Source organism: Loxodonta africana, chromosome 11 (genome assembly GCF_030014295.1).
Source record: "Loxodonta africana isolate mLoxAfr1 chromosome 11, mLoxAfr1.hap2, whole genome shotgun sequence".
In the NCBI taxonomy this organism is placed as follows: domain Eukaryota; kingdom Metazoa; phylum Chordata; class Mammalia; order Proboscidea; family Elephantidae; genus Loxodonta; species Loxodonta africana.
In genome coordinates this window covers 98,481,898-98,552,796 of record NC_087352.1, presented here as the reverse complement: position 1 = coordinate 98,552,796, position 70,899 = coordinate 98,481,898, and the positions used below count along the sequence as shown (strand labels likewise).

Below are 70,899 nucleotides of genomic sequence, written 5' to 3'. Positions count from 1 at the left end.
TTTTTTTTTCTTTTTTTATGTTAGTTATATATTATGAAGTACTGTTAGTTTACTTAACGTAAATCGCAATTTAATAGCTAATAAAATTGAATTAAAATGAAAAATTCTTTTTTAAAAATCAAATGTACATATGCACTGTATTCTATGGTACATTATGAGCCCTTTGTATATTAAATAAACACTAAATCACCTATGTGTCTGTGTTTTATCACTTCTACTACAAATATGCCACCTTCAAAATAACAAAGGATTCTTCCTTCGATTTGCTTTTGAATTCATAATATATAATAATAATATATAATAGACTTTAAAAAAAATGTAGTTCATTCCTGTGTTTAATAAAGACCTATAGTTTCTGCATACTTTCTTCTTTAAATTAACATAACGGTGCTGTCTTTTAACAGGGCCATATATATTTTATGGAAAACAACATGTTTTTGGCTGACTCTTGTGTAACCTCATAACTTAAACCATGGTGCCCAAGAGTGATGGGAAAGCTATTTGCCAGCGTACATCACTGAGGATTGTGTCAGGAATATAGTTATAGTCAATCTTTCAAACTATAAAGAGAAGTGTAATTAAAGAGAGGACCCTAAACCTTTTAAGTTTTCACCCAGTCTTGTCAGAAAGAGCTAGAATTCAGAGGCAACCAATTGCATATAAAAAAAATAATCAACTCAAAATGAAGATAAAGCCTCTCCTAAATTATAACCAAAGGCGATAAAAAATAGGATGCTATTGATAGAATCCCGGATTCCTTAGTATACAGTAAATCTCAAATAAATAATACCATACATTTGTCAGAGAAGGTGCCAAAAATTAAGTTATAAAGAAAGCCTGACTACCTATCCAATGAGCTATGAAAAATGTGGCGAGTGGAGAGAAGAAAGGGAAAATGAGGCTCAGCGCAGCTGGGCTTTGCATCCAGGCTGACCTGAGTTTGAATTCCAGCTGCTAGTTACTGGCTATGTGACTTTAGGCAAGAAACTTGTCTTCTCCTAACTTTGGTCTCTTCATCTATAAAGTGGGAAAAGTAATAGTTTTTGTTTTATAGAGTGATTGTGAGAACCACATGAAATAGTCCATAATGTGAGGTGCATCATAGTTGTTGTTAGGTACCATCGAGTCGGCTTCGACTCATAGCGACCCTATGTACAACAGAACAAAACACTGCCCAGTCCTGCGCCACCCTCAGATTCATTGCTATGCTTGGCCCATCATTGGAGCCGCTGTGTCAGTCCATCTCGCTGAGGGTCTTCCTCTTTTTTGATGGCCCTCTACTTTACCAAGCATGATGTTCTTCTCCAGGGACTGATCCCTCCTGACAACATATCCAAAGTATGTGAGACAAAGTCTTGCTGTCCTTGCTTCTGAGGAGCATTCTGGCAGTACTTCTTCCAAGGCAGATTTGTTCATCATTCTTGCAGCAGTCCATGGTATATTCAATATTCTTCACCAACACCACAATTCAGAGGCATCAATTCTTCTTCAGCCCTGCTTATTCATTGCCCAACTTTCGCATGCATAAGAGGCGATTGAAAACAACGTGGCTTGGGTCAGACGCACGCTCGTCTTCAAGGTGACATCTTTGCTTTTTAACGCTTTGAAGAAGTCTTTTGCAGCAGATTTGCCCAATGCAATGCGTCTTTTGATTTCTTGACTGCTGCTTCAGTGGGTATTGATTGTGGACACAAGTAAAATGAAATCCTTGACAATTTCAATCTTTTCTTCATTAATCACGATGTTGCTCATTGGTCCAGTTGTGAGGATTTTTGTTTTCTTTATGCTGAGGTGTAATCCATATTGAAGGCTGTGGTCTTTGATCTTCATCAGTAAGTGCTCCAAGTCCTCTTCACTTCAGCAAGCAAGGCTGTGTCACCTGTTTAATGCAGATTGTTAACGAGTCTTCCTCCAATTCTTCTTCATATAGTCCAGTTTCTCGAATTATTTAATGAGCATATATATTGAAAAAGTATGGTGAAGGGATACAACCCTGACACTCCCCTTTCATGACTTTAAACCACACAGTATGCCCTTGCTCTGTTCAAACAACTGCCTCTTGATCTATGTACAGGTTCCTCATAAGCACAATGAAGTGTCTGGAATTCCCATTTTTCACAATGTTCTCTATCATTTGTTAGGATCCACAGTTGATGCCTTTGCATAGCCATGCGTAGTGCATGCTAAGCACTGGGTAAAGTGTCATTAAGTATCTGACTCACAGCTGGCTCTCACAAATGTTGGTTTCCTGCTTTCTTTTATCTAATTCTACCATTACTTTTTAGTTTGTTGGGTCAAGAAAAGGGAAAAGGTTTTTCTAGACCACTAATCTTCAGATATTTTTGCTGTCATACTCCCTAAAAGGAAACTGAAAAAGTTACATATGTTCTTGCTTATAATTTTTCATCCTAAATTTAAAGAATGGCAAAAAAAATGTTATTTTCCCATCCCTTGTAAATATAAGATTTAAAAAATAAAGCTATTCCATCACTCTTTAAAATGTACCCAATGGAATCCAAGTACCGCAGCAATTTCATACCCACCATCATTCATTTAAACAAATACACGAACAAGTTTTTGTTTAACAGCGAGAAATTTAATCTCATTCCATTTTCTCTTTACACTCGTATCATCACGTGTCTTCCCTAAGAATTTTATTCCAATGTAATATATTTTTATGCTTAAACGTCTTTTGTTGGCAATGAAATTTAAAAACTAAACATTTCCTGTGACCACAAGTTTCTAAGTATTAAATGCTTATTCTGGATTGCATTATCACTATAATTATTTGTACAAAGTTAATCAAAATAACAAATATATTAGCAAATTCTATGATTATTAAACATAACCACCGTAATGGAAATATGTATCTTAAGGAGATGGGTGAGCTTCTGGCCCCCCCATGTACCCATTAATAGTTATTATTTCTGCCTAAAATGAAATGGGACTCAGTATCAACACCATCCCTATTTTTCATATTTATAGATGCAGACTCTTGTAACCTGCTGGCATAAAGGCACTTGCTGATTGGAAAGTCCTTCCCCCAAATCATCCTCTGCTGGTTTCTTCTCATTATTCAGGACTCAGCTCAAATGTCAACTCCTCAGGGAGGTCTTTCCTGATTAGTCAATGTGAAGTACTCCCCACCTCATCACTCTTTAGCCCTTTGTTGTGGTTAGCCCCCCTTGAGTTGCCCAGGACTCATGGTGACCCCAGGCAGGACGGAACTAAACACTGCCCAGACCTTTACCAGCCCCATGGGCAGTTTCAGATTGAACTGTTGTGATCCACCGGGTTCTCAATGGCTAATTTTTGGACGTAGATCCCCAGGTCTTTCTCCCTAATCCATCCTAGTCTGGAAGCTTGCTGAAACCTGTTCAGCCGCTTAGCAACATGCCGGCCTCTACTGACAAATGGGTCATGGCTGCGTTACCCACTTATATTTCCATCATAGCACTTGTCACTCTCTGCAAATAGCTTGCTGGTGTACTTTTATAATCTCTGTCTCTGCCAGAATGGCAATTCTATGAAGGCAGGGACCTTGTCTGTCTTGCTGTTTGTTGACACGCTGTAGGCACTGATGTAAATGCTTGTTGGATGAACGAATGAATGAGCAGATGGACACATGGATGACTATGGTCCTCTGAAAAGGATCACTCACTCGAACCAACATTTATGGAGCAGCCACTTTCAATGGAAAAATTGTTTCCCTTATTATCATCAAACGGAGATCCTCCCACTCTGACAATGGAAAAGGAATCTCCACGTAGGGAGGGGAGTCTGCTTTTGTGTTCAAAAATCACCCTGTGGCACAGCTGATATCCAGCTAGAACAATTAAACTATAACAGAAGAAAACAAACAAACCCATTGCCGTCCAGTTGATTTTAACTCATAGCGACCCTATAGGACAGAGTAGAACTGCCCCCAAAGGGTTTCCAGGGCTGTGATCTTTACAGAAGCAGACTGCCACAAGCTTCTCCTGTGGAGCCGTTGATGGGTTTGCAGTAAACAGGGCTCCATAGAGGGAATAACAGTAACTGGATAATCTGGGAATAAACACAGTCTTCCTATTTTCAGCCTGGGATCCTCCCCGTGGTTGGAAATGTGTGCAGACATTTTTTTGGTTAGTACACGGCATGGGGGGCAGTTGGGGAATACTGGTCTTTTTAGCTGTGTTTCCACAGACAACCTAAAAGCCCTGCAGTATGCAGGACAGTCCCGTCCAGAGTAGAATTGTCCCACCCAAGAAACACTGTACCTCCCTGGCCAACCCAGCACTGTGCCCCCATGTGGCCAGACTCTATTTTAGCTCCTTTCCTCCGGAGGTAGTATAGACAGCTATAAGGCCTGCTTTGTGAGTTCAGGTTTTCCAACTGGGCACCTGTCTGTTTCCAAATGACTATCAAAAAGAATGCCCACCCCTTTCTGGAGACAGCCCGTCCCATCCACCTTACTCAAACAATACCACACAACCCAGGAGACCCATCATTCTTAAAAGAGATACAAACATCTTTTGGGTGCTGGGTGAGGAAAAGAATCAAGGTTGACCTAGGAAAAGTCAGCCTAGTACTGTGGACTAAACAGACTTAAAATACCTGCTGCCTTGTAACCGAATGCTTTGGCCTTTGCGAACACTTATTAAAACACACACCCACACAACAAAATCAAACCTGTTGCCCTTGAGTGAATTCTGATTCATAGTCACCCCATATTTTACAGAGTAGAACTGAGCTCCATAGGGTTTTCTTCACTGTCATCCTTACAAAACAGGTTGCCAGGCCTTTCTTCTGTGGTGCCACTGGATGGGTTTGAACTGCCAACCCGGGAGCAAACTGTTTGTGCCACCCAGGGACCCGAGGAGTTATAAAGGCCCTGTGAAATGTTCCCTGGAACTCTTTCTAGTTTGTTCTTAAATTAGTTCTTCTTTCCTCCAGCTAACCAAACTGGACAGCTATTTTGTAAATTGTCTTTGGGATTCGATTTGTTTTGTAAAGGCCTTGTATCACATAAAGGCATGGGACACTGTTTTTTGTTTTGTTTTGTTTTATTTTGATTTTATAAGCCGTCTTTTATTTATTTATTTATTGTACTTTAGAAGGTTTACAGAACTAGCTTCTTATTAAACAATTAGTACATATATTATTTTGTGACATTGGTTGCCAACCCCATGACATGACAACACTCTCCCCTTCTCGACCTTGAGTTCCCCTTCCCAGCTTTCCTGTCCCCTTCTGCCTTCTTGGCCTTGCTCTGGGCTGGTGTGTCCCTTTAGTCTTGTTTTATTTTATGGGCCTGTCTAATCTTTGGCTGAAGGGTGAACCTTGGAAGTGACTTCATTACTGAACTAAAAGGGTGTCTCAGGGACATACTCTTGGGGTTTCTCCAGTCTCTGTCAGACTAGTAAGTCTGATCTTTGTGTGTGTGTGTGTGTGAGTTAGAATTTTGTTCCACATTTTTCTCCAGCTCTGTCCGGGACCCCCCTACGGTGATGCCTGTCAGAGCAGTTGGTGGTGGTAGCTGGACACCATCTAGTTGTGCTGGACTCAGTCTCTTGGTATTTGTGGCCCATTCATCCTTTGGACTAATCTTTCCCTTGTGTCTTTGGTTTTCTTCATTCTTCCTTGCTCCTGCTGGGGTGAGACCAGTGGGTGGCCACTCACAAGCTTTTAAGACCCCAGACACTACTCACCAAAGTAGAATGTAGAACATTTTCTTTATAAACAATGTTATGCCAGTTGAGCTAGATGTCCCCCAAGACCATGGTCCCCTCAGCCCTCAGTCCAGTAATTTGGTCCCTCAGGGAGTTTGGATGTTTACGGAGCTTCCATAACCTCGCGTTGGTCAAGTTGTGCTGCTTCCCGCGGTATTGTGCACTGCATGTGACATCGTTTTTGCAGGCCAGATTAAGTGGATATAAAAATGGCATGGGGGCAAGTGTCTGACCTCCTCTAACTTCACAAAGGAAAAGAGTATCAAGTTCAACAGCCCAAGGCTGATTCCTATGAGGCAAAGATCAGATATGCTACTTCTGACACCAACCGTCCCTCCCACAGTGCTCTCTACTTCTCTGCTAGGTTCAATAATTCATTGCAATGGCCACACAGAACTCACAGACAATACTCAACAATTATGGAGTTTATTAGGGAAGTCACAGGTTCAGGAATGCTCAGGATACAGTTTTCCATCAGGACAGCCTCTTCCCAGCTGGGTTCACAGGCAACCAGCAAGCCTCCTGCCCACAGGCAATCAGCTTTCTCACTACACGGGTCAGGAAGCCCACCACGCTGTCTCCTGCCGTCTATTCTCTGCCACCACTTCTTGAGCTCTGCCTGTCTCCTGGTTCTAGGAGCTTCTTGGCCCAGGGATCCCCAGTCCAAAGGACATGCTCTCTGATCCTGGCTGTTCTTCCTTGGTAGTAGTGGGATCCTCTCCTTCCTACCTCTGGGATGGCTCATTTTAAGCCCAGAGGGATGGCAAAAACTGACAGTCCCTTTGGTGGGACATAATTACCCTATTTGCACAGTCCCACCCAATCACTGAGTCGGAATCGACTTGACAGCACTGGGTTTGGTTTTTGGTTTTGACCCAATCACTTGGATGAGAGTTACAAGACCATGACGAGAAAGGCCACATAAAGCTATTCATCGCACCACAGCAGGGCTACAGATGAAAGATATTTACCTCTGTGGTAGGTGAGGCACCAGACTTACACTCTGTTAAAAGTGAAAGCAAAGAGTTCTTTGAGGAATAGAGAGATTCCAGAATGAAGAGACACCGTAGCACTCTAGCAGAGTTCAACACTGCTCCAGTGGGCAGGAGATTTTTACACAGTGGAGTAAACAAGGTCTACCTGCTCACAGGCACCAGAGGATGTACGGCAAAAGTCACAAAGGGGGTCTTTAAACCACAATCCTTTTTTTTTTTTTTAATAATTTTTATTGTTTTTTAAGTGAAAGTTTACAAATCAAGTCAGTCTCTCACATATAAACTTGTATACACCTTACTGCGTACTCCCACTTACTTTCCCCCTAATGAGTCAGCCCGCTCCCTCCTTCCAGACTCCCCCTTCCAAACCATTTTGCCAGTTTCTAGCCCCCTCTACCCTCTCATCTCCCCTCCACACAGGAGATGCCAACATAGTCTCAAGTATCCACCTGATGCAAGTAGCTCACTCCTTATCACCATCTCTCTCCAGCCCATTGTCCAGTCCAATCCATGTCTGATGAGTTGCCTTTAGGAGTAGTTCCTGTCCTGGGCCAACAGAAGGTTTGGGAACCATGACGCCTGGGATTCTTCTAGTCTTAGTCAGTCCATTAAGTCTGGTCTTTTTATGAGAATTTGGGGTCTGCATCCCACTGTTCTCCTGCTCCCTCAGGGGTTCTCTGTTGTGCTCCCTGTCGGGGCAGTCATCGGTTGTGGCCGGGCACCATCTAGTTCTTCTGGCCTCAGGATGATGTAGTCTCTACTTCCTGTAGCCCTTTCTGACCCTTGGGCTCATAATTACCTTGTGAGCTTGGCATTCTTCATTCTCCTTTGATCCAAGTGGGTTGAGACTCATTGATGCATCTTAGACGGCCACTTGCTAGTGTTTAAGACCCCAGATGCCACTCTTCAAAGTGGGATGCGGAATGTTTTCTTCATAGAATTTATTTTACCAATTGACTTAGATGTCCCCTAAAGCCATAGTCCCCAAACGCCCTCCCCTGCTCCGCTGACCTTCGAAGCATTCAGTTTAGTCAGAAAACTTCTTTGCTTTTGATCCAGTCCAGTTGTGCTGACCTCCCCTGTGTTAAGTGTTGTCCTTCCCTTCACCTAAAGTAGTTCTTATCTACTAATTGGTAAATAACCCTCTCCCATCTTCCCTCCCTCACCCCTCTCGTAACCACAAAAGAATGTGTTCTTCTCAGTTTAAACTATTTCTCAAGTTCTTATAATAGTGGTCTTATACAATATTTGTCCTTTTGCAACTGACTAATTTCACTTAGCATAATGCCTTCCAGGTTCCCCCATGTTATGAAATGTTTCAAGGATTCATCACTGTTCTTTATTGATGCGTAGTATTCCATTGTGTGTTTATACCATAACTTATTTATCCATTCGTCCACTGATGAACACCTTGGTTGCTTCCAGTTTTTGCTATTGTAAACAGTGCTGCAATAAACATGGGTGTGCATATATCTGTTCGTGTAAAGGCTCTTATTTCTCTAGGATATATTCCAAGGAGTGGGATTTCTGGGACGTATGGTAGTTCTATTTCTAACTTTTTGAGAAAACGCTAGATTGATTTCCAAAGTGGTTGTACCATTTTACATTCCCACCAGCAATGCCTAAGTGTTCCAATCTCTCTACAGCCTCTCCAACATTTATGCTTTTGTGTTTTTTGGATTAATGCCAGCCTTGCTGGAGATGGAATCTCATCGTAGTTTTAATTTGCATTTCTCTAATGGCTTTTTTTTTTTTAATGGCTAATGATCGAGACCATTTCCTCATGTATCTGTTAGCCACCTGAGTATCTTCTTTAGTGAAGTGCATGTTCATATCCTTTGCCCAATTTTTGATTGGGTTGTTTGTCTTTTTGTGGTTGAGTTTTAACAGAATCATATAGATTTTAGAGATCAGGCGCTGGTCAGAGATATCATAGCTGAAATTTTTTTCCCAGTCTGTAGGTGGTCTTTTTACTCTTTTGGTGAAGTCTTTACATGAGTGCAGGTGTTTGATTTTTAGGAGCTCCCAGTTATCTGGTTTCTCTTCATCATTTTTTGTAGTGTTTTGTATTCTGTTTATGTCTTGTATTAGGGCTCCTAATGTAGTCCCTATTTTACTTCCATGATCTTTATCGCTTTAGACTTTATGTTTAGGTCTTTGATCCATTTGGAATTACTTTTTGTGCATGGTGTGAGGTATGGGTCCTGTTTCATTTTTTTGCAGATGGATATCCAGTTATGCCAGCACCATGTGTTAAAAAGACTATCTTTTCCCCAATTAACTGACTCTGAGCCTTTGTCAAATATCAGCTCCTAACATGTGGATGGATTTATATCTGGGTTCTCAATTCTGTTCCATTGGTCTATGTGTCTGTTGTTGTACAAGTACCAGCCTGTTTTGACTACTGTTGCTGTATAATATCTTCTAAAATTAGGTAGACTGAGACCTCCCACTTTGTTCTTCTTTTTCAGTAATGCTTTACTTATCCAGGACTTGTTTTCCTTCCATATGAAGTTGGTGATTTGTTTCTCCATCTCATTAAAAAAAGTCGTTGGAATTTGGATCGGAAGTGCATTGTATATATAGATGGCTTTTTTTACTATGTTAAGTCTTCCTATCCATGAGCAAGGTATGTTTTTCCACTTATCTAGGTCCCTTTTAGTTTCTTGCAGTAGTACTTTGTATAGGTCTTTTACATCTTTAGTAAGATTTATTCCTAAGTATTTTATCTTCTTGGGGGCTACTGTGAGCGGCATTGATTTGGTGATTTCCTCTTCGACGATCTTTTTGTTGATGTAGAGGAATCCAACTGATTTTTGTATGTTTATCTTATAACCTGAAACTCTGCCGAACTCTTCTATTAGTTTCAGTAGTTTTCTGGAGGATTCCTTAGGGTTTTCTGTGTATAAGATCATATCGTCTGCAAATAGAGATAATTTTACTTCTTCCTTGCCAATCTGGATGCCCTTTATTTCTTTGTCCAGCCTAATTGCTCTGGCTAGGACCTCCAACACAATGTTGAATAAGAGTGATGATAAAGGGCATCCTCGTCTGGTTCCCATTCTCAAGGGAAATGCTTTCAGGCTCTCTCCATTTAGGATGGTGTTGGCTGTTGGCTTTGTATAAATGTTCTTTACTAAGCTGAGGAATTTTCCTTCTATTCCTATTTTGCTGAGAGTTTTTTTATCATGAATGGGTGTTGGACTTTGCCAAATCCCTTTTCTGAATCATTTGATAAGATCATGTGGTTTTTGTCTTTTGTTTTATTTATATGGTGGATTACATTAATTGTTTTCCTAATATTGAACCATCCTCGCATAGCTGGTATAAATCTCACTTGGTCATGGTGGATTATTTTTTTGATTTGTTGTTGAATTTTATTCGCTAGAATTTTGTTGAGGATTTTTGCATCTGTGTTCATAGGGGATATAGGTCTGTAATTTTCTTTTTTTGTGGTGTCTTTACCTGATTTTGGCATCAGGGATATGCTGGCTTCATAGAATGAGTTAGGTAGTATTCCATCATTTTCTATGCTTTGAAATACCTTTAGTAGTAGTGGTGTTAACTCTTCTCTGAAAGTTTGGTAGAACTCTGCAGTGAAGCCATCTGGGCCAGAGCTTTTTTTGTTGTTGTTGGGAGTTTTTTGATTATCATTTCAATCTCTTTTTTTGTTATGGGTCTATTTAGTTGTTCTACTTCTGATTGTGTGAGTTTAGGTAGGTAGTGTGTTTCTAGGAATTCATCCATTTCTTCTAGGTTTTCAAATTTGTTAGAGTACAATTTTTCATAGTAATCTGATATGATTCTTTCAATTTCAGTTGGGTCTGTTGTGATATGGCCTGTCTCATTTCTCTTTGGGTTATTTGTTTCATTTCCTGTATTTCTTGAATAAGTCTGGCCAATGGTTTCTCAATTTTGTTAATTTTTTCAAAGAACCAGCTTTTGGCTTTGTTAATTCTTTCAATTGTTTTTCTGTTCTCTAATTCATTTAATTCTGCTCCTTTTTGATTGTTGTTTGCTTGATATATTTTTTGCTATCCTTTAAGTTTTAGTTTGTTTGTGTCTCTAAGTCTAAGGTGTGTCTCTTGTAGGCAGCGTATAGACGGATAGTGTTTTTTTTATCCAGTCTGAGACTCTCTGTCTCTTTATTGGTGCATTTGGTCCATTTACGTTCAGCATAATTATAGATGAGTTTAGTGCTGTCATTTTGATGCCTTTTTTTGTGTGTTGTTGACAATTTCATTTTTCCACTTACTTTTTTGTGCTGAGAAGCTTTTCTTTGTAAATTGTGTGTTCCTCATTTTCATAGTAGTTGAATTTATTTTTGCTGAGTTGTTATGTTTATCTTGGTTTTTATTTTAAAGTATGGAATTGTTAGACCGCTTTCTGGTTACCTTAATATTTACCCCTATTTTTCTAAGTAGAGACCTAATTTGTATTGTCCTGTATAGGCTTGTTTTCCTCTCCATATGGAAGATCTATGCCTCCTGTATTTAGTCCCTCTTTTTTGATATTGTAATCTTTTACATAATGACTTCAATGATTCCCTGTTTTGAACATTTTTTTTTAATTAGTCTTATTTTGTTTTTGTGATTTCCCTGTTGAGTTGATATCAAGATGTTCTGTTCTGTGACCTTGTGTTGTGTTGGTATCTGATATTATCGGTTTTCTGACCAAAGAATTTCCTTCAGTAATTCTTGTAGCTTTGGTTTGGTTTTTGCAAATTCTCTAAGCTTGTGTTAATCTGTAAATGTTTTAATTTCACCTTCACATTTCAGAGAGACTTTTGCTGGATATATGATTCTTGGCTGGCAGTTTTTCTCCTTCAGTGCTCTGAATATGTCATCCCATTGCCTTCTTGACTGCATGGTTTCTGCCAGGTAGTCTGAACTTATTCTTATTGATTCTCCTTTGTAGGTGACTTTTCTTTTATGTATGGCTGCTTTTAAAATTTTCTCTTTATCTTTGGTTTTGGCAAGTTTGATGATGATGCCTTGGTGATTTTCTTTTTGGATCAGTCTTGTATGGGGTTCAATGAGCATCTTGGACAGATATCCTTTCATCTTTCATGAAGCCAGGGAAGTTTTCTGCCAACAGATCTTCAGCTATTCTTTCTGTATTTTCTGTTATCCCTCCCTGTTCTGGAACTCCAATCACATGCAAGTTATCCTTCTTGATAGAGTCCCACATGATTCTTAGGATTTCTTCATTTTTTAAAATTCTTTTATCTGATTTTTCTTCAACTATATTGGCATCAATTACCTTATCCTCCAACTCCTCCACTCTGCATTTCAATTCCTCAGTTCTGCTCCTCTCACTTCCTGTTGAGTTGTCTAATTCTGTAATTTTACTGTTAATCTTTTGGATTTCTGAATGCTGTTTCTCTATGGATTCTTGTAGCTTATTAATTTTTGCACTATGTTCTTGAATAATCTTTTTTATTTCTTCAGCTGCTTTATCAGTGTGTTCCTTGCTTTTTCTGTAGATTGCCTTATTTCATTTATGAGGTCATCCCTGATGTCTTGAAGCATTCTGTAAATTAGTTTTTTATATTCCGCATCTGGCAATTCCAGGATTGTACCTTCATTTAGGAAAGATTTTGATTCTTTAATTTGGGGATTTGTGGAAGCAATCATGGTCTGCTTCTTTATGTGATTTGATATCGACTGCTGTCTCCGAGCCATCTATAAGATATTGTAATGATTTATTTTATATTTGGTCACTGAGTCTTATCTTTGTTTTGTTTCGTTTCAGTATACCCAGATGGGCTACTAGATTGCGCTGTCTTGACTGTTGTAGCCTTTGAATCACTTATGTCCTATTACCAGCTGGTTTGAGCTATTACCAGATATATAAGCCTAAGAGTCCATTCACTATTCTTGTGTAGAACCAGCTTAGGTGTCCTGATTTTGGGTCAGCAAGCCTGTGGTGTAGGCTGTCATCACTTCACTTAAAGGAGTAGTGGTCATAGTTGTATGCACCAGATTCTAATGGGGCAGGGGGTCACACTCTGAGGAGGGCAGGATGCTGACAGCCTTCCCCCACATGCCAGTGAGGTAGGTGTGTCTGTATTCCTAGAGTTCTTTGGTGGGTGGGCTCTGCAGCTGTACCTTAGGCACCCAATGGATGTACCTCTAAAGATTGGTAGGTGTCAGTATCCTCAGACCCCTTTGGCAGGTGGCTAGGTGGTTTGGGTGGAGCTTCAGCCCTCAGTTCCCTGCTGTGGATCAGTGAGGGCTCTGTTTAATAGGTAGAGATATCAGACCTCGAAAACTTGTCTTTCCACCGCTCTGCTAAAACAATCACAGCCAGATCTCTATCAGAATTGCCTTTGCATTATAATAGCCACCTTGTTCCCTGTAGAGATGAAAGTCAAAGACTGGGAATCTCTTATGCTTGGCTGGAGCTGGTTCTGTATTTTTATTCCAGTTTAGGGAAGTCAGGGAAGGATTTGCCCCTCTGGGTTGTTAATTGCTGCTTCTTTCACACCAGGAGAATGGGTTAGGGGACCCCCCCACACACACAGCACTTCACTCCCTGGCCCAGGAAATTCCGATGTTAATGAAGACGCCTGGGGCAGGGAGGGGAGGGATCAGATAGATAGGAGAGAGTAGCTCCCTGTGGCGATATAGACAAAGTTACTCATCTTGCTTGGTGATGGCTGTTTTATATGAGATTCCAGAGGTGTGTGTAGGCTGTGTGCGCTGGGTCAAGATTGCCCCCGAGGGTCAGACCTGCAACTCCTGCTTGCACTGTCTCAGGAAGCAGTGATCAGCTCCTCTGCTTCTAGTCTAAAGCCCAGCGCCAAGGTTTTCTGGCTGGGACTCTGCGCTCCAGGCTCCAAAACTAGTTGCTGCTTCCCCATGATTTCTCCTCCTGTCAGCCACGCCATTGTGCAGCCTGTGTGCACTGGCTGGGTTTCCGCCGAGGTTACTTCAGGGGGCTAGGGCTGCGTCCCATGCTTGCGCCATCTCAGGAAGCTGTGCTCAGTTTCTCTGTGCTTAGTCCAAAGCCCGGCGCCAAGGCCTTCTGACTGGGAGGCTGGGTCCAGGCTCCAAAAACAGTCGCTGCTTCCCCATGGTTGCTCGTTCTTGTCAGCCACGTCAGTGTGCAGCCTGCTTGTGCTGGCTGAGTCTCTACCAAGGTTACTCTAGGGGGTTAGGGGTTAGGGCTGCATCCCATGCTTGCCCCACCTCAGTAAGCCGTGATCAGCCCCACCATTCTGGCACCAGAGAACCATCAAGGCTCAAGGCTATGGCGAGGGACGCCGGTTCCAGAAGCAGTTGCTGTTTCAGGGCGTGGCTTTTCACTCCCGTCACTCAGGTCAACTCCTTAGCTCTGTGTTTGATGGTCAGGGTTCGTAGATTGTCATGTATGTGTTCGATTCACTTGTTTTTCAAGAGGGATCTGTGGTAGCTTCTACCTAGTCAGCCACCTTGGCCCCCGCTCCAACCACAATCTTTTTTAACGGTCTTTCTTCACATCGGCAATTCTATCTGTTAGCAACCTGGAACATTCTGAACAAGGTATTCTTCCCAATACATTTGTATCAGACTTTTTGTAACAAACGTTTATCTGGACCCTTACTCTTACCTTAAAATGAGCTATGCTTCAACCCTAAACTGCAGATTTATGAAGAGACATGTGAAAAGCAGAAGTGGGGTTAAGGTCTTAGTGAGTGAATCAAAATGGTGTCTGATTTAGGTCTGGGTCAGCCATTCTAATTTAGTCAAGCGTCAAGGTTTAGGGTCTGCTGACACACCTCCTTCCAGACTCTGTTCTCCTGTCACAAAAATGTTAACATTACACTTGTGAATTGCACTTTAGCAGAAAGATGGTAGAATGTTGCAAATAACAAGATAACCAGAAAAAAAAAAAAAAACTACCGACTTTATTGAACAGAAAGGAATAGTGTTTAATAAGTTTCAGAGCTCAGATCTTAGTCTTCATATCCTGGAGATAGTAACAAATATTTATTGAGCATCAACTATGTGTTCAATAAATTGTTGATGGCAAAAGATCACTTGTTGCATGTACCACACATGAATTAGTATATTTTAACTCATTACCAAATAATTCCCATACACCAGTGTTTACATTATAAACATTTCACTAAAATAGAGAAATTTGGTATTAAAAACTGGAAAAAACGTCTTGCTGCCATTAATCAAGTCCGAAAGCTTAATTATTTCACTTGCTTCAGCTGCCAGGCTTCAATGAGGATAGGGAGAATACGGAAATGAAAATCACTTGTTAGCATATTCCACTTCCAAAAAAACCAAACCTTGGCGTCGATTCCCACTCACAGCGACCCTATAGGACAGAGTACAAGTGCCCCTCTGGGTTTCCAAGGAGCAGCTGGTGGATTCAAACTGCCGACCTTTTAGTTAGCAGCGAGCCCTTGAATCACTGCGCCACTAGGGTTCCATATTCCCCTTCGTTGTAGGGAACATATTTCAAATAGCAGGGTTTTGTTTGTTATTGAGGTTTCACAAACATGTCGGACTACATTGGCCCTTCCTGCCAGCGCACGGGAAGGCAGGCTTTAGGATTTGTTTCTGGGCCAGAGATCCTTAGAGGGATAAACTGTAGGCGAGTCTGAAGGCCTGCGCATGTTCCCGGGTCGAGGTTGCAGTGGCCCTGGGGCCACCGAGCAGGAAGAGGCGGAGTAGTTTAAACTGCGGCGGGAAAAGGCGCCCGGAAGGTCCCGGCGTCCTCTCTCCCGCGCTCGCGCAGCACCGCCCTCCGGCCCGCGCTAGCCCACCGGCGTCCTTTCTCCCGCGCTCGCCCCCCGGCGCCCTCCAGCCCGCGCTCGCCCACCGCAACCCTCCCGCCCGCGCTCGCCCCCCGGCGTCCTTTCTCCCGCGCTCGCCCCCCGGCGCCCTCCCGCGTCCCCGGCGCCATGCCCGCCGCAGGCTCCGAGCCCCCGCTGCAGCCGCCACCCGCCGAGCAGGAGCCCGCGCCGCGGCCCCACGGCGAGCTGCAGTACCTGGGCCAGATCCAGCACATCCTCCGCTGCGGCGTCCGGAAGGAGGACCGCACGGGCACCGGCACCCTGTCGGTGTTTGGCATGCAGGCGCGCTACAGCCTGAGAGGTGACTGCCCGCGCCCGCGCCACGGCTGGGTGGGCCCGCGAGGGGCGCGTCCGGGTTAGGCTAACGCGCAGGAGACGCGGGCGCCGTGGTGAACGAGTGCCTGCGTTTAGTCCTAGCCGCAGACCTAGGATGTAGGGAAGCATCCTTAACCTTATTTTACAGGTGTGAAACTGAGGCTCGGATTTGATGCACGATTTGCGTAGGGCCACTCAAATGGGAGTGACAGAGCTGGGAGGTAAAACCAGGTCCTTCTGGCTCTAAGGCCTGTGCTATTATTCACCCCATTATGCTGTCTCCTCCAAAGATTCATGACCTGGTTAGTGTTCCCCCGGTATCGGAGAGCAGGACAGATCTGCCTGAGCTTGTCCAAGTGACTATTGAAAGCCTGGCCCCGTTTTTGCCCCTCCTCCTCCCTGCCTTCCCTCAGCTACTCCGACCTGCAAAGCCTTTAAAAACTGAAGCGACGGTTACGGGGGCGGGGGAGGGACGGTCACGGGGGCGGGGGAGGGACGGTCACGGGGGCGGGGGAGGGTGCTGCCGGAGAAAGGAGAGGACCGACAGCGGGGGTGGGCACTGGTGTGCTCAGAGTGTTCTAGCTCCTGATAGTTTCCCATCCAGTTTCTCCAAACCAGCTTTCGTGAAATGAGCGACCTAAGAGTCCGAGGAGGGGTTTTTGTTCGTCCTTTTCCCCTCTTCCTTTAAAACAGGGTGGCCCTGGGAACAGGTGTCTAGGGGTGGGTCATGTCCTGAGCAAAGCTCTGAACACTTAGGATCATGTTTTTAGCAGACAAAAGCGGCGGGCGGGGGAGGAGCATAGGACATTAGGCAAGAGATCGCCAGCCCTTCCCCACCATCCTACAGACCAGACACCCCTTTGTCCAGGATTGTGCACCTGCTTCATAGGGGAGTGGCCTCCTCGGAGGTTTTTAAGAAAGGGGTAGCATTAGGTTTCTATATAGTAACACTAGATCCCCATACGGTTTTCACAGTCTTTTGGAAGTGGATCCCCATGCCTTCCTTCCGAGGTGCCTCTGAGTGGGTCTGAACTGCCAACCTAGGTAGTAGTGCTTAACCGTTTGCGCTACCCAGGGACTCCCTATACCCATTCTAGAGACTGAAAAGTACAGGGCAGTTGTGGCTGATGGGCCGGGGACAGCCCGGGAGTTCTGCCTGAGAGAGTGAGCCACAGACCTGCTTTTTAATCCAGCCCCTCTGCTTAGACTGCCAGGGCCAGTGGCAGGTTACTTACCTCGCTGGTCTTCAGCTCCCCCCTATGTGCAAAACGGAGGCAACAGTGCTCAATAGGCAATACTGATAAAAGTAGGTGCTTTAAAAATATATCCTTGTTAGGTGAATGTCAACTGTCCATCTGATAATGTGGGTTGAGTATGTACTGCATTTAGAGATAAACTCTTATATTTTATTTCTCTATCAACTGATCCCTCCCACCCTTCTAGCTGTGGCAAACTTCCTGACTGCCTGTGGCACCTGTAAAATGCAAATCATAACTGTATTTCACAGTCGTTTTGTAGGATTAAATAGGATCATGCATGTAAAGTGTTTATTTTTGGTACATTAAAACTACAGAGACTTATTTGCACTGGAGTCCCTGGGTGGTGCAAATGATTAAGCATTTAGCTACTAACCGAAAAGTTGGGAGGTCGAGTCTACTTAGAGGTGCCTTGAAAGAAAGACCTGGCAATCTACTTACAAAAGATCACAGCTTTTGAAAACCCTGTGGAGCAGCATTCTATTCTGACACACACTGAGTCACCATGAGTTAGAATTGAGTTGATGACAACTGGTTTAACTTGCTTTACAAATATTCTAAACTTATTCTTTATTTTTGGCCAGTGTGATATTATCTACTATCCCCTGGTCCTGTGCAAGTTTTCTCTGGCAGGATAAACATGGAATCAGTGGTGAGAGCCTTCTGATTTGTCCTGGGGCACATTTTGTGCTGTCTTCACCCTTCCACAGGGTCCATGCTAACTAGGCAGTCGATAGGAGCTATTTCCCTTTTCCACATGGCCATCCTTGCCCTGGCCTCCCTCCCTTTAATGCTGTGGGATTCCCGAGTCCAGCATTGCAGGGGTCCAGAGGGCTGTGTAGGTCTGAGTTGTGCCCCGACTTGCCACTATAGCCTGGGAGCCTGACCCTGACCTGTGACACCCACGCATGGGATTGCAGCCTTTCCGATGCTCCTGTGGTCACTCCAGGCCTTACTTCGGGGCAGTTTGCATCAACAGAGAAAGTTGAATGGCATGTCCTGTTTCCTGTCTTCACGTTATGTGGGGATTGTTTTTCAGATGAGTTTCCTCTGCTGACAACAAAGCGCGTGTTCTGGAAAGGTGTTTTGGAGGAGTTGCTGTGGTTTATCAAGGTAAGAACTTGCTCCCTGTTGGAAGTCGACAGTCGATTCTCAGCATAGCCGCCAATGAGATCCTTTTACAAGTCAAATCATGTCACTTTCTGACCTAAAATTGGTAATGGCACGCATTTCCTTGGTAAGAACTGAGGTCCTTAACGGGGGCTTGTGAGGCCCCTGTTACAGCTCTGGGCTCATCCGCTGTTCGTTTGCTCACTCTGCTCAACCCACACTGGCTGTCTGTTGATCTTTGAGCACACTGGGACATTTCCACCTAGGACTCCAGCAGTTACCATTCCCTCTGCCTAGCACTTCTGCGTGTGACTCACTCCCTCACTGCCTTCAAGTCTCTGCTCAGTGACCATTCTCTGACCTCCCTAAGACTGTGATTCTGCCCCAACACCCTCTTCTACCCCCCTTTCTTTTTCTCCATAGCCTTTATCATTATCTGATGTATAATGTCTGCCTTCTTCTTTTTAGTGGAGGAAGGCAAACAGTAAAGAAGTAAACTGTATTGTAAGCTCCCTGAGAGCAGGAATATTTTTCTCTTGTTCACCGTTGTATTCTCAAGGCCTAGAACACAGCCTGCCATATAGGAGGCACTCAGCATATATTGTACACTGATTATAGATGCCAGCCACATTCTTATGGTCATATAAACTAGAAGCGCTTCAGTAACAAGATATACCTCTTCCGAAGAGCTGAAGAGGTACCTTTGGCAAGGGCCGGAGCTCTGTAATGGTGGGCTCCTCTAGCTTCTCTCTCTACCTGCATCCTGATTCTGAACCCAGGATGCTCTGGCCAGTGCTGGTGGGAGGGGTACCAGAGGAGACAGCTTAGCTCTGGCCATGCTAGAAGCTGGTACCCCTCCTTGCAGTGCAATGGGGTTCTCTTTATATAGGGCCGTTCTGGCCCTGGGCATGTAGTTCTGTCACAATGATTTATTAGGCTACAATCTTGCAAAGGCATTGGACTGTTTACTATGCAAATAAGGTACGTAAACACTTGTGGGGATTGGTAGATTGCTATGCAAATTAGGTGACTGGCCTACCGAGGAGATTGGTCAGTTTGTGGTCTTGGTAGAGTAAGCTTATAAAAGGCTAATCCCACAGAGGTTGAGGGGGACCCCACCAGCATCAAGAAGAGCTGGGAGCGGAGCACGTTCTTTGGACCTGGAGTCCTTGTACTGAAAACCTCCTAGACCCAGGAGACAGAGCTGTTAGCATTGGCGATGGTGCAGAAAGGTGAGAGATGGTGTGGCAGCAGCAGAAATGGCAGCAGAAACCAGGAAACCAGTACAAGATGGCTGTGGTGGGCTTGCTGTCCCATGCAGCAAGGCGGCAGTGGTGGGCTTTCCAGCCCATGAAGTGAGAGAGCTGAACTCCTTCCTGCAGAAGACTTGCTGGTGGAATGGGTGCCTCCAGGCACTTGTTGGTGGAGCTAAAGAGCTGTAAAACTGGCCTGAGCAGGGCAGAGCCAGAGGCCCAGTGGAGGAGGCCAGGTTGAGAACGTGGCCAGCCCAGCCAAGGGCCTTTTTCTGCATGCACAACAGAGAAGGAGCTGAGACCTGTTTTGGTTGGAAGCTGCCCTGATTGATGAGCTGATCCTGTCCTACATTGTTCCTGTTACCTCCAAGTTGATTCTGATCCTGAGTTATAGCCTGTTAGTTCCCTAATAAACCATGTAATTGTGAATATGGTCTGTGAGTTCTGTGTAACCATTGCAACAAATTACCGAACGCAGCAGAGAAGTAGAGTGCTGCAGGGAGGATGAAGGGTGTCAGAACTGGTAAATAGGTTGGAGAGTGGAGGTATGTCTGACCTCCATCAGCCTCGGGCTGATGGTGATTCTCCTTCCTCCCGGCTCATGAAGCTAAAGGACTGCTGACTCCTGACATTTCACAGATCCTGCGGAGCTCTTGGTGTAGCTCGCATGGCCTTGGACCAGACCAGGACCAACACCGCTTACCCTGTTTTAGGAAGGGTGTGGACTTGGATCTGGTCCAGTCTTCCTTAGTTCTGTGTTCTTGGGGTAGTTTATCCTGTGTTGGCCAGTCTCAAGCAAGTGTGAGCCTCTCCTTTCAAATGCATTATCAGAAGTCTAAGAAAAGGACATGCTCAAACTAGCAAGAGCCTGGTCTGAACAGATGGGTAGGGGAGGCATTGGAAGCAACACGTGAAAGACTGAGCAGTGATTTGATGGAAGTGAAAAAATCAGGAGAAAGGGAGGAAGCGAGCTGCTCAGAAATAGAAGGCATTCGGCCATTTTAGCTTAAAGCTTGAATTCAGGATTATAAAAAGTATTTTCCAGGAGCATCTCAGACTCACCTCTGATAGGACTATTCCACTGGTGACTGGATACAATACAGGAGTTAAAATGTACCTGTACATCAGTGAGGGGTCTGTGGACAAGATGGAGAAATAGGGGCTGTGTAGAAGGACACTCCGGTTAACTGGCTAAAGGACTGTTTCTAAGAATAACTAAAATTCACTGAGCACCAAGCATTTTGCTTGTATTACCTAATCCTCAAAATCATCGTATGTGGTAAATATTGCTAGCAATATCTAACTCCTTTATAGATGAGGATAGTGAGGCTGGGGTGTAGGGCTGTGTCAGAGGAGAAGGTAGGTGGGAGGGCCTGGCACTGACCCAGGGGTGCGTGGCACCAAAGCCCTGCTTGTGACCTTTGTAGCACATTGTGCCCAGGCCTGCCCTTGAGCTGGCTGATGGTGAGAGGATGCATGTTCAGGAACAGTTTGGGGTGTAATGGGCCAAGTCTAATGGGATGGAATATAAGGGAGATAAACATAAGGGTTTGTACTTGGCAAAAAAAAAAAACCTTAACTATGTAAGTATAGATTAGAGGTAAATATAACTTTATGAAGTGGAATATATATAAATATGAATTAGGTCCAAATTTCATTCCATGTGACTATATATTTGCCACAAGAACTAGTATTGACTAAACTGATGAGTAGAAATTTCCTTTATATCAGGTATAAGATACACTGAACAAATTATACTTGAGACATTAAATTTATTTTGGGGTATCATACTTAGAGCACATTCAGAACACATTTGGTTAAGAAACAGAACTGTCAGCTGAGGTGGGAGTAATTAAAGGACTTGGAGGTATTTAGTCTAGAAAATTTAGTTGAGGGAATAGAAAGAAAGATTTGAGGGGTGGTCCCAAAGCAAGGATCACACTGTCCTGTAGGCTCCCGAGGAGCCTGGGCTGAAACCAGCCTGCTTAAAGAGGGGAGGTGCCCCGTGCCAAGCTCAGCATTGCAAGCACAAGCCGGTGCCCGCTTCGGGGAGGCTCTTGCCGGGATCAACAGAGGTGACTCAACTCAAATGCCTGCTGTCCTCTCCCCATCTCTTGCAGGGATCCACCAATGCTAAAGAACTGTCTTCTAAGGGAGTGAAGATCTGGGATGCCAATGGGTCTCGAGACTTTTTGGACAGCCTGGGATTCTCTGCCCGGGAAGAAGGAGATTTAGGCCCGGTTTATGGCTTTCAGTGGAGGCATTTTGGGGCAAAATATAAAGATATGAATTCAGGTGAGGCGGTCAAGATGCCTCAGATTTCTCTGAGGGCACTTCATAGCATGAGTTTGCTCTGTTATAACTCGAACATTGTGAAGAGCTGTGCAGGAGCCACAACTGAGCCCCATGAAGGTCAGACCACACTCTTGGTGACTACCATTTATCAAGCGCTTACTGGGCGCATGGCACTTCAGATACCTTATTTCATTGGCTGAGCTATGGTTGGTAGTCGGGTTTGGGATAAGGGGAGAAGGAACCTCAGGATTGCCTTTTAGCTGCTTTGACGTCCCTTGTCAAACTGACCCACCCAGCACACTCTGGGTGGCATTGATGGGATGGCAGTGTTCCCTGGCCACCACGCCACCTCCCTGCCCTGCTAGGGTAGAGGAAGATAGAATCATCTCCTGACATCCTCCTTCTGCTGTCACTGTTGGTGGCACCACTTGCTAAGTGTCACAGAGCCCTCTCTCCTTGGGACGGGGTTGCAAAAGCAAATGCCTGCCACGGTGTAGGGTGAGGGAGACAAGAGGTAAGAGCTGACTGGCTGGGTAGGGACCAGCAAACCGGTGAGCGTAAGGCCCAGCTAAGGGACAGTAACATCTCGCTTCCAGCCAGCTCGAGGAATTCGAGCACAACATTGTTAGAATTCTTTAACAAAAGCTTAAAATCTGCATTTTACATGCAAGCAAGATTTTTTTTTAAAATGTTGGCAACTTCAGTAAGTTTAAAAATGGTGTGGGTCAAACCATTTCTGCAGGTAAATGGCTCGTAGGTGGTTAGTAAGCAGCCCTCTGCCCTAGGGCCTCCTGAGGACGCAAGGCCACACCCCTGGCTTGTTGGTGCTCAGTGGACATTGTGATAAATTTATGTTCCTAGTTTACAGTCGTATGAACACAGAGCTGTTGGATCTCAGTAAGAAAGTTTTGTTTTGTTTTTAAATTTTTATTTTGAAATAATTATACATTCATGGGAAGTTGCCAAAAAAAAAGTGCAGAGAGGGCCCCTGTACCCTTCACTCAGTTTGCATCCTGCATAACACCCCTTGCATGACTTGACATTGGTGCAACCCAGAGAGCTTACCACATGTCACCAGTTTTACATGTAGTCATTCGTCACGTGTGTAAATTCATGTAACCACCACCACAGTCAAGATACAGAACTATTCCATCACAGTTGATCTTTTTTTTTTTTTAATCTTTGACATTACATTTTTTGGAATGGTGACCGTGAGAGGACTTTCCTCCAGAAAGGTGAGAACTACTGGACTAGAACGTGGTCTGACACCAGGGAGTGGAAGTTTAACCAGGGGAAAATGCGAAACTCTGCACTTCCATTAGCAAAATCACTTCTCTGCTTCAGGCTCCATTTCAGAAGGCAGGCAAGAGTGCAGAAATGGGAAAAAAGTATAAGACGGTGTAATCATTACAGGGGTTTCCTGATATTTATAAGGCAAGAGTATTTAGCTGCTAAGTTGTAATCTTAGGCGAAAGTGTTAGAAGGGTAGCATCTAGGTTGCAGGAAGGAATCCACAGTATTCTCTTGGTTGGAATGTGTAGAAGAGTACATTCTGTATTAGATCCAATAATTTCTGTGGCACGTGGATAAAAAGTAGATTTTCTTGGTGACGTGTTACAAGAATGGTTGATGGGTATAGAGACTAAGTTTTGTGGGGACCACTGGAAGAATCTAGGATTCTTTAGATTGGAGAAGGTCAGCAATACGGGGAGGGAGAACGTGGAGGAGGTGACACTCTACAGACCAGGTATTTAAAGGGCCTGTGGAGAAAAGCAAGTAGACTTTGTTACGGGTTCAGAGGACAGAACCAAGTTGCCCAGACAGGGACTTGAACTCAACATCACCCAACAAGGTCTGAGAAATGTGTAGAGAGCACATGGGATAACTGGTGACTATGGGTTATGGGGGCTGTAATAGATGACTTCTAAAGCCTGTGTCATGAGATGCTGTGATTAATGTTTGTGTGCATGTTCTCTCTGAAAATTCTACAGATTATTCAGGTCAAGGAGTAGACCAGCTGCAAAAGGTTATTGACACAATCAAAACCAACCCTGACGACAGACGAATCATCATGTGTGCTTGGAATCCGAAAGGTGGGAAGCAGCTCAATTATCCTCTTTGTACCAACCACACTAGTAGGGGGAAGGAAGCAAAACAGCATTGTGCGAAGGCACCGGGCAGAGGCAGAACTGCCGGGCTCTGCCTCCAGCCCCTTTATTGGCTATGTGACCTTGGGCAAATCACACTTGGCCCATTGTCACCCTCAGATGATGGGGCAGGACCCAGGTGATCTAAATCTGTCTATTTATTCTCGTTCTTACTCCAAAAAGGGTTTTAACTGCCTGTAAAAATAAGATTTTTAACATTATAAATCATGGCAGATGATGTTCCAGATCACCTCTACCTCACACTTTTTTTTTTTACTGTACTTTAGATAGAGGTTTACAGAACAAACTTCTCAGTAAACAATTAGTACATGTACTGTCTTGTGACATTGGTTACCAACCCCAGGACATGCCAACACTCTCCCTGTCTCAACCTTGGGTTCCTTGGGTTCCCTATTGTCAGCTTTCCTGTCCCCTCCTGCCTTCTAGTCCTTGTCCCTGAGCTGGTGGGCCTGTCTAACCTTTGGCTTAGGAAACCCTCGTGGTGGTTTGAATGCACCAGGCGCGCCTTGGAAACTCTATGGGGCAATCCTATTCTGTCCCATAGGGTCTCTGGGAGTCGGGATCAACTTGACGGCAGTGGGTTTCGTTTGGTTTGGGTAAGCGTTGGCTGAAGGGTGAACCTAAGGAGTGACTTCATTAATAAGCTAAAAGGGTCTCCGGGAGCCATACTCTCGGGGTTTCTCCAGTCTCTGCTAGACCAGCAAGTCTGGTCTTTTGTCTGTGTGAGTTAGACTTTTGTTCTACATTTTCCTCCAGCTCTGTCCGGGACCCTCTATTGTGATCCCTGTCAGAGCAGTCGGTGGTAGCCAGGCACCATCTATTTGTGCTGCACTCAGTCTGATGGAGGCTCTGGTAGCTGTGGACCATTAGTCCTTTGGACTAATCTTCCCCTTGTGTCTTCGGTTTTCTTCATTCTCCCTTGCTCCAGATGGGATGAGACCAGTGGAGTATCTTAGATGACCACTCAAAAGCTTTTAAGACCCCCACACTACTCACCAAAGTAGATTGTAGACCATTTTCTTTATAAACTGTGTTATACCAATTGAGCTAGATGTTTCCTGAGACCATGGTCCCCACAGCCCTCAGCGCAGTAATTCCGTCCCTCAGGGAGTTTGGATGTGTGTATGGAGCTTCCATGACCTTGCCTTGGCCAAGTTGAGCCGGCTTCCCCAGTATTGTGTATTGTCTTATCCTTCACCAGAGTTACCACTTATCTATTGTCAATTTAGTGTTTTTCCATCCCCACCCCTCCCCTCCCTTGTAACCATCAAAGATTGTTTCTTTTTGTGTATAAAGCATTTCATGAGTTATTACAGTAGTGGTTTCATACAATATTTGTCCTTTTGTGATGGACTTATTTCACTCAGCATAATGCCCTCCATATTCATCCATGTTATGAGATGCTTTGCATATTCATCATTGTTCTTCATCACTGGGTAGCACTCCATTTTGTATATGTACCATAGTTTATTTATCTGTTCATCTGTTAATGGGCATCTAGGTCGATTCCATCTTTTTGCTATCGTGAACAATACTGCAGTGAACATGGGTGTGCATATGTCTATTCATGTGATGACTCATTTCTCTAGGATATATTCCTAGGAGTGGAATTGCTGGATCATATGGTATTTCCATTTCTAGCTTTCTAAGGAAGCGCTGTATCACTTCCATTTTGCATTCCCACCAGCAGTGCATAAGAGCTCCAGCCTCCCTGCCGCCTCTCCAACATTTGTTATTTTCTGGTTTTTTGATTCATGCCAGTAATGTCAGGGTGAGTTGGTATCTCATTGTGATTTTGATTTGCATTTTCTCTAATGGCTACTGATCACGAACATTTCTTCATGTGTCTGTTGGCTGCTTGAATGTCTTTGGTGAAGTGTCCGTTTATTTCCTGTGCTCACTTTTTAATTGGATTATTTGTCTTTTTGTTATAGAGGTGTTGGATTTTCCTATAGATTTTAGAGATTAGACCCTTGTCAGATTTGTCATAGCCAAACATTCTTTCGCACTCTGTAGATTCTCTTTTTACTCTTTTGGTGAAGTCTTTTGATGAGCGTTAAGTATTTAATTTTTAGAAGATCCCAGTTATCTAGCTTGTCTCCTGGAATTTTTGTGTTGTTAGTTATGGTTTGTATCCTGTTAATGCTGTGATAAGGCCTAACAGGGCCTGTAGCATTGATCTTATTTTTTCTTCTATGAACTTTGTATTTTTTGGTTTTATATTTAGGTCTTTGATCCATTTTGAATTAGTTTTTGTGTATGGTGTGAGGTACGGGTCCTGTTTCATTTTTTTGCAGATGCACATCCAGTTTTGCAAGTACCATTTGTTAAAATGACTGTCTTTTCCCCATTTGATGGACTTTGGGTGCTTGTTGAAGATCAGGTGACTGTAGGGGAATGGATTTACACCTGGGTTCTCAATTCTGTTCCATGGGTCAATGTACCTGTCATTGTACCAGCACCAGCCTCTTTCGACTACCGTAACTGTATAGTAGGTTCTGAGGTCAGATAGTGCAAGTCCTCCTACTTTATTCTTCTTCAATAGTGCTTTATTTATCCGAGGCCTCTTCCCTTTCCATATAAAGTTAATGATTAGTTTTTCTATCTCTTTGAAGAATGCCGTTGGTATTTGGATCAGGATCGCATTGTATTTGTAGATTGCTTTGGGTAGAATTGACATTTTCACAATATGAGTCTACCTATCCATGAGCTCTGTCTTATAGGGTCACTATGAGTCAGAATCGACTTGACAGCACTGGGTTTGGGTTTTTTTGGTATCCATGAGCATGGTATGTTTTTCCATTTATGTAGATCTCATTTGGTTTCTTGCAGTAATATTTTGTAGTTTCCTTTGTATAAGTCTTTTACATCCCTGGTTAGATTTATTCCTAAGTATTTTATTTTTTTAGGTGCTATTATAAATGGTATTGCTTTCCTGATTTCCTTTTCGTCGTTCTCTTTATTGGTGTATAGGAATCCTGCTGATTTTTGTAAATTTATCTTCTATCGTGCAACTCTGCTGAATGTTTCTATTAGTTCCAGTAGTTTTCTCATGGAATCTTTTGGGTTTTCTATGTATAGTATCGTATCATCCATAAATTGGGACTGTTTTACTTCTTCATTAGCAGTTTGGATGTCCTTTATTTCTTTTTTTGCCTTGTTGCTGTAGCTAGGACTTCCAGCACGATGTTAAATAGCAGTGGTGATAAAGGGCATCCTTGTTTTGTTCCCGTTCTCAAGGGGAATATTTTCAGCCTTTCTCCATTACGATTGATGTTGGCTGTTGGTTTTATATAGATGCCCTTTATTATGCTGAGGAATTTCCCTTCTATACCTATTTTATTGAGAGTTTTTATCAGGAACGGGTGCTGGACTTTATCAAATGTCTTTTCTGTGTCGATTGAGATGACTATGTGATTCTTTTGTTTTACTTATGTGGTGGATTACGTTGATTTTTCTAATGTTGGACCATCCTTGCGTAGCTGGTATGAATCCTAGTGCTCGTGGTATATTATTTTTTTGATATGATGCTGAATTCTGTCAGCTAGAATTTTGTTGAGAATTTTTACGTCTATATTCATGAAAGATACTGGTTTGTAATTTTCTTTTTTTGTGGTGTCTTTGTCTGGTTTTGGTATCAGGGTTATGCTGGATTCATACAATGAATTTGAAAGTATCCCTTCCTCTTCTATGTTCTGAAATAGTTTGAGTAGTACTGGGGTCACTATGGAAACCCTGCTGGCGTAGTGGTTAAGTGCTACGGCTGCTACCCAAAGGGTTGGCAGTTCAAATCTGCCGGGCACTCCTTGGAAACTCTATGGGGCAGTTCTACTCTGTCCTATAGGGTCACTATGAGTCAGAATTGACTCGATGGCATTGGGTTGGGTCTGGGTTTGGGGGTCACTGTGAGTCAGAATCAACTCGCAGCAATGGGTTTAGTTTTGGTTGGTGTAAGTTCTTCTCTGAATGTTTGGTAGAATTCTCCAGTGAAGCCATCTGGATAAGGGCTTTTTTGCTGTTGTTGGGAGTTTTTTTAATCACCTTTTCAGTCTCTTGTTATGGGTCTGTTCAGATTTTCAACTTCAGGTTTTGTTATCTTGGGTAGGTAATGTGTTTCTAGCAATTTGTCCGTTTTCTCTAGGTTTTCAAATTTTTTGGAGTATAGTTTTTCACAGTACTCCGATATGATCTCTTTTATTTCAGTTGGATCTGTTGTAACGTCCCCCGTTTCATTTATTTGTGTTATCTGCATCCTCTCCTGTTTTCCTGTTGTCAGTTTTACCAGTGGTTTGTCGATTTTGTTGATCCTTTCAGAGAACTTTCGAGTTTGTTGATTCTTTCTATTGTTTTTCTATTCTCTATTTCATTTGTTTCTGCTCTGATCTTTAATATTTCCTTTCTTCCAGTTGTGGGCGTGTTTTGCTGTTCTCTTTCTCTTTGAGTTGTGTAACTAATGTTTTGCTTTTGTCCCTTTCTCCTTTTTCTGTATGTGCATCTGTTGCTATAAATTGACCTTTGAGCCCTGCCTTTGCTGTGTCCCAAAGGTTTTGGTATGTGTTTTCATTCTTGTTTGATTCTAGGATTTTTTTTATTTCATCTGTGATTGCTTTTATTACCCAGTTGTTTTTAAGGAGGGTGTATTTGGTGTCCATGTATTTGATTTTTTCCTGGCTTTTCCTGTTGTTAATTTCTACTTTGATGGTATTGTGGTCAGAGAAGATACTTTGTATTTAACTCAGTGTTTTGGATCTTGTCGAGGGTTGCTTTGTGGCTTAAGATGTGGTCTATTCTGGAAAAAGTTTCATGTGCATTGAAAAAGAATGTGTACTTTGCTGCTGTTGGGCATTCTGTGTATGTCTGTGATGTCAAGTTGGCTGATTGTGGCCTTTAGATCTTCTGTATCTTCCATATCTTTGTTGAGTTTCTTTCTAGATGTTCTGTACTTTACAAAGAGTGGTGTGTTGAAGTCTCCTGCTATTATTGTGGAACTGTCAGTTTCTCTTTTCAGCGCCATTAGAGTTTGTTTTTTGTGTTTTGCAGCCCTGGCATTGGGTGCATAGATATTTATTATGGTTATGTCTTCATGATGGATTGTCCCTTTAATCATTATATAATGCCCTTCTTTGTCTTTTATGGTGGATTTTGTTTTAAAGTCTATTTTATCTGAGGTTAGTATTGCCAGTCTGGCTCTTTTTTGGTAGCAGTTTGCTTGATGTATTTTTTCCATCCTTTGATTTTTAATAAATTTATGTCTTTGTTTCCAAGTTGTATCTCTTGTAAACAGTATATTGATGGATTTTTTTTTTTTTTCCATCCGTTCTGTCACTCTCTGTCTCTTTTTGGATGCATTTGGGCCATTTATGTTCAGTGTTATTATTGATAGGCGTGTGTTTATTTATGTCATTTCATAGTGCCCCTTTGTTTTTGTGGTGCTGACGTTTTCTTTGTTCCTCTTACTCTCCTGTGCTCACTTCCTTTTGTTTGTGGATTTTTTTTTCTTTCGTTCTTGTAGATTTTGTTTTTACTGAGACTTTGTTTTTCTTCTTTATTTTGATGAGTAGGTTTGTTACCTTTCTTTGTGTTTACCTTGAAATTTATCCTTTTCTTCCTATGTTTGAACCAGTCTTTTATTACTTAGTATCACCTTGACTTCCTCTTCATTTGAAAGTAGTATAGCTGCACAGCTTATTCCTTCTTTTATTGTTCTGACGTCATTGTTATTTACAGATTGACCTCTCTGGTTCCCTGTTGTAATTCTTTTGGCTTTGGATAGTCCTTGAGAGTTCATTTCCTAGGTTGGTATCTGGTTGGTACAATCTTGCATCCTAGATTCAGGCTGTGGTCTGATGTTGTTTGTTCTCAGACCAAAGGACTCCCTTTAATAACTCTGGTAAGTTTGGTTTGGTTTTTATATATTCTCTTTATTCCTATTTACCTGGAAATGTCCTAATTTCACTCTCATATTTGAACAAGAGTTTTGCAGGATATATTCTTGGTTGGCAATTTTTTTCTTTCAAGGCTTTATGTATGTAATCCCATTGCCTTCCTGCCTGCATGGTTTCTGCTGAATAATCGGAGTTTAGTCTTATTGTTTCTCTTCTGTTTGTGACTTTTTGTTTTTCTCAAGCTGCTCTCAGGATTCTTTCTTCGTCTTTGGTTTTAGTGAGTGTGATTATGATATGCCTTGGTGATTTTCTTTTGGGGTCTATCCTATATGGGTTTCTTTGAGCTTCTTGGATGGTCAGCTTTTCATCTTTCATGATATTAGAGAAGTTTTCTGTCGGCAGTTCTTAAGTGATCCTCTCTGTGTTTTCCGTTTTCTTCCCCTGTTCTGGAACTCTGATCACTCGCCAATTTTTGCTTTTGATTGTATCCCACATCATTGTCAGGGTTTCTTTGTTCTTTTTGCTGATTTTTCCTCAAACAAAAAAACCAAACTAAAAAGAAAGTATTTGTCTTCAGTTTCACTGATCCTCTCTTCCATTGTTTCAAACCTGCTTCTCAAACCTTCTGACACTGTGCCTTCCTGAAATCTTGTTCTTTATCTTTTAGATTTCTATGTGTTGCTTTTCTATGATTTCTAGCTGTGAATTTATTTTGACATTTTGTTCCTTAATTGTTTTGTCTGTCTTTTCCATGATTTTGTCTATTTTTTTCCTCATTTTTTTCCTGCTTTTTGCTTCAACTTTTGGATTGCTCTGAATATTAGAGATTTGAATTTTCTATCAGATAGTTCCAGTGCCTTTTCTTCTACTGGAAGGTCATCTGGTGTTTTATTTTGGACACCTACTGGATCCATTCTGTCCTTTTTTTTTGTTTTGTTTTAAACATGTTTTGATATTGTCTGCTGCCTTTGGGACATTGAGTAATTATTTTCTTTGTTTATTGATTGTAGATTTGTTTGTTTCATCCTGCCCTTTTGTTTTATTTGGTTATGTCTGAGCAGGCAGGATGGGCGTTCTTTATTTGGTTGTCTGTGGACATGGTACTTCTCACCACCTTGTCCAATGGGCAGGGCCAGCCGTTCAGCTTTGGTGCAGCAGGGCAGGTCCAGCGAAAGGGGATGAGCTGTTCGTAGCATGTACTGGGTCTGACAGGACATGGCCAGGGGTCAGTGCAGAGCCAGTTCCGGTAGGCCATGCTTGTGCTGCTCAGGGTGCAATGCTCAGTGCATGGTGCAGATAGGCAGGAGGGAGGGGAGAGGTTGTGATGTGTGGAGCTAAGTGGGAAAGAAGAGGAAAGGAGCAAGAAACAAGATCCTTCCCGCCAAAAAAAAAGTGCTATGGGAGCCTACCAGTGGAGTGGCACAGACCTGAGGAAGCCGTGTGCCGGTGACTTTGTATCCAGGCAATAAGGCACAGCCCATCAATAAGGGGCAGATACAGCATACGCAGCTAGGTGGGCTGGAGAAAGGAAAGGAAGGAATGTACAAAAAGACAAGAAATCAAGGGGGAAAAAAAAGATGCCAGGTGGTTGGAAGAAAGGAAAGGAAGGCAGAGAGAGACAAAAAAAAAAAGAAGAAAAAAAAATGCCCCAAGGGACCCCCCAGAAGCAGGTCCCCAGCTGAGCAGCACTGCACCACCCATCAAGAAGGAGCAGAGTGACACACGGCACCAGGTGTTTACGAGAAGGGTAAGGACGGAGGGTAGACAGAGACAAGAAACTGAGGGAAAAAAACAAGAAAAAGCCTCAAGGGAGCCCACTGGTGTGGTGGCACAGGCTGGGGAAGTGGCTTCTCATCTGTGAGGCACTGCACAGCCCATCTAGAAGCAGCAGAGGTGGCACACGGCCAGGTGTCAGGGGAAAAGAAGGGAGGGATGGTAGAGAGAGACAAGAAATGGAGAATTGAAAAAAAAAAACCCACGGGAGCCCGGTGGCTTGGCAACATAGACCAGGGAGGTGGTTCCCCAGCTGAGCGGTGCTTCACAGCCTGTCAGGAAGGAGCAGGGATGACACACGGAGCCAGGTGTTCAAGAGAAAGGAAAGGAAGGAGGTGAGAGAGAGAAGAAACCAAAAGAAGCCAACAACAACAAAATGGCACTGAAGGAGCTGGCCAATGTGGGCAGGGCGAATCCAAGCTGCAAGAAGCCAGTGCTGCCCCGGCCGAGCGACTGTAGGCTGCAAGAAAGCAACAGAGGCCGAGCAGGGGAAGAAGGGTGGGGGGTGGGAAAGCATGTATCGCTGGTTATACTGGGTTCTCTGTCTCCTGCTGGAAGCTCTGAAGCTGCCGTCCCATATTCCCTGACCTTGGTTCTCGGTGACTGAGGAGTCAGGATGGCAAATCCATGCCGGCTCAGCTGAAAAGGGACCCCCACTGCTTATCTCTCCTCACTGCCTGTTCTCTGTCAGTTTCTTATTCCATTAAGTGTTTGGTTGAGTTCTTTATTCCTTCATTTGATGCTTAGGGTTCCAGGATCGACATTTGTCTCCGTTTTACTTAGTTTTTTGGGTCTTTGCTGTGGAGGGACGGTGTGGTGCTTCTGTCTATAACGCCACGTTGGGTCCGCCCCTACTTTTTTTTTGATAATAGTTTATTGTGTTTTTGGTGAGAGATTACACAGCAAATTAGACTCCCTTTTGACAATTTCTACACATACTGTTCAGTGACATCAAATTTCTCAGTGTGTCAACATTCTCCTTTTTGAGCTCTGGTTGTTCTGCTTCCAGTGCTTTGTTCTCTCTGCCCCCGTATCTTCTCATCTTTGCTTCCCCACCGTGAGTTCGCCTGTTTCTCTCCTGTTTGATTTTGCCTGTATCTGCAGCACCCTCATTTTCATTTGTGCTGGTTCTGCAGACCTTGCTCAGATGGCGCTGCCTCCCTGCCACGCCCTTTGCCAGTTCTACGTGGTGAACGGCGAGCTGTCCTGCCAGCTGTACCAGAGGTCAGGAGACATGGGCCTGGGGGTGCCTTTCAACATCGCCAGCTACTCCCTGCTCACCTACATGATCGCACACATCACAGGACTGAAGGTGGGCTGCTCTCGGCGGGGGGAAAACAGTTGCCAGTCATGTAGAAAAACTAAGGGCAGAGAATTCAGTATCTAATTTGTTCCAAAATTTGATATAGTCAGTCCTCGTTATTCGCAGAGTCTGTATCTGCAGATTTACCGGTCGGCCAACATTTATCTGTAGGCCCACAGTCAGGGCTTGCAGTGCTTCTGCAGGCATTTGTGGGCACATGCAGAGCAGAGAAAAATGTTAGCCGCCCAGCGCGTGCGTTCTCGGCTGCAGTCGGACAAGGCAGGGTTCTGCTGCCTTCTTTCAGCTCTCATGCTATAAACAATGTCCTTTTCTGAGGTCTATTTAGTGCCACTTTTTCACATTTTTGCTGACAATTTCGCTGTTTAAATGACCCCCAAGTGTAACACCAAAGCACTGCCTAGTGCTCCTAAGTGCGAGAAGGCTGTGACGTATTTGTATTAGATACGCTTCGTTCAGACAGGAATCCCAGTGCAGTTGGCAGTGAGTTCGCTGGTAGTGAATCAGCCATATTAAATAAGGTGTCTTTAAACGAAACACATAAAACAAGGTTATGTATTGATCAGTTGGTGAAAATATTGTGACCAGGGGCTCACAGGAATCTAACCCTGTAATTCCCTAGGAATAATGGTTCAGTATTCACTAATTCAGTGTTCACGACGACTTTACAGAACTTAACTACTGTGGATAACGAGAATCGACTCGTATGTGTAAATAAAAAATGAACACACTGTCCTTGTAATTTTCCATGGAGCGTTTATGCTCTTGGGCCCTATATAAACTAACCAGCTTCAGATTTCACACAATTTAACGTAGAATTAATTTTTCTCAAAAGGTTCAGTGTTTAAATTATTTTTTGAAAAGTCTTGGGACGTCTGCATACTCATATAAAGTGTATTTAAATAATGTTTTAAAGGAATTGAAACTAAAACATTGACTGTTTTGCTTTCTCCTGTGGAATTTAGCCAGGTGACTTTGTACATACTTTGGGAGATGCACATATTTACCTGAACCACATTGAGCCCCTGAAAGTTCAGGTAAGAACTGTATCTGTTATACTTTTGAGTTTGGTACCTTGTCTTGATAAAAGATTCATTTATGGAACATCCGTCATGGAATAGACACTCTGCTAGAATCTGTGTCTCTGGTGTCTGAGATGAAGATGGATATGCTCTGACTTCAGGGCTTCACTTCCAGGAGGGGTGGTGGACAGGTGGGCAGGGATAAGGCAGCCATGCACCTTACAACCACAGGCAGGTAACAGTTACACTGTAGAGTTGTGACAGGTGCTGTCAGGCCCAAAGCAGCAGTACTAGAGAGGAAGAGCCATATTCTGCCAGGGGGACTTGCCCAGAGGGGGCATTTTAGCTTTTATTTTTACTTGAAGGAGAATTTAAATGTAAATACTTTCCCTTAATTTCATGCTAATTATAATATTTAGGTCTTAACTTTCAAAAATCTGCCTATTCAAATCTCTGCCAAAAATGATTTGAAATGGCAATAAAAATGCAAGACTGTGCGTTTAATTAAAAACCAAACCAGCTGTTGCGTCAGTTCCAACTCGTGCACCCCATGTGTGTCAGAGTAGAACTACTCCACAGGGTTTTCTTTGGGTGATTTTTTAGGACATTGCCAGGCCTTTCTTCTGAGGCACCTCTGGGTGAACTCGAACAGCCAGCCTTTCAGGTAGCAGCTGAGTGCATTAAACATTTGCACCACCAAACCTTTTAGCCCGTTCCAGATTAGATCCTGGATTTGGAACTTACCCTTCTAGGGAAATTGGCTGCTTTTGTTTAGAGAGTGACTTCAGGGCTTATTCAGATGCCTCTCTCTCCCGCTATCTGCTCCAGCCTGTGGCGAACAGACAAATGTGTGATCACCAGCTATGTCCACATCCTAACTGCCACTGGCTTGGATCTCCTTCTGTTAATTGTCAACAGATCTAATCTTTCCTTCCATTTCTGCCAGGGACACTGGGATAGGGATTCTAGAGCTCAAGTAACCATTCCGAGTGTCTACGATGAGTTACAGATACAAAAGTAAAAGACTGTCCCTGTCCTTAATACATTTCCCAGTTGTTATAAGACCTTACACCTCATGGACCATCAGGCTCCTGATGCTATGTAATTTCACAAAACATGCTTCACTCCTGTCTGTGCATGAATGGGTTGGTTCCCCTTCGACAGTATTATTTAACCAGGGACATGGTACGTACGGTTTTACACCTCTACAGCTGTTGATAAAATACTGTGTATTTGTTTCATGAAGAGACACGGGAGCAGAATGAAAGCAGCTTGAACAAACAGGGCAAAATAACGGTCCTCGGCCTTATTTTGTTTGTTTTCAGCTCCAGCGAGAACCAAGACCTTTCCCCAAGCTCAACATTCTTCGGAAAGTGGACACAATTGATGCGTTCAAAGCTGAAGACTTTCAGATTGAAGGGTACAATCCTCATCCGACTATTAAAATGGAAATGGCTGTCTAGTGTGCTTTTAAAGGAGTTGTTTCGAGGACGCTGTCAGCCTTTAGAGGTTGGACAGGCTGCCCAGGTGAAAAGGCTTTTTTTTGCTATAAAGGAAAGAGGAACTAGGTCAAAACCCCGTGGGCTACCTGTCAGTTATTATTCATTAAAAACTGCTTCCTTTTAAGCATGTTGCCAGTGACAGCTATAACAGTGCCGTTTCTTGTAGTGATAAAAGCTCTCGAGCCTGGCTGACTCACTGGGGATGGGTGAAAGTGCCGGATTATGAATAATGTTGGGAGAGCAAAAACGTATGTGCTCTTAACACAAACATGCATTTCAAACCCATGTCTTTATGAAGGGCCACGAATTTCAAGAATTCTGTAAACTATTCCCCAAACTTCTGTGAGCTGAATGACACCATCATTCATAGTGTATAGTGTGGTTATGAACATTAAAGTTGTTTTATATATTGCTATAATAAAGCTGTGTTCTGTATTCATCGTTTTTATTCCTTATTGCCATTTATCTGCCTAGTTCCTGCCTAAAATAATTGCATTTGCCTAATAAACACTTCTAAACATTTGCCATTCTAGTTTGCATGCTACTTATAGAATTAGAATCTATATTTTAGAAATGCTGACTAAGCTATATTTTGCCCTGTTCATCTATGATCCATCTAATTCCAGCTACATTTTATCAATAAAATATAACCACCTAGCGGTGATGGTGGCCCATGCTGAATGTGATAAATGTTATTCAGTTGTACACTTACAAATGGTTAAGCTGGGAAACTTTTGTTATATATATTTAATCACAATAAAATTCTTTTTTAAATGACCATTTAGGTTAAAGAATTTTTTATGGGTTATAAGAAAATATAATCTATGAAATACCATTTTACCCTCATTAGTTTCAGTGTGGTGTGAATTCTCTAATAATATGCTCACACTGAGCAAGAAAAGAAATGCTGAACCCCTTCCAGGCTCATCAGTGAAATCTCTGTACCTCTGCTGCATACCAGGTACCCCATGGTGCTGCAGGACTATTTTTACTTTGCTAATTTATAACAAATATTAAAGAGAATAAGGAATTGTTCCAACAAATTATGCAACATATTGGTTATTCTCAAAGAACAGTTTAATGTTTAGGTACCAGCACTTGATAGAAAGTTTTTAAGAACATCTTCGTGGACTTTGGATTAAACCAAACAAACATTTTGGATTAGTTAACCTAAATTCATTTAAGGATTAAATATGAGAAAATACGTATTTATTTGCTAAGAATCAAATACTAATGATTATTCAGCTAATTCCTGAGGTTAATAAGTCCTTCAACAGAACTTGTCTTGATTAGTAGGATGAGCTGTTTTCTATCTTTGTAAGGCCACTTGCAGGAATTGTTGAGCCTTTTCACTTAGAAAAAGGTGCTAGGACTAAACAGTTAATTTTCTTGACCAGCAAGGAGTTTCGTCCAGACTTCACCATCTGGAAACTGGTGTTTCTTTACGGATTCCTCTTTCATTTCTGTTGAATAGCCAGGATCCTGGCAAAGTCAAACAACGGAGCAGTGTTAATAACCACCTGGAACAAAACGCTTACTTTTTACATATTTCTGCTGCTCCTAGCAATGCTTTTAAAGCTAAGCCAAAGGCAACTGAACTAATTTTTTTAAAAATAAGTTTTCAGATTGTTGAAAATGGAGGAGGGGCACTTGATTGGCCACTTCCAGGACTAGCGAAGTGAACAGGGAATTCATGGTTTTGCTTTCTTCCCTTTGAGAGTTCAGCTGAGGAAATGAGCCATGAACTCCTGAACAGCAGGACAAATGGCCCAGGTATCACAACTGTAGTCACAGCCTTGCAGAGTTCACTAACTTGCTGAAGGTGCCCAGTTGGCTTTGGTTTTGCACAAGAACTGCACGTTTCAAGGTCTCAGCTGGTAAGAAAGATGGCTTTAGAGAAGCCTTGTCGGGGCAATTTAACCTCCCAGTCCAGGCCCTGGGCTGCAGGAATTTGGTATCTACTAACACTTGTTCTCTAGGCAATGAAAATAAGCACTAATTTGCTAGTTCATGGGACTGAGCATGGTGAGGGCTGTCAGTGATGCCCTTGTCGGGCCTCCCAGACCAGGTCCTACCTCAGGAGGCATGTAAGACGCCTTCTTGATTATTACAGGATACTTGAAATGTTCATGTAGGTGGTCGACATATTCACACATCCTAGGAGGAAAGAATCAGGTTGGGACAGTACTACCTTGAATTAGATCATTCACATGGCAGTAATGGTGAAAGCAGAGGCGGGACCCCCACGGTGATGACTCACCTGAGACCATGTGTCAGCAAATCTGTTGGTGTCTGTGCCAGGCTCTAAAGCAATGTGGGAGGCGTCAATGAAATGAACCATGAAGTCCCTTTTAACTCTAAGGGCTTGATGACCCCCAAAGGCATCAATTTAGACTCCATAAATATCTGGGACTATTAGGGCACATTTGGCCAGAAGTTAGGTGAAGAGATTAAAAGTCACCAACTGAGGTTTCTTCTAGCTTTACTAAAGATTTAGAAGATTAAGAGAATAGGTTTTAGGGTTTGACTGATTTATGTTTAAATTCTGTGCCAGCTACATTCTAGTTTTGGGATGTTGCACAAGTGAACTAACTCCCGGCTCACTTGAGTCATCTGTAGAGGAAGAGCCGTGGCATGCAGGCTCCATGCAGGTGCTGGGGACACACAGGACTGGCATGCTTTAACCAGCCATAGATACTAAGTCACTGACTACACTATGAGCTGTACGTAATCTATAAAGGACAGGGCACAGAGAAAGAGCCATTGCATGGAAGAGGTCAGCTGGGCTGCATGGAAGAGGTCTGCTGGGCTTGGAGAGATGAGTGGGGAATGGTGTTCCATGCCAGAGAGTCTCAAAGCACGTGTGTCGCGGTGCAACAGTGCCCATCTGTTTCTCCTGTGCAGTAGAGTCTGCAGTGGGCACGAGGCCCTTCCATACACTCAGTGGGTGGTGGAGGCACTAAGGCTAAGGGGGTCCCTCTTCCTCAGCCCTCAAGATTTGTAGGACCTCTCAAGGTTGGTTGGAACCTCCCCTTAGTCCAGAAATCAGGAACCAATGAGTGGGGGCAAAAGAAAAATAACCTAGGAATTTTTTTATTATTATAAAATAAAATCAGAGAATATTAAGTGAAAGAAAAAAAAAAAAATGCTCTGTTCCTAAGCTTCATTTCCACATGAACAGACAGGTTCTGACTTAGGTGAAATCTCGTAACTGTGACAGCTGCAGGACTCAAACCCAGGTCTCCTTATTTCTAACCTTATGTTTTTATTCTATAGTATAAAATATTTCAGGCATATTAAAGAGCAACAGCGTAAGAAATAAACCATTACAATTATGACTACAGCCCCCTGCACACCCTTATGAATCCCATTTCTCTCAGCCCTTTCCCTGGCATGTTTTTATGCCTTCACTATGTACTTCAGTGATCTTTCTACAATACCACATTTAATTCCAGGAGAAAGGAAAAGTGTAATAAGCAAAGCCATACATGTCAAGTGACTAAAAGGAGATTGTCTGAAAAGTTCATCTGGGTCATAGATGATGGCACCAAATAAAGATGTGGCCATATCATGCAAGAAAAAGGAGAGTCAACATAAGCAGAAAATAGATGAATAAAAAATAGATGAAAACAGGGCGGCTTTACAAAGTCAGAAATAGGAGCTGGTTTGAGAGAGGAGTTCTGGCTTCCACGTGGCTGTAAACCCCTCATCTCCCAAAGTACACAAATCAAAATGAACTCAGCTACCAAGACTGCACCCCCTTAATGGGAAAATGGCTGTTGGCTGGGTCTCTGCCCCATGTGGAGGAGCAAACAAACACGCTCAGCCTCTGCGTCTAGGACGTGCACAACAAGCAAGAGTTCCTAGTGTCTGGTGGTGACCGCAGAACCCGGGAAGATCCGGCCTGGATCGAGGGACACTAGTTAGCAGAAAGGATTCTTAGCTAATGCCACATTTGCTGTTTTTGTCAGTTGCCGGAGAGTCAGATCCAACCCATGGTGGCCTTACGTACAACCAAATGAAACCTCGCCTGGTCTCGTGCCATCGTCACAATTGGTGGTAAATGCCGTGTCACTGACCTGTTTTCAAGGCTTGCAGAGACAGCTATGTAGTCAAAGATAATCAAGTGTTGTACCAATTCACAGAGGCCAACTCCACCAGCATGGGGACAAACGGGAACTATAATGAAGAAAAGATTTCTGTTTTGTGCCAGCAGTCGGGTGGAGAAACTGGAGGTTATTACAATGGCTCTTTTTGGATTACACTCATTCAAATATAGTCTGGCTTTATAAACTCCACTTACTTAAAAAAAAAAAAAAAAATCAGGCAGAGAGGAATGGGTGACAGAAGCCTGTGGTTTTATATTGCCCCAAACAATTAAATCATTCATAAATCTTCAGGAGAATGAAATTCCAGGATGACAACTGTCAGATTCCCCAACTAAGCCTAAATGAGAATTAGAAAAAAAAAAAAACTGAAAATGCCAAATGCAGCTAGATGCCTGTGAACTGGAAAGGTCACGGGAAGACTCGGAGACCCTCTGGGAGGGGTGCCAGGCGTCTGTCGGATCTGCAGACCCCACAGAGCCCTTACTTCCAAACTTCTGGGCCATCAGCAACACTGAGACGTTCTCATTGATACTTCCCAGTCTGCAGCTGTCAATCTGGAGAAACTGCAGGGCATTGGCCTGGAGGAGTTGCTTAAATATCACTCTATTGTGGCACTGGAAATAGAATTAAAAATAATACCAACAAAACAGTCAGCCTGGGCCTTCAGGATCTCTGCACCTGGCACACAGCCATTGCAGACCCATCACTACCCGTCTGCGCCCCGAGGCCTTCAGGAAGCCTGGACCGCATTTACTCTTTATTCTGCTTAGCACGTGGCAAGCCTGATAGTGCAGGCGGGGGCCCTGTGCTCACTTCTCTACACACCTGCTAGCAAACAGCGAGGGCCCCACGAAGGCCACAGGCGCTCTCTACACTGGCTGACGAGTGGGCGATGCAGAGGCATCAGGATGAACGGCGGTGACAGCAACGAGCAGGTGGCGTGCACCACACAGCTGAACCTCCCAAAGCACTGCTCCCTTTGCCGGGAAAGCTGGGATCTGCTCTGTTCCGTGGGCTGTGCGGCAGCTTTTGGCAGGCACTTGTGCTTAGTTTATAAGCACGGAAAGCAGCACGACAATGTTGATGCCATTTGGAAGCTGGCTTGCTCGAAACCATACAGCACATTTTATTCCCTGTGATAGCAACTTTAAATTGCTGCCTTGTAAACTTTCATGAGACATTTTAGAAAAGCTAAATGACCCTGGTCATAGGAGCCGTAGAAAAACCCAGCAGTTTCTGACCTATCTGACTTCAGACCCTAGTTGCTACACGATGATCCCATTTCTAAAAAATAGGCAGGTTCCCTAACTCGAAGGACAACAGGCATGGCCTACAGCCTGCAGACGCTCAGTCAGTGTCCGTGTGTTGTGACCGCTTACCTGTTCTCCCGTCGCAACGCCAATTCCTAATGGGGCCAATGCCTATGAGACAGAAGGCAGCCTGGTGTTATTTTCCTAAGTTTCTGCATTGCATCTCCTAATGTTTAAAAATATTTGTAGCTGAAGGAGAAAATGTCCCTGCTGTCGATGTGCGAAGTTTCAAGACGGCAGAAGGACGTCAGGGGAGTCTATGTGCGCACCGAAGGGGCCGGCTGTGCTGCACGAGAAAAAGCAAGCACGTGTTCACCTCCTGCCACCGGCTCCCTTCCAGGCTGAGGCTGTGCAGACGTCCCCCTGCAGCATCCTGGCCGGGCTATGCTCTGTGAATGGCCCACCCTCCCTTCTCCTGAGCCTGGACAGATGGGGACCTGGGAGAAGACACGGCTACTCAGCAGTGGCTCATCGTGGACTCACAGTCCCTCTGCCTGGCTCTTCCATAGGTCACCACTCCTTTTATTGCCTTCTCACTGCCTCCCTGGTAACCACTCGTTAGTGTTATTCTAGAACCTCATGTTTTTGTCAATCCCAATATTTTCTCTCTTCAGGCTCAGAGGGTGCCTTACAGCCCCCTTTATAGGCTAGCTGAGGCCATTAGTCACAAACTTCTCACGTGTTGGAATCTCCACCCGGCATGGCCCGCTGCTCCTCTGCCCGCCGGCCTGCCCACGCTCCCTCTGAAGCTAACTCGCTCACTCCACCTGTGCTCTCGGCTACTCCCTCAGCCTCCACTCGGATGCATTCCCACAGCTATTCTCTCAGGTTCTTTCCTTTGTTCAGGATAATAATATCAATGACACTAGCAGCTAACATGTTCTGAGCTTTTCCACCTCTGAGGCGTATGCAAAACACTGATTTAAATTGTCCTCCTAACAACTCAGTAGGAAAGGTGGCATCACTGCTCGGACTTCATGGATGAGAAAATAGGCTTTCAGGGTTAGTTTACCGTCCCGGCAGAGCTGGCGCCTGAACTCTAGGCAGATTCCAGAGCCCACTTCCCAGCAGAAAATCCCAGTCTGGGAGTCAAATGTCGGATCCTGATCCTGTCCTGCCTCTGACAGGACATGTGAACTTGGGTGAGTCACCCACCGCCTGAAGCCTCATCTCCTCGTCTGCAGCAGGACAGAGCTGGAGCAGATGGCCTCTAAGACGTCACCAGCGCTGAAATGTTATGCTTCCCCACATTTCTAATTGAACTATTCTTGGTTCATTAGCTCAAAGAGAGGGTGGGGAAAAGGAGGAAGGGGAGGAGGGAGGGAGGAAGGGGGGAAAAGCCATTTATCTTGACTTATTCACTCTGCGGAAACCCTGGTGTGTAGTGGTTAAGAGCTTCAGCTGCTAACCAAAAGGTCTACAGTTCGAATCCACCAGGCGCTCCCTGGAAACTGTATGGGGCAGTTCTACTCTGTCCTATAAGGTCACAATGAGTTGGAATTGACTCGACAGCAACGGGTTTGGTTTGGCTTTTTGGTTTATTCACTCTGCCATTTTAAAGCATGTATGTTTCTGGCACTGAGTAGGTACCAAATTTTATTTCCTCCTTTAAAAATCCCTGAGTTTGCTCTAACTGCCTCCTCTCTTTACCCTCACCCCCTCCATCACACCTCGCTTGCTGGAAAAGCCACCTCACCCATATCCCTGCTCCGGTTCCTTTCTGCCCACTCCTCGCCTCCCAGGCACCCTGCCCACTCCATTCCACGAGATGCTATTAGCCCCCATCTCTCATCAGAGAGCACTGCACTGTGCCCCTCATGCAAGAACCCACAGTGGCTCACCACAGCAGCTGCATCTCAGAGCAGAGGGACTCTGTAACCTGGCCCACTACCTGCCTTTCCTGTGGCCCCCGGTGCCCCCTCTACAGTCTCTGGCCCTGTCACACCTGCCTCCCACAGCTTCCCCAAGCTTGGCTCATTGGCTCCCCTCCTCGGATGGCTCCTGGGGAGATGGCCTACCCTTTGTGAATAAAACCTTGGTAGATGTGGGCCCTGAAGAGCTTCCAAGGAGGCTCTTCAGGCCTGGGCAAGCTGGCATTCAACAGGGCAAGTGCCTTCTAGATGGCAGCTACGGAGAAAAGCAAAAGAGACTCAGGAAAAAGGCCCTGTTGAGCCATGACCTCTCATCCTGATCTACCACAGCCACACTTGGCGTTGCCGCCAGGATTCCACTGTCCACACATCTTGTCTTTTGCTGTTTTCTCTCCAGCGAGGCCGTAACGTGGGGAGAGTGAAGGGCAAGTCTTAATCACAGGTTTGTGCCATCTGGTTGATGATTTACTGAAGAGAAACAGAGAAGAGCAGACCCCTGGGCCCTGGGCCTTACACCTCAGCAGGACTTGCCAGTTCATGTTGGACATGGTGATGCATCTCTCCCAGAGCTTGGAACAAAGGTTGTCCTCAGAGCTAAGGTTGTTTTTTTGTTTTTGTTTAATAATTTTTATTGTGCTTTAAGTGAAAGTTTACAAATCAAGTCAGTCTCTCACACAAAAACTTAAATATACCTTACTATATACTCCCAATTACTCTCCCCCTAATGAGACAGCCCACTCCCTCCTTCTAGTCTCTCTTTTCGTGACCATTTTGCCAGCTTCTAACCCCCTCTACCCTCCCATTTCCCCTCCAGACAGGAGATACCGACATAGTCTCAAGTGTCCACCTGATCCAAGTAGCTCACTCCTCATCAGCATCTCTCTCCAACCCATCGTCCAGCCCAATCCACATCTGACGATTTGGCTTTGGGAATGGTTCCTGTCCTGGGCCTACAGAAGGTTTGGGGACCATAACCACCGGGGTCCTTCTAGTCTCAGTGAGACCATTAAGTCTGGTCTTTTTATGAGAATTTGGGGTCTGTATCCCACTGTTCTCCTGCTCCCTCAGGGGTTCTCAGAGTTAAAGTTTTTAAATCAACACAGACTGGGGGAGAGTATAGCTATGAAAAGCCGCCTCAGAGAGAAAACAATGATTCTAAGCAGGCCACACTTGACTGTGAGCCAGGTGGGTGCACTAACCTGTTGGCACAGTGTGGGGAGGGGGAACTGTCAAAGGAAAACAAAAAGGGAGTCAGAGGTGAATGTTGGCATCTCTGCCCAGGGGAAGGAGGCGAGGTTTAAGATGCACCATGTCTGGTGCCAGAAGCAGAAGGACAAAACGTCCCTGCTGTGGAGCTGTATGAAGTTTAGAGAAGGGTAGAAGGACATCAGGCTGGTTGCACGGGGCCATCTGAGCCTGATGCCGCTTCACCTAACTGGTTCCTGCCCTCATGCCTCAATCATCACACAGCCTGTGGTTCAGCACGGCTTCCTGAGGAGCTTGCTCTGGGCCGAGGTTACAGTAGCCTCGTGCTCCCAGCAGTGGTACTTCTCCAACTTTATTGACCAGTGCTGCAAATGTGGCGAGTGGAAGTCCCTCCCTGAGACACAGGGCATTTCTCAGACATTCTGACATACCAGGCTCTTCCTCAACCTGGAAGGAGAGAGGCAGGTCCCCAGCAGGGGTGGCTTTGCTGAGGAAGCGCCCAGTTGAGAAGGCTTTTGGGAAACAGGGAGGCCTGATATCAGCGTTAGCTGAGCCAAACTTTTCTTTTCAGTCATCCAGAGGAATCTATACTCTTTGTTTTATTCTGTTGAACAAAAATTTCTAGTATCTGCCACATTTCTGTATTTACAAAGCATGGGAACCATGTCTTTTAACCATTGGATTGGGAGTAGCCTTTCAACTTTTAGCAACTTACTTTATTTAAACAGAAATAAGGGCAGTGGGTAAGCTGAAGCAAACTCAAGGATGTTGGGTCTGCAATCCCAGTACTAGTCAAAAGTGACAATTACTTCAGCTACTTGGTCAAGAAGCATAAAGGCAACAGGCAGAGGAACTGTGGGACCTGTCATGACTCTGGAGAACCAAAGGAAAAAGCCGTGGCAGCAGCAGCTTTCCTACCTTGGAAATGGCAGCGTGACCGAGGATGTCATCAGGGGAGGTTGGCTCCTCGATCCACAGTGGCTTGAACTCGGCCAGCTGGGACATCCACTCCACGGCTTCATGCACGTCCCAGCGCTGATTGGCATCCATCATCTGCAAGGGGAAAGAGGGCCCTCAGGGCGAGGTCTACCCAGGGCTGACCTCACTGCGGGGCTGTGGCCTCTGGCGAGGAGATACCATCACTCAGTGCCACCAACTTCGAGGCCAACTCTCCACAGGAGCCTGGCATCTTCCTGCTGGAGGCCTCATGCAGCCCTAACAGAGGGAGCCAAAGGGAGCCACGGAGGCGTGGAACGCCAGCTCCAGAGACTCCTTTGGAGGAGATGCAAAGTGTTGAACTGATCCACTGTGATCGCTGGAAGTGCCCTGCCCGGGGCCCATGGGAGGTACTCGCTGGCCTGGTCTCCACTTAAGTGCCACCCAGGTAAATCTGTCTCACATTATTAGCTCTGTTTGTAGGAAACACGTTACCACATTCTGAATCATTATAAACAGTCAATACTGAGTTCATCTCAATAGTTACTTACTGAGTGCTCACTATGTGTCTAGTATGATAATAAATAACCCAAAAGTTACCACAGATGAAGCACCTACCCCAACAGGCACTTCATGGATTTTATCTCATTTAATATTTATAACAACCCTATGAGGCAGTTCACATTAACCCACTTTATAAACAAGAAACTGACTGACATGCAGAAAAGGACAAGTGGAATAAATTGTGGGTTTACCCCAGGCCTCTTCCAGCTCAGGGTCCCTGGCTCTTTATACCCTGCTAACCTCCCTGAAGGCCAGGTGCTGTGGGTACAGCCCTTGCCCCCGCCAGCCTCACTGAACCTTGGGAAGACAGACACAGAAACAGGCCTCTCTAGTAGAATGTGGTTAAGGGGGGAGCCTCCCCTCAGGATGCTATGAGGGCCAGAGCAGAGTACACTCAGAATCAATTAGTATCATAAATTATTTGTATGAGGATGACCTCATAAAACAAAAGTAGCTTTACTGATGCATAATGGCACTTCTGATCCTATGTCAACGTTACCAAGCTTCTGATTTAAATTATGAAACAAGCCTCTTCATTAAAAAAAAAAAAATCTGACTGTGACTTTCCTTTATGAAAATATTTTACACATAACAAGAAATGCTTTGTAAAAATACACAGTCAAGAAAGACTGATCCTTATGTTCATCTCAGCCAACGTTTTGACATAAGCTTTCTTCAGCAGAGGCCGCCTGAAGCCCGCCTACCTGACAAGCTAGCCAGGCAGGGTTTGTTCAGAAGGGAGATGAGATGAGAGACGCTCTGGTGGCCCAGTGGACGACCTGTTTGCTTAAGGCCTCTACATTAGCAAGAAGGAAACACCCTAAGCCAGATCGTATTTAACTAGTTCTGCAGAATAAAAAAAAAAATTTTAATTACCGCCCCCTTGGTGTTTTTTTGCTTGTTTGTTTGAAGTTGACCTACTGCAAGACCACAGAGCCATACTTTCTCTGGTGCTAAGTTTAAATTTCCCAATGTTCTTGAATTCTTGCCAGAGATGAGTTGTTTTAGCCACGGACAAAGGCTTTGTGGAGCCTGCTTATGTCCCAGCAGCCGAGAGCCTACTTACCAGTGTCTTCTCGGGTCCGATCATGTCTCTGATAAGCCGGCACCTGCGGATGTCATCCTGGAGATCAGCTCCGACCTTGACTTTGAACCTACAAGATATATTTTGTTGGCAGTTTATGTCTGTCCCCCAACCTGGCAGATGCCCGAGCTTCCTGCAGAAGCGCCCCCTGTCATAATTCACAGAGTGCCACACTGTCTTTAAGAGTACTCTGCCCACTCTTTCCCAATCATCCCCAACGAGTCACTTGAAAACAAACCTGCAAACTCAGTAGCAGGGCAATGGCTCTAACTTAACCTGCTGACCTCAAGTTAGGGAGCTGGAGAGGGAAGTCAGACTTGAACTGAGTTTTTAGTAACATGAACCGAGTTTTTGCTGCATCATGAAAAGGAATGAAAAATGGAAATGCCACAATCAGAACTGAAGAGTCGGGCAGGGAAGGATGCCAGTGAGCTGTCCAACTGTGTCCTGAACCTAAGAGCATTGTTTATAAAAATGCTCACACCTGCACAGGCCTTTACACAGGCTGCTTCGTCTCATACTAGCACAGGGGGAGGTGGGCCACCGAGACCTCTAAACCCCTACGCGGGGGCCTGGGGCTCGCTCAGTAGGTGACGTGGCTTCCTAAGGTCACAAGGCTCTAGACTGGCAGCGGGCGGCTGGAGCCCTGATGCACAGGTCTCCTCTCCATCATATCTGCAAATACACTTTGACGAGCCTCTTCTTCCACTTCCGCTCCCCTCCATTGGCTGCAGCCCACTTCTGATCACCAGGCAAGGGCAGCATCTGCTCAAGTGCACCCTGCCATTGGAAGGGCCACCCCTGTGGGTGAGGGCCAGCCCCTCCCTGGCTCTCCTGCCTCTCCGCCCTGCACACTCAATGTCACGACTTCCCTGGGGACTCGGGCACAGCCACAGCTGCCACTTCCAGCAGAGCCTGGGGTACCTGAGGCCCTCCCACTACTTCCAAAATGCCCAATCTCTCTGCTTACAAAGCCCCAGCTCACAGTCAGGCAGCCACTGAGGCTCTTGCCCCTTGGTCAGCACTAAAAACACTAAAGAAGGCCTTTCTATACCAGGTGGGAGCTTCACCTAGATGGCTGCAGCTGGCGCAGCTTCTGGATGCTGACTTCCTGTGCTAGAAGGAGCTGGAATCTTCCCTCAGCCTTCTCTGACTCACAGGACATGACTGCTCAAGCTTTTCCTGGGCACATGGAGGGAGAGGGAGGAAGCAAGCACACACTGAGCCCCTGCTCTGAATCCTGCCCATGTTGGTCCCATGCAGATATGGCAACTTATTTAACCTGGAGGAGAACCGTGACTTAATATTATTTCTCCTTTAAAGAACCAATAAGGTTCAGAGAAATTGAGCAATTTGCCCAAGGCCACACAGCTAGTACTTCCAGGGGATGAGGAAACAAGGCACGATTTGAATCCAAATCCATATATTCCAAAGCCTCTCTCCTCCGCTGCTTGCTGTCTCCTTCAAGTTCTCACTCCCCAGCCCTGTATTTAACTAAGGAGTTAACAGGAGTTTGTTGCCTCTCAAACTTTAACGTGCACGTGTCTCACCCAGGGACCTGGTTAAAATGCAGAAGCCAAACCAGCAAGTCTAGGGAGAGGCCTGAGCGTCCGCATTGCTAACAAGCTCCCAGGTGACGCTGATGCTCCTGGCCCACGCACCAAACTTTGAACAGCAGGAAGCTGGACGCTCAGACAGAGGACAAGTTATATGGGAACGTAGTGACACACACAGGCACAGAGTGCAGCCTGAGCTACAGGGTGGGACCAGTGCCCAGGACAGAGACAACGGCCGCTCTGCGTCCTGCACTGCATCGGGATCCCGGGCCACTGACAACCGCACTGCATCCAGCAGAGCAGCCCAGGACGCCCAGGGCTCCCTGGCCACGGCACTCAGCCCAGAGCGGTGCGGATGGTCAGTATGGGGCAAAGGAGGCCTGCTCAGAAGGGGGCGCCGCCATTCCAGGGGCGGAGGAACAGACTGGCTCTTGGGAGCTTCGTGGAGAAGAACTTGGACTGGTGGATGAAAGTTATATGGAAGCAAGTAGTTCACGATATTAAAGATCTTTTTAACACTCACAGCTATCAAACAATGGAAAAGTGTCTTACAAAGTTAAGCTCACTGTCAGGAGAAGCTGAATCAATGTCTGTCACTGACAGTAAATAGAGGATTTCTAGTCTAGATTGGTGCTTTAAATCGATGCTTTCCAAGGTCTCACTCAACTCTGGTATTCTAGGATTCTAATTAGTGCTCATTTCAGAAAGAGCCCAGTCCTCGTCTGGAAACTCCTCTCACACGTCCCCATACACCAGGCGGCCGGTGCACGCGTCCTGGCGCGGTCGGCGCTTTCTGATCCGGGCCCCTCTCTGCTGACAAGCATCTCACGCTGCTGACCAGGAGAAAGGCCAGTCTGTGGTCCCACAGGTAGTTACCTTGTCCAACCTTCCTTCAGGGCCTCGGAGCAGAGCTGTGGGGAAGGAATACAGCCGTCAGCATACACTGAGACGTTCTCCTTACGCTGACCAGCACCTCAAATGTTTCTGAGCTGGAGCTCATGGCTGCAGAAGAACCACCATATGTTGTCGAAATTAAGAGCAGAAACAGCTTAGCCAACACAGCATAACTCTTTGTACTTACAGGGTAATTTCCTCATCTCTATGGGAACCTTTTTTTTTTATGGGAACCATTTCTTTAATTGTCACAACATTCCTGAAAGAGGAACGCACCATGAATACCCTTTTTGAAGCTAGGACATTCTGTGGCATCCACAGAACTAACGGATGTCAGATAATCAAGCAGAAGCCAGTCTCCCTCTATCGACCTTAGTCTAAGTGAGTGCAGGATGATGGGAAAGTAATGAACCACGTACTGGCTGCACACTATGGGCCTGCCACAGTGCCCGAGCACAACACAGCTTCTAGCACTCACCTCAGTCCTCAAAACCACCTGTGAGATAGGTACTACTTCCCATTTCATAGTGAGGAAATGGAGGATCAGTGGTTAAACAGCTTGCAGGCCGTTACCCTCTGGGTCTGTCTGGAACCCAGTAATAGACTCTCTCCTCCCAGAGGCCAAGCTGGGAATCACCAGGTCATGGAGGCCCAGTGCCCACGGTGTGAATGGCTTTATTTCTGCTCATGAATAAGTACTTTCACAATAAGGCCTTGGACCCAAATGATTTGGCAAGGCTCAAAAGAAAATATTAAATCTCTTCCAGGAAGCCAGGAGTATAAAGCCTTTCTACAAAAGCAGGTTAAAATGCCAACCTGCTTCAAGGTGTCATCCGAGTACCCTAGCCAGGCACACGACGTGGTGTAGGCAGGATAGCCATGTGCCAGCAGCTGCGCTTCTGAAAAACACAACAACGCTGGTCAGCACCTGGTCTTTTCCAAGGACCTTCAGAATCAGACAAGTTCCTGGGTGATTCAAATGGTTAAGCAATCAGTGGCTAACAGAAAGGTTGCAGGTTCTAGTCCGCCCAGAGGAGCCTCAAAAGGATCTACTTCCAAAAGATCACAGCCATTGAAAACCCTATGGATTCTTAGAAACCATAGCCATCTACTCTGACGTACACAGGGTCGCCATGAGTGAGAATCGACTCGAAAGCCTGATCACAACCAGAACTGCCTATGGCCAAGCTGCTCTCATGGAATATCCAGCTGTTCTCATTTGACCCTTCCTTAACAGGGAGACGCCCTTCACACACATCCAGCCACTAGTCTGGCTTCCTGGCTAGCACTCATGACTGTGGAATCACAGAGGAGGTCAAGCCCAGATGATGGGGACATCCTCTCAGACTGCCCCACTCGCCAGGCCCTCCCATGCCCTCCAGTGTAACCCTCAAGCCAAATCCTTCCTGGTGACTGACACTGAGGCCACACCCAGGTGGCTTCCTTCACCTAGGCCTAGACATCTGTCTGGGGCCCTGGCTGCTGCGCAGGCCGTTCAGGAAGATGAAGTGCACCCTCAAAAGATAGCGACACTCAAAGTGGACAATGACAACAAAAAAGATGGGAACTTTCTCACAGCCTACCTCTCTCTCTGTGACCAACTCGACCTTTCTTCAGTATTTCTGGAAAAAAATAAAAAGCATCATTCACTCTCTTCGACAACCAACCATGCCACTACATCAGTAGATACCAAAAAGCTTCCGATTTCATCACGTAAGCATGGCTTACCATAGGCCTCCTCCTCAGTCAAGGCGTCAGAGATGTACCTGAAATCTATGCAGGACAGCAGCGTCTTGGGGTCCTGCAGCATGACGGGAGAGGAAAGGCCCTCAATTCAAAAGTGGATCAGGTTTCTAAGAATCTGCTTACACTGACACAGGGGTTGTGTAGACGTTACAGTGTCTGATTATGGCATTCCTTGGTGCCCAGTCCTTCAGAGGCTCATCAGCACCTCCTGACCAAGTCCACAGAGCCTCATGCTCTGACCCTAAAAACCTCCGCTCCAACTATTCAACTAATCTCCTTTCCTGGAAAGATGGCCTGGCACGAAGCAAACCCTCAGGACAAGTGAATTGATGGAGGGTCACGGGGTGTCAGTCCACGCATCATTGCTCCACATGCAGGGTGGCCTGCAGGAGCTATGAGGGGCGAACGTGGCCCTGGAGCAGCTGAGCTGAAGAGGAAGGAAGGCTGGTCTCGAGTCAGGCCACCAGGCTGACCCTGGGCCTTCTGCTTATTAACAACGCGACTGTGGGCAATTTCCTCTCCTGTAAAGTGGAGAAAATTCACAGAACTGGCAGGACTAGAGTGGGATTAAATGAGAGAGTGCCCACCAGATGCTGACGTGCATTTGTTGACTCACCCACACACAACAACAGACTGTACTCATACCCGCCTTCTCCCCTTCCTACAAGCTCAGGGTGCCTTGGGCTCCCGGGAGGGGTAGGCTCTCTTGCTGGCACCTCTCTTCACCCAAACTAACAGTCCATTTGGAAAGCAACCAGTAGCTCCGCTAATGTCTTAATCCAACCCATAATACTCTAATATAACTGTTAAAAAGCATAAAAGCTCTTTTGACCCTGAGATTCTTTCTTTTGTGTGTGTGTGTGTGTGTGTGTTTTAGGTGAAAGTTTACAGTGCAAATTAGTTTCTCATTTAAATTTATTTATGCACAAATTGTTTTGTGACATTGGTTGTACTCCCCACAATGCGTCAGTTTCTGCTTCTTTTAAGAGTCTTGGCCCTGAAATAGGGAACAGGGTCCAAAAGAAGGAAAAGTCCACAGGTGGACTTTCTAGTGGCTCTCAAGTCACTCAGTTTTGTGGTCACCTCCTAAACCTCAGGAAAGGCCAATCTCAGGCCTTGACGGTGGCTCACGAGACCCACATCCTTCATTTTCAGAGTTCCTCCCCTAGTGCCACCCTCAACCACATCAGAGACGATGTCGATCCTGGCTTTACTTTCCCCCCGAGAAGGAACATGTCTCCTGGCCCAGCAGTCTTTAAGGCCATGTGTTCTTTGTTTTTTCTTTGTGTTGATACAAACTAAGTAAGAAGAAGAACCTTTAATCCTGGGCCACCCCGGGGGTCAGCATGAGGAATCTGAAGCTCAGATGGTGAGTAACCTGCCCCGTGTTCGTCCCTGCTATAAACTAGCCCAGGAGAGAGAAAACAAGTGCGTATCTTTGGAACTAAATGTTGAGTCCTTCCCTCTAGAACTGCACAGAGGGAGAGCTCCGTCTTCTGAGCTTCTTGCACTTGCTCTTGGAGTCTGAGTGACTGCACAGTAGTATCTCAACAATAATCCCTGCTCTTTAGAGCCTGGGAAGCACCGTCCCCACTCGATCTTCAGGCAAGTCTGTGAGGTTCACCCACCAGCCCACCGGCCTGAGTGAGCTCAACTGTTGCTGCCAGTATCGGCAAAAGAGAATTACATTTTACTGGTTTTCGCCTCATTGTCATGACAGTGATCAACATAGTATTTACTGATTATCAAAAGGCAAGTAATCCATGAAATCCATTTCCTTTTCCAAAACAATTGAAATATTGAAGAACTTACGTACCATGTCAACAAGCAGCTTCCACAGAGGCTTCAAGAAAAAAGAAGGGAAGATTTGTTTAAGACATTGGTGTAAAATATCCATTTTTTTTTTTTTCTGACAATAAATGCACTAGCAGCAAACTCTCTCAGCCAGGTAGCTGACCTCCCGCCCCATTTTTGATGCAGTCTGTGCCCTATGCTGTCCCCGAAATCTTCACCTCAGCTGTCCCTTCCCCTTTCCTCAGCACTTCCTAACCTACGCAGACAATATCCCTTCTCCTGTCAACACCTCTCGAGGGAAAGGCAAAACAGAACAAGTCCCTCCATTTCCTTTTGGGGGGCTGCTGTAACTCTGTCTTTTCAGGGCTGCTCACAAAGGAAGTGTGTGTCACATGTTAGTCCCCAGAGCAGCGGAAGTGCTTGTTAGGTTAGTTACCTTTCCCTCCTGCTTAGCCCACAGGTCCCACAGGGCATTGAGAATGGCTGCCGTAGCCAGGTGCACAACACCTTTCTCTGGACCAATCTGGTTAGGAGCAAAACACATCAGCACTACTTAGAAACGAGAAAGATATTTAGGTATTCTAGCTAGAAACATGTTTCAACAGCTAAAAGACAGAAATGGAAACTCACTTAAAAGCTTTAAACACACACACACACACAGATATTTTTTTCTGGACCATGAGTTAGTAGGTTGAAGACATCATGCCCTTTTACCCCTGAATACCTCAGTGTGTAGTTCCTATAAACAAAGGGCATTCTCTTACATTACCGTAATACAATGATCGCATTCAGGGAATACAACATTGACAGAACACTTAAAAGACAGCCCATATTCAGGTTTCACTAATTGTCTCAACAATGTACTTTATTTTACCCAGAATCAGATCCAATCTAGGATACATGTTACATTTAGTTGTCATGTTTCTGTAGTGTCTTTTCATCTGGAACAATTCTTTTTTTTTAATATTGACATTTTTAGAGAGTACAGGCCAGCTGACTTGTACAGTGTCTTTCAATTTGAGCTGGTCTGGAGTTCCTTCATGATTAGATTCAGGTTATAGTTTGTTTTTTTTTTTTTTTTTTGGCACAAATGCTACGTTAAGTGATAATGTCATTTTGTTTCATTATTAGGGACACTAACTTCTGCTGTGTGTGTAAATTAGCGTCCATTTGCTTTCTCTACTATGAAGTCACCATTTGCCCTTTCTAAGTAAGGAGACTGCTATTGCCCACTAATGTCAGCATCCACCGATGATTCTCGTATCAGTTACAGCTTCCATGGTTGCAATACGGTGATTTTCTAATGTTACCATTCCTTGTATGTTTGTTTATTAGCTGGTTTTCTACTGTAATGATGAGCTTTCCCTTGTTTGTTATCAGAATGGACTCATGGATTCTTATTTTATTCAGTGAGTTATAAGCCATTACTATCATATTTGTTTTGATGCTTGAATTGTCCCGGGAGCTTCTTCAAGCTGACTCCTTTAAAGATGAGTTTAACTTGATTTGCAGAAAGTTAAAAATGAAACCCACAGCAATAGGGGCAGTGCATGCTCTCATGCCATTCTCTGTGCATGGATGGGAGGGAGGCTGAGCAGAGGTAGAAAAGAATGTCTGGTATCAGGCGACTGGGCAAAGTCCAGGTGACTGCATTTACCTTACTGGGACAGAACCCTTTTTCTAGGGCTTCAGTTTTTTCAAGCCTTGAACTCATGGCTCAAAGGCACATCTACACACATAGAAGGTTCTGTGATCTTCTATCTGCTTAACCTTTGTTTAACCTTCTGGTTCTGTCTTACTAACCTCCTCCCACAACCCCAAGATGACTCACATTATCTCTCCACAAGAAGGCTGCCCACTGAGTACCTTATCATCTAGAGTTAGGCTACTTCTTCCAGTTCAGGGGGTGGGAGAAGAGACTGATGGGAGCAGAGACAGCTCTAAGGAGCCAAATTCGTCTAGATTCAATTATCTCAAAACATTGATTATCTAAATGGCTCCGGCCCTAATTTATCTGAGTATTTTACTTTAAAATTACAAACCTGTCTATATTTTTACATTTATTGCAGCCAAAAGACCACCTTAAACCTTGGTAACATTATTTATAAAAGCGTCTTACTAAAGAGCCCCCTTACCCATCGGAGCTGCCCGTCACTGGTGAGCTGCCTGTAGAAGCCCCTGAAGTCGCCAACGATGTCCCCGAAGTCCCTGTTCAGCACATGGTGGGCCAGTGCATTTACAGCACAGATGACTAGTAAAAAAGGATGTAATTGTATTTAATATTTTGGTATGAAGTCAATATAGTAAGACATGTAAACACCACAAACTAGAGCATTTAAAAATTTTTTAAATAATAAGACGCTTTTTTAAAATTCCTCAAAATATGTCTTCTGTGATTGTCATAAGTAATATCACACATATCACACTGAAGAGCAAACACATTGTTTGACTGGATGCCAAACAAATGTGAAAAGCAGGATTATCAATCTGAAAGTTAAAACCATGCTCTCGAATATTTTCCTCTCCACTTTGTAAAGTGTTCTACAATCAGATTCAAAGCTAACCCTTGCTAGCTCCTTGTTCCTAAGGAATAAGAATGCTTTAACTTATAGGAGTCTTGATGGCGCAGCGCTTATGCGCTGAGCTGCTAACCCAAAGGTCAGTGGCTTGAACTCACCAGCTAGTGGGAGAAAGATGCAGCAGTCTGCTTCCGGAAAGACTCACAGCCTTGGAAACCCTAGGGAGCAGTTCTAATGTGCCCTATACGGTTGCTATGAGTTGGAATCGGTGGCAATGGGTTTGGTTTTGGTTGTGACTTATAAATTTAAAAAAAAAAAAAGTCTTTTTATTATTATCAAGTATCAACAACACCTTGAAATCACAATCTGTCCAACACACTGTTAGAGTTTAAATAAAACACAATTAGCATAATCATATGTACAATGTTCAAGTACATGAAAACACTGTTTCCATAAACATTAAATTGCCTACTACTGACTTATGATATACTACATTTTCCATAAGTAGGTCAAGGGCAAAACTTAAATTGGGTTGGTATTATCATCGATTACTTATTTTTGGTGTTTTACTTAAAAAAGTTTTATTTGTGTTTAATATGAAGAATAAAGTAACAAACCATACAGCAAAAAACTTTCTACCTTTTGCTAATTCTATACAACATTTGTACTATGTATAAATTACCAAAGGGGCAGTGACAGTTCAGTGGTAGAATTCTCGCCTTCTGTGCAGGAGACCCAGGTTCGATTCCCAGCCATGCACCTCAAGCACAGCCACCACCCATCTGTCAGTAGAGGTTTTGTGTGTTGCTATGATGCTGAACAGGTTTCAGCGGAGCTTTCAGAGTAAGACAGGCTGAGAAGAAAGGCCTGGCGATCTGCTTCCAAAAATTCAGCCAACTGAAAACTCTATAGATTGTGTCTGATCCCTTTATGCATGGGGTCACCATGAGTCAGGGGCTGACCTGACAGCAGCTAAACAACACCAAACGACCAAAATAATTAAATCAAGTCATTAACTTAGCCCCAAAGCAATTATTACAAAAAAAGAAACAAATAAACTGATAAACTTGTTGTTTGGTATTGCCATTGCTTCAGTATTAAAATTCTCAGATCTTCTAATAGGACAGTTGTAGTGAAACAGTTTGAATACCAGATACTATGAGAAGGAAGTTTTTAAAGTGGGACCACGTGCTCTTAGGCCGTGCCTGGCCTTTGTGTGAAACAACTCAGATGACTGTGCACCTGCTGTAGTCTACAGCCATTAAGGCTGAGCCACCCGTTCCCTGTTCTCTAGGGCTTTTATTAACGGCATAAATAATCATTCTAGTTCAGATATTCATTCCCTAGAACTCAAGAAGACTGAATCCTCCTCACTCCTTGGTGCTTGGTGTTCTTGGATTAAAGAAAATCTGAAGAGAAAGCAGCTCATAGTAAGCTATGTGATTATCTTTATCAAACCTCAGTATTGTTGCTTTGATTGTTCCTATAAATCATGGCCTGAGGCACACCACTGGTTTGCACCAGGATAGTCAATGTACTTAACAAAAGCTAAGTGTAATCTCACTTTTTATGGCCCTAAGAGATGCACACAGTACCTGGATTTCCCTTGGTGAAAATAAGTCCACTGAAGGAAGTTAACTAAAATTTACTGCACTCGTCAAAATTTCACCAGGGTGGTCTGACCCCAGGGTGGAGTACAGTCCACTTCAGGCTTGCCTGTTGGATGGGGTGGGTGGGAAATGCGTCTGGAACAATTGGCCCTTGACGGCAGCTTCTTGCTGACTAAACCCAGGCGTTCTCTCCAGTCACCCTCATTCCCTGGGACCCCCCAGCACTGGAAGGAGACGCAGTAAAGCCTGTGATAACCATGGGTGCCTTAGTCTGGGCGGTGGTGCAAACACTTGAGGCTACTTCCCTCTCTTAAATTTCTTCCTTTTCCATCTCTTCTTTATTCTTTTCCTATCCTTTAAAACCTACATTAGTTTATTCTATACTTTAAAAAAGCAACATAACCAACCCACCCTCTCTCCTTCTCTCTCTCTCACACACACAAACATAACCACTCTCTTCACAGTAATGAAGAAAGCACTCTTTTTTTAGTTCTCTGGATCATAAAAGAATGATTGATTAGGTAAGTAAGCTGATAAAGGCTGCAGGAGAACGGCTGAGCTAACGAAAGTCCATCTTTCATGCAAGTGCTATGTAGCACTGTGAGACGGTAGTGAGCCACTGGAATATGCAGCGAGGCTAAGTGGGTTCTAGCACACTGTGGTCTGAAAAAGGCGGAAGCCAACAATATGACCACAAAACAGTCATTTATTAAAACCATCGAGACTGAAATGGATTTACCCCAACTTGAGAGGTATAACAGGACTATGTAACTTAGACTCTGTGTAAACTGCCAAAGGGGCAGTGATGGCTCAGTGATAGAATTCTTGCCTTCTGTGCAGGAGACCTGGGTTCGATTCCCAGCCAAAGCACCCCAGGCACGACCACCACCCATCTGTCACTAGAGGTTTTGTGTGTTGCTGTGATGCTGAACAGGTTTCAGCGGAGCTTTTAGAGTGAGACAGATTGAGAAAAAGGGCTTATGGGAGGGGTGGGAGTGGAGGAGAGGAGGGGTTAGTGAAGGCCCTATTGCGCTGACCTCAGCAACCACCCAAGGAGAGTGTGGTATCGTCCTAGTGAGCACACAGTCTGCTTACAGTCCCTCTGCTGTGGGCGCAAGGCAGCAAAGCTCTAAAAGCAGCAGCTCCAAGTCTTGACTGTCTAAGGACAGAGTCTTGGAACCATCGGCGTGGTTCCAATGGCCTGTCCCATAGTGAGGAAGGTGCTGCTGTATTTTGTAAGCCTGAAGAATTTAACCCAACCTTCAGGGGCTGTGCTGTATGGTCTGCAGTGTAGGGGAAGACTGCAGCTTCCAAAAGTGCTCAGCTTACAAGCAGGGACAATTAAGATTGCAGGAGGAGCTGAAAAACAGCTCCCAAATCTATCACGATAAAATCAACCACTATCTTGGGAAAACTCAAACAGTAAATCAATGATGTAGTGGGGGGAGGAGAGGGAGAGGAGCCCTGAATACCTTCCCGGTCTCCTCCTTCTGCCTGGAAAATTGCTAGTTACCCCGCAAGATGCACCTCAGAGCGTCACCTGTGCTCTGACGCCTTCCCTGGCCCTCCTAGACAGAGTGAACCAGCCCCCTCGGTGCATCTTGTACACACTTTTTAAAAAGAGTAATTCTCACACTGTACTATGAAAATTCCTTTTGTGTTTGTCTCCTGGATAAGTTTGTAAGTTCCTTGTATGTTGAGACTCTGTCTTCCTTCTCTCTCTCCCTCTTAAAAATTATTTCTCCAGTGGCTAACAGAGTGCCTGATACATAGCAGCCCTCAAGACAAGTCTGGAGAATGACTGACTGATGACTGCTCACCAGCCCCTACCAATGGCTAGAACAGTGGTCACATTGGTGCTATCAATTTAAAGTTCAAGAAAGGTGCCCTTGTCATCCACCCACCCACTCACCCACCCATCCATCCATCTCCTCTCTTACACACACACACACACAAACACATACACACTCTACTTTCGTCTGCTCAACAATACTAAAAATTAAAAAAAAAGCTTTCAGTGGGTAAGAATTTAATTCTACAACTAGAGAGGACTGACATTGCAAATACTCATGGAAAAGGTCTCCCATCACCACCAAAGTTACGGAATCTGTTTCCTCCCTTCCGGGACCCTCACTCTTCCTCCATTCATAATTTGGCTTCGGCTCCTCATGGTCCATTGAAGTTGATTTGACGAAGGTCTCCCTTTTGTACTTCTCGAATTTTGTATCACACACATGTATTTCATAGCCAAAAAATATAAACAAATAATTTATATTTGAATGCTCCATAAAGAAAGCACTCCGGGCTATCAGAGTAGCTCTCTGGGCCTCACTTTCCTTTTTTCAAAAACAAGGGACTCAGAGGAAAAATGCGGAACAACTCGGAAACCATTGCCCTGAGACAGACTCCAAAAATATCCCTTGAAGTCTCCTTAAAACTAAACAATAGTTCAGCTTACTAGTAAAAAGGTCTGCCTTGTGCATTATACTCTTTTAAGAACTATCTTTGGGATCAAGGAGCCCTGGGGGCACCGCAGTTAAGAGCTATGACTGCTACCCAAAAGGTCGGATCTGCCAGCGGCTCCTGGAAGCCCTGCGGCCAGTTCTACCTGTCTGACAGAGCTGCTATGAGTCACAGCCGACTTGACAGCAATGGGTTTGGTTTGGGTTTTTTCATATATGGGATCAAAGTGACAACAGGAACTCAGAAAGATTAGCTAGGAACCCTAGAGGGCAGTGAGTTTATGTTAATGGGGGAGGAACAGCTCAGAAGAGGAGAGTGGGAATGTTTGCACAACTCAAAGAATGTGGTCAGCGTCACTAAGTGGTACATGTAGAAACTGTTGATGTATATTTTCTGTGTATATTATCAACTAAAAAATAACTAGAATTAAAAAATATTTAAATTAAAAAAACAAAAAATGAGGGCCTCGAGATCACCACTGAGATCGCACCCAGCTCTGAGTGAGAGACTTAAATGTGTGCACCCTAAAGACTGCTGTCCCAAATGAGACTTCTGAAATTGGGCAGGCCAAAGCCCCTCCCCCCCCTTCACTTTTTTTTGCCAGGAAGATGAGTGAATTACAAACCAACTTGGTGGGAAATATTTTGAAAAGCAAGGAGACTCGCTATGCACATCACACTAAGCCTTGCTACATGAGCTCAAGTCTAATCCTCTCGCCTTCCTTGGTCACTAGCCTAGCTCAGCCCTTCAAAGCCCCACAGTGGCCAAAAGCCAAAAGCCAAAGAATAGCATTTTTGTAGTTATCACAACAGAGAAATGGACAAAGATTCAAGGATTTTTCAATAGTTTATAAGAGACTGCAAGGAGAGAGGCCAAATTTTGCCAGTTTTTAATTTTTCCAAATGAAATAAATAACAAACCAGAAACAATGTTTTTACTCACTTCTAGCAGTATAAATACAAAGAAAAATACAGCTAGCACTGGATCCAAGGGAAAATTAAGCATTCTGGAACTTTAAAAGAATGTTCAACTCACCAACTTCAGTGCCTTTTCCCAAAGTAAAGGTAATTCCATATCCCTTGAGTCCATCTCCCGCATCAGTCTCTAGGATGACATAGGCAGCCGAGTAGTCAGGGTCTGTGTGCTGCAGGAAAAAATGTGCCCCCACCCAAATAAAGCAAACATGAGAAATCCAAAAACAGGCAAGAAAATGCAACAGAGGATATGCAAGAAAGCTCCAATCTAAGGAAACCATTCACGTGCCCCAAACAAAACATAGGAGCTCTGAATGGACAAGAACGCCCTGCTGAAAGAGTCAAATTATTTTAACAAGTGTAATGTACACATTTCTAATGTCAGCTTGCAATTATGTCATCTTTGGCCTTCAGCTCAATTTTAAACCCAGAACAGCCATCTCAGTTCTTTGAACAAAGTAACATTCACAAGCATCTTAGAAGTGAACACACCAAGGTTTCAGAAAGCTTTCGTGTAAAATTAGACTTATCCTCATTGCAGCAGTTTATAGCAGAGCTAAAATACAAGGGCACAAGTTCAGACGAGATGACTGGGGGAAAAGGAAGAATTAAAGCTTCAAGACAAATAAACTAACCCATTTTTTTGTTTGTTTGTTTTATTCTGTTTTACTCTCAAACAGTATTTTATAACAAGTATTTATTAACCAACTATTACGAAGCTCAACACCGTCTGTGATATGGAAGATGCAGAAATAATAAGTCTGTCTCTAGAAGTTTATCACACAGCAGGGAGAAGAAGCCGACACACATGAACCAGGTGAGAAGAAGCCAAGACACTATACAGTTCCATGCTGAAGTGTGGTGGCTTAGAAATGCTACAGACGTTCAAGGAAGAAGAACAAAGAGGAAGTAGAACTTAAAGGAGTTCCTGAGGGGACAAAGACCACTCGGATGGGCTGGGAAAAGAGGCAGACAAAAGCACCCGGGCACGGGAGAACACACAAACCCCAGAGACTGTGTGGGACAGAAAAGCAAAAGGCCCACGAGGACACTGGCTTCTAAGTAAGATTGGATAAAGGGTGTGGGGGCAGGTAATGCAGACCCCAAAAAGCAAGGGGCAGAAGATCTGAATGTGGATGCAACTATTAAAGAACTCTGCACAGGAGTGTGTCAACTTATTACGATTATTATTATTACATAACCCTTATTGTGCTGGGTTGTTTTTTATTGTGCTAGGCACTATTCTAAGAGCGTCAATGGTTTAATTTAATCCTCACAGCAATAACAGAGTAGGAGGTCATCCCTATCTTACAGGTGACGAAACTGAGTTTTAAAGAGGTTTGATAACTTGTCCAAGATAACATGACTTGTACGTTTTGGAGGCAGAATTTAAATCCCTCTATTCAACAAAAAAAAAAAATACGGGATGCACAAGAGGGCCTGAGTCTGGTGTCAAACTACAGTCAAGGGAATTCAATGCGATGTGAACACCAGCTGTGTGTCAGCAACAGAGGTTTCTGAGGAGGATATAGGATGTGCCCTTGGAGAAGTTAGTGTTGAAAACCCGGTTATAAAAACTAATAATATAAGGTAGAACATGGTAAGTCTCTGGGGGAGATGCAAACTACAACAGACAGGCAGAAAGCACTATTAGTTAAACACAGTCGAAGCTGGAAAAGGCTTTATGGTGAAAATAGCACTTGAGCTGGTCAGCTGAGATGGGGACTTTTCACTGGGGAAGGGGCAGAAAGGATCTGGGAGGGCAGCCTATTCTAGGCGGATATTCTAGGTGGAATATATAATTCCAGTTGTGTATCTAGATGGAGGTAATGGTAGCAGTGAAAGCAGTAAGGGGGATGAAAAGGAGAAAGACTGGAATGGACTCAAGGGTTGGTGACAGCCTGATCTGAGTCCTTGAAGAAAGAGCTGGGAGATAAGGCTACAAGAGAGACTCCATGAATTAAAAACCCATCGACAGTTCCTGGGTTACATGGAGAAGAACAGAAAAGGGAAACCTTTCGCTGAAGCCTTAGATGAGGGTCAAAAGGAAGGGATGAGCCAAAGGTGGCTTTAAGCTTCTGAGTGCACGTACCTGGCAAAATGATCTCAGACGGATCACAAGGGAGAGCAAGACTGGGGATGGAAGCTGATGAGTTCCAATTTAGACAGACTGTGTTTAGCCTGGGAGGCCCTGGGTCATTAATGTGCTTGGTTGCTAACTGAAAGGTTGGGGGTTCGAGTCCACCCAGAGGTGCCCTGGAGGACAGGCCTGGCAGCCTACTTCTGAAAAATCAGCCACTGAAAACCCGGTGGAGCACAGTTCTGCTCTGACGCACACGGGGTTGCCATGAGGTACAGTCGACTCCATGGCAACTAGTGGTGATGGTGTTGTTTAGCACGAAGGAGAAAAACCCAACTGGAAATGCCCAGATGGCACTGCACTTGAAATGAGACGGCAGGTCCACAAATGAGATTTGGGAGTCTTTGGCAGAAAGGTGGCACTGAAGCCATGAATGTGGTCTAAACGGGAGCATGCAGCAAGAAGGGGGGTGTTGGGCCCTGAGCCTTGGAGAGAAAAGAAGAGGGGTTAGTACAGGATGAGAAGGAACAGTCAGCGAGGTAGGAGGCCAGCAGAATAGGTGGCAGTAGACAGTGTGAAATGGAGCTGAGGGTAAGGACAGTGGATGCAGAAGTAATACGGGCAATTTCAGGAGAAGGAAATAGAAGTGCATTTCAGACTGAGGAGGAAGTAGGTATAAAGAACGTGAGGCAACAGGCTTAGACTAGTAACTCAGAGTTTGACGAGGAAGGGGCAGTTGCAGAATGGGAGAGAGAGAGGTGCTAGGGTTGGCAGGAAGCTGTGTCCACATGGGATGGAGAAGGAACCACTGGAGAGGGAGAGACCGAAAACTGAACATACTGGAGGAGGAGGAGAATAGAATGGCAGCCCCAGGAGTCAAGAAGGGTGGGAATGGGGGCACAGGAGGATAGATTAGTTTTGGAGAAGAACATGACTTGGAGAATAAAAGGAAGGGTGAAAGGTTTGCTTTGGAGACTTGTCTTCAGTCTTCTGGGTACACTTGTCTTTAGTCTTCTTAGTGGTGTAGGGCAACACCTTCTAACTGGTGAGGGTGGAGGGCGGTGGCCTGGAGGACAAAGTGGTCTGGAACAGCCTCTCCAAGGAGCTCACCAGACAATGATAAAAGAGGAGGAAAAGTACTGGGAAGTGTCAAGGGGTCAGCTGGAGCTGGGGTCTGGGCTATCAGCCCCAGGCTCTCTGGGACCCCGGGGAGTGCCTGAACAGGAAAGCAAAGGGTATATACACCAGAGGACTGTGTGCTCTGCATTTCTGAGAAATCATAACAGAAATCTTTGCTTTAACAGATTCTGGGGACAGTTTCAAGGCTCATTCATGAAAATATCCTACTTTTGAGCAGGAAAGTTTACTCTGCTAAGTCCTGAACGTAGCAGAATTGCTGAGTCCAGCACACCGTCAGGGCATGTGAAGCAATCACGACAGCGATGGCAGTACGGCCGAGAATTGCAAAGTAGCACATTCTATTAAGAAGGCACTAAGAACCAGGCCAGGACACGTATCTCCAGCAGATAAATACTCAAGTATTTATGAACTTGCAACACAGATGTCAGATTATCTCTCCTTACCCAGGGGTCATAAACCACTCAGGCCCAAATTCCATTTCTTAAATTCTTCTACCTTAACACTTCGCACATTCAAAGTACAAAAAAAAAAAAACAGTGCTATCGAGTTGTTTCCGACTCATAGCGACCCTATGCAATGCCCCATAGGGTTTCCGGGGAGCCCCGGGAGGACTTGAACTGTCGACCATTTGATTACAAAGTACAGGCAAGTCCAAATCAGAATCGCTTCTGCTTCAGTTTCCTCATAGGTAAATAACAATTATAGCCAACATACTGAGGGTCTTCTCTGTATCAGACTTGGCTAAGCCCTTTATAGGCATCTCATTTACATGTATGAAGCATTTCACAAATGAGAAAACAAAAGCTTGGAGAGATTCTGTGGCTTATCCACGCTGCTTGGCCTCAGAGCAAAGGCAGCTGCACTAGATCGAGTGTCTGGATTTTACAAGCCAGGAAAATTTCAAACATTTGGAGATTACAAAAGATTGTCAGGTGGGTGTCTTTTAAGTCATTTAACACTATAGATCAAAAAAAAAAAAAGATATTTAAAGATTGAAAAAAGTGGGAAGAAATTAATCTCAGAATAAAAGACATGCTTTCTCATTTAATAACTTTATTTAACGAGATGCTTATTATTGTTATTATTAGCAATAACATGGATTCACCAAGAATACTTGAGATTAATAACCAGTTAACCAGCGGCTGTTAAGTCGATTCTGACTCATGGCGACCCCATGTGTGTCAGAGTAGACCTGTGCTCCTTGGGGTTTTCAATGACTGATTTTTTGGAAGTAGATTGCCAGGCCTTTCTTCCAAGGCACCTCTAGGTAGACTTGAACCTCCAACCTTTTGGTTAGCAGCCAAGTGCATTACCCATTTGCATCACCTGGGGATTCCTAAAAGGCTTATTTATTTATTAAACTTTAGATGGAGGTTTACAGAACTAGTTTCCCATCAAACAGTTAGTCCATACATTGTTCTATGACATTGGTTAACAACCCTATGACATGTCAACACTCTCCCTTCTCAACCCTGGGTTCCCTGTTACCAGCTTTCCTGTCCCCTCCTGCCTTCCAGTCCCTGCTCCAAGGCTGGTGTGCCCCTTTAGTCTTGTTCCATGGGCCTGTTCAATCTTTGGCTGAAGGGTGAACCTCAGGAGTGACCTCATTACTGAGCTGAAAGGGTGTCTAGGTCCATACTCTCAGGGTTTCTCCAGTCTGTCAGGCCAGCAAGTCTGGCCTTTCTATTTGAGTTAGGATTTTGTTCTACATTTTTCTCCAGCTCTGTCCAGGACCCTCTATTGTGATCCCTGTCAAAGTAGTCCGTGGTAATAGCCAGGGACCACCTAGTTGAACTGGACTCAGTCTGGTGGAGGCTGTGGTAGATGTGATCCATTAGTCCTTTGGACTAATCTTTCCCTTGTGTCTTCAGTTTTCTTCATTCTTCGTTGCTCCTGAAGGGGTGAGACCAGTGGAGTATCCTAGATGGCCACTCACAGGCTTTTAAGACCCCAGACGCTACTCACCAAAGTAGAATGTAGAACATTTTCTTTACAAACTATGTTATGCCAATTGAGCTAGATGTTCCCTGAGACCACGGTCCCCACAATAAGCTTATTTTTATAAAATATTTCAGGCACACAAAGAGTACAGATAATGTAATGAACACTAATGTGCCCTCGACCTAACTCAAGGGAACATTACAGTCTGAATTAGTCCTGCGTACACCTCCTTGACCACACTCCCCTCTCTCTGCAGAGGTAACCATTATCCTAACATTTACGTTTCTCACTTGCTGGCATGTTTTCACACATCGATCCCATACAGATGCAACTTTTTCTGCTGCAGCCCTGTGGTCAGTGGAGATTCAAGGCCAGCACCACAAGAGGCAGTGAGGGCTCGGTGGGGGACCCTGCACAGAGCTCATATAATTGGGAATCACTGCACTAGGTGGTCTGGGGTTCTTTCTAACGTGCCTTTTTTTTTTTCTTTAAATATTTTATTGAGTTTTTGGTGATAGTTTACCTAGCAAGTTAGGTTGCCATTTGACAATTTTCATATAAATTGTTCAGTAACATAGTTACATTTACCACAGTGTGTCAACACTCTCTTTGTGTCCTGTTTGTTCCCTTCTCATACTCTAATTTACCTGCCCCCTTATCTTCTCATCTTTGCTCTAGAGAAATGGTTGACCTTTTGGTCTCTTACTGATGGTTTTTAAGTAGGGCACTGATCTCACCAGTAATATTCTTTATCTTGTGTGCCACTCTGCTGTTTCACTAAAAGGTGATCTCAAGAGATAGGCTGAATTCTAGGTTTAAAGAGTGACTCAGGGTGACAGTCTCAACGGGCCCTCTTTTCTCTACTTTTCCACTTTGGTTTTTCATTTTTTCTTTCCTCTAACATTCTCAAAAGGCCCTTCAGCAGTCAGGAGGAAGTAAAAGTCCATGCCCTTACTTTACTGTTTCTCTTAAGACTCTCTACTTGACAAACCCGTTTATATCCATATCTTCACGTAATTTCACCAGCCCCAGCCTTAGTTAGGCCTTCTCTGCAATCGGGTATCTTTCATGTGACCCAGAGTTCTTAGAAACTTGTCTGGTTTCTCGGCCCGACTGTGACTCCTTCTCTTCACAGGTGGCCCTGAGAGGCACAGAGAAGTTAGAGTTTTCTCCGGGTCACACAGCAAGTTGTGTCGAAGACAGGATAACCACCCAAAACTCTCACTCCAGGATTCCTGGTCTCCATCACCCCCAACCCATCCAGTTTTCCGTACAGAAGCCAGCTCCGTGCTCTCGGATTTCTTTGGGGGGGACTCAACAAACCTTCTGGTTATTGCTGTATATTACACATCCTACCATTTCCAGCAATGTGGGAATCATAAATGCAAAAAAGGAGAAATCCTAAACCCCAGCAAACACGAAAACAACCAGGAGGGTGGAGAGTTTCCGGACACTTTTATTCCCCCACGGCTGGAAAAAAATTTCCCCCACCGCCGCACCTCCCACTTTTCCAAACAACGGTTCCCAAGTTGGGGGCCCCCCCAGCGCACGCGCGCCTCCCGCGCCCCAGCCGTCGCTTACCATGGCGTCCGAGCCGTGGCCCCCGAGCGACGTGGGGAAGCGCACGTCGCGGGCCGACAGCCCGCAGATCCTGCCGCGCACCATGCCCGCCCGCGCCCTCTAGCCGCGCCGTCCCCGCCGCCGTCGGCTCCACTCGGGATCCCAGGAGCGCGCGAGGGCGGCGGCGGCCTCCCTCCGGACTCCGGACTGCGGCGCGGATTGGCCGCGGGTCCCGGGGGGCGCGGCCGCGCCCTGGAACTCGGCGTGACGGGAGTTGTAGGCCCGGCCCGGGCCCCGGGGGCGCGCCTCTTTGCGCTACGTTTCCGGCTGCGACTGGCGGGCGCTGCCCGGCGCGCACTCCCGTAGGCTCGCGGCAGAGCTCGGGGAGCACGCTACTGCGCCGCGGCCAGCGGCCACCGGAGTTGGAGGCTCTGAGGAACGACCTGCCCCGCAGCGGCGCTGACGGGGACGAAGCACGTCTGACCGGCGTCAGTTCCCCGAAGCGGATTTTGACCCGTGGCTCGGCTCCTGACCCGGAGCCCGCCGGCCGATGGCTGCGCACCCGGAAGAGCAATGGGCTGGAAACTCCTAGGGCCCCTTCATCGTCCTCAGCCTGCCTGTTTGCCACCTGATAAATCATGAGGCGGGCACCATTTATTGCACTCCTCCTGATGCTTCAATAATACATGATCTCTTATCCCCCCAAACCTGCAAGACAGTTAGGTCATTTTCATTTTATTGGTGACCATTAAATGGTGATTCAGCTAGTGAAGTGGCAGCGTGTCCTGGCTGCAAAGCCTGGGCCCTGTCCTCTGGATAGCAGGGATTTGTATTTTAGGCGCTGTAGGATCCCTCAGAACATCGTGCAAGCTGTGGACACTTTCTTAAAAAAAAAAAAAAAAAATTGTACACACGTTTCCATAACATGTTTGAGGTTTTGCTGACCCTTTGCCTTGCTGTATAGCTCACTGCCTTTCAATTCCTACCTCAAGGGAATGCTTTGAAGATTAGATGAAATGTTTGGAAAATAAAACCAAAAAAAAAAAAAAAAAAGTTGCTGTTCAGTTGATTAGGACTCATGGCAACCCCATGTGTGTCAGAGTAGAAGTGTGCTCCACAGGGCTTTCCTTGGAGGATTTTTCAGAAATAGATCACCAGGCCTTTCTCCCTAGGTACTTATGGGTAGACTTGAACCTCCAAGTATCTGAGCTGTTAACCGTTTATACCACCTAGGAACTCTGGTGGTAAGGCTACAGATACTGTATTAAAATGTGGGCCTGTGGGTATGGCAGGGATTTTTTTCAGAGACATCCAGGTCACCTTTATTGCTCAGTGACCTGTATGACCCCCATTAGATTAGTTCCCTTTGGGTTAAGCTGAGATCATTAACTCAACTGGCTACAGAAGCTGGGCGAGAAGCAGCAAGCAAAGGGTGGGAGTGAGGCAGTGGGCACTGTGAGTGCTCCTTTACAAAAAAAAAAAAGGGGGTAGCCAATTATTCATGTCCAGCTGATTGTGGTCCTGTAGAGACTAGCTTGCTATCTTGTCATTTTCCAAGAGTAGTCTAAAATCCAAATATTGGATTTGTAAACATTAGCATCTAACTTAATTTCTTTCCCCTAAAACACTGTGCAGGCCACACAAAACCAGTTCTATGGCCTTGTAACTTGGTGGCTTCCCACTTGCCCTGACTGAGTTTATCTCAGTCTTCCAGTATAATAAATGTTCTCCTACAGAATCAACCTTCTAAGTCTCATCGGTCATGTTTGCCTCAGGGTCTGGAAGTTTATCAAAATTTTTGAGATCAAGTTTTAATTGGTCATCGATAGAAAGAGCCTAAAGGTCCGCTTGGGATAAATAATTTGGGTAGCACTGTATAGAGGACAGGTATAACAATTACCTACACCTCCCAGTAACTCTGTGAGGTAAGCAGGGGTTATCTGCTCCATTTTACAGGCAACGAAACAGATCCAGAAGGGTGAATTGACTTGCCCTAGTAATTGGCAGAAATGGAATCCAAAACCTGGGTTCCTGCCTTCTAGGCCAAGTTCTCTTTTCCGATAATACCGCCCTCACGGAATTTTGTACTCTACTGTATTAACTAAACCCTGGTGGTGTAGCGGTTAGGAGCTACGGTTGCTAACCAAAAGGTCGGCAATACAAATCAACCAGGTGCTCCTTGGAAACCCTGTGGGGCAGTTCTACTCTGTCCTATAGGGTCACTACAAGTCGGAATCAACTCGACAGCAGCAGGTTTGGTTTTTGGTTTACTGTATTAACTAAAATCAGATTCAGGCCTCACCAACAGATCCGAGGATGAATATCCTTTGTCACTTGGACCCTTTGGAGCAAAGTGCTTCCAAATGCCATCTGTCCTCCCATCTGAACTTAAACAGCTTTCAGGCTGAGCCACCTAAACAGCTAAGCCTCCTCTTGCCATACCCAGCCATCCTTCACTGGCTGAACCAAAACCAAACCAAACCTGTTGTCATCAAGTTGTTTCTGACTCATAGCGAACCTATAGGGCAGAGTAGAACTGTCCCGTAGGGTTTCCAAGGCTGAAGTATTTATGGAAACAGACTGCCACATCTTTCTATTGAGGAGCAGCTGGTGGCCTCGAACTGTCAACCTCTTGGTTAGCCACCAAGTGCCTTCCGCCCAGGGCTCCTCTTCCCTGGCTAGAGGGTACCAGCTCTTTATTCCAGCCCACCCATACTGGTTATGCCTCTTTCGGTGCCTTCACACACAGTACAGAAGGTTACTTTACTGGGACAGCTTATAAAGGTCATTAAGAATATTTCACCACGCAACAGTGGAACGAATGCAGTGGCTGAACATGAGGAAAGAGTAGAAGCATTTTATTAGGTTTATTCGTGACCGCTAAGTTAACAAGAAAGGTCCTTTACTTGCTCACATACTTAAGACTCCTCACTGGGCTTGCTAGATTTAGCAAATAAAAATATAGGAAGTCCAGTAAAATTCAAATTTAAAATTAAACAACAATTTTTTTTTATTATACATATTGTCCCATGCCATATTTAAAATATACTTACACTAAAAAGTTATCTGTTGTTTACCTGAAATTCAAATTTAACTGAGCATACAATCTTTTGGATAATTAAAAGGGGCTAACATCAAATTCATGTTACGAGGCTAGCATAACCTTGGAGCCCTGGTGGTGCAGTGGTTAAGAATTCAGCTGCTACAACTGGACTAAACCAAAAGATAAGAAGTTTCCTGAATACAACCAAGCACTTCAAGGGACAGAGTAGCAGGGGTGGGATCTGGTGGGAATGGTTTCGGGGGACATCTAGGTCAATCGGCATAACAAAGTATGTTAGGAAAACGTCCTTCTGCATCCCACTTTGGTGAGTGGTCTTAAAAGCTAGCAAGCAGCCATCTAAGATGCATCAGTTGGTCTCAACCCACCTGGAGCAAAGGAGAATGAACAACACCAAAGACACAAGGAAAATATGAGCCCAAGAGACAGAAAGGGCCACGTAAACCAGAGACTCCATCAGCCTGAGACCGGAAGAACTAGGTGGTGCCTGGCTACCACCAATGATTGACCTGACAGGGAACACAACAGAGAATCCCTGATGGAGCAGGAGAAAAGTGGGATGTAGAACTCAAATTCTAGTAAAAAGACCAGACTTAATGGTCTGACTGAGACTGGAGGGACCCCAGACGACATGGCCCTCGGACTGTTAGCCCAGAACTAAAACCATTCCTGAAGCCAACTCGTCAGACAAAGATTAGACTACACTGTGAGATATAAAATGATACTGGTGAGGAATCTGCTTCTGAGCTCAAGTAGACACATGAGACTATGTGGCCAGCTCCTGTCCAGAGGCAGGATAAGAAGCAGAGGGGGTCAGGAGCTGGTTGAATGGACTCAGGAAATCACAGGGTAGAGAGGAGGAGTGTGCTGTCACATTGTAGGGAGAGCAACTAGGGCCACATAACAATGTGTATATAAGTTTCTGTATGAGAAACTGACTGGAATTGTAAACTTCCACTTAAAACAGAACTAAAAAAGAACTTGGCTGCTAACCAAAAGACTGGCCGTTGGAATCCACCAGCCACTCCTTGGAAACCCTATGGAGCAGTTCTACTCTGTCTTATAGGGTCTCAATCAATGG

At 44.7% G+C, this 70,899-nt stretch overlaps 2 protein-coding genes across 5 annotated transcripts; one reads left to right on the top strand and one right to left on the bottom strand.

Annotated features, from left to right (window-relative positions):
• Positions 1-15,534: 15,534 nt before the first annotated feature.
• On the top strand, positions 15,535-36,172 carry TYMS (thymidylate synthetase). Its single transcript, XM_003406381.4, has 7 exons — positions 15,535-15,801; positions 18,111-18,184; positions 21,555-21,729; positions 23,721-23,822; positions 32,692-32,867; positions 33,842-33,913; positions 35,224-36,172. Exons 1-7 carry the CDS (start codon positions 15,609-15,611, stop codon positions 35,359-35,361), a joined length of 930 nt encoding a protein of 309 aa, XP_003406429.1. The 5' UTR covers positions 15,535-15,608; the 3' UTR covers positions 35,362-36,172.
• ENOSF1 (enolase superfamily member 1) lies at positions 35,800-66,870 on the bottom strand. 4 transcript variants are annotated; one of them, XR_002784831.2, is made up of 17 exons: positions 66,779-66,870; positions 60,098-60,206; positions 54,606-54,721; positions 52,907-52,993; positions 52,493-52,519; positions 50,659-50,731; positions 50,514-50,552; positions 49,747-49,829; positions 48,913-48,947; positions 46,463-46,550; positions 44,815-44,949; positions 40,889-40,930; positions 39,994-40,123; positions 39,480-39,579; positions 37,661-37,704; positions 37,476-37,557; positions 36,854-36,882 (listed from the first exon to the last, which is right to left on the bottom strand). XR_002784831.2 is itself a non-coding variant. In XM_003406380.4 (16 exons), the coding sequence occupies exons 1-16, from the start codon at positions 66,860-66,862 to the stop codon at positions 36,781-36,783; spliced, it is 1,332 nt and encodes a 443-aa protein (XP_003406428.1). In that variant the 5' UTR covers positions 66,863-66,870; the 3' UTR covers positions 35,800-36,780. The 4 variants fall into 4 exon arrangements, 2 of the variants coding, with proteins under 2 accessions (XP_003406428.1, XP_064150771.1); XM_003406380.4 differs by lacking the exon at positions 37,661-37,704 and having other exon boundaries at positions 35,800-36,882; XR_002784834.2 differs by lacking the exons at positions 36,854-36,882; positions 39,994-40,123 and having other exon boundaries at positions 37,493-37,557.
• Positions 66,871-70,899: the final 4,029 nt, after the last annotated feature.

Coding starts and splice junctions, on each gene's coding strand:
- TYMS (XM_003406381.4), top strand. CDS start 15,609: ATGCCCGCCGCAGGCTCCGAGCCCCCGCTGCAGCCGCCACCCGCCGAG. Junction 21,730..23,720: donor ATATAAAGATATGAATTCAG/GTGAGGCGGTCA, acceptor AAAATTCTACAG/ATTATTCAGGTCAAGGAGTA. Junction 33,914..35,223: donor TTGAGCCCCTGAAAGTTCAG/GTAAGAACTGTA, acceptor GTTTGTTTTCAG/CTCCAGCGAGAACCAAGACC.
- ENOSF1 (XM_003406380.4), bottom strand. CDS start 66,862: ATGGTGCGCGGCAGGATCTGCGGGCTGTCGGCCCGCGACGTGCGCTTC. Junction 50,553..50,658: donor GACTGAGGAGGAGGCCTATG/GTAAGCCATGCT, acceptor ATTTTTTTCCAG/AAATACTGAAGAAAGGTCGA. Junction 46,551..48,912: donor CTGAAGGAAGGTTGGACAAG/GTAACTACCTGT, acceptor TATATCTTGTAG/GTTCAAAGTCAAGGTCGGAG.